Below are 72,089 nucleotides of genomic sequence, written 5' to 3' on the forward strand. Positions count from 1 at the left end.
TTCGTCGAAGAAGTGCTTACCAACCCCAAGGTGCAGAAACTCCTATACACCATACTAATGGCGACCAGGAAGCTCCTACACTACTTCACCGACCATGAAGTCATGGTCGTCACTTCATACCCACTCGGAGACATCATTCGCAACCGCGACACTGCAGGATGAATCTCCAAGTGGGCTCTTGAACTCCTGGGCCACAACATCAGATATACCCCTCGCACCGCTATTAAGTCTCAAGCTCTCGCGGATTATGTCGCCGAATGGACGGAGGTCTAGCTACCAATCCCAGACGTCACCCATGAATACTAGACAATGTACTTCGATAGGTCCATAATGGCGCCCAGCTCAGGAGCTGGAGTGGTTCTGATCTCCCCAAATGGGAGTAGTCTCCGTTACGCCATCCGCCTCCACTTCTCAGCTTCAAACAACACCGCGGAATATGAGGCCCTTATCAATGGACTCCGCATCACCATCGAGCTTGGCGCTACGTGACTCTACGTCCATGGCGACTCAGAACTAGTCGTTGATTAGGTCATGAAGGAGTCCTCCTGCAAAAGCCCCCTCATGATGGCATACTGCCAAGAGGTGCGCAAGCTCGAGGACAAATTCTAGAGGATTGAACTGCATCACATCCCTTGAAGGGACAACGATGCCGCTGATTTCCTCATAAAGCTGGCCGCCAGGCGAGATTCGTCCCCAAGTGGGGTCTTCATCAACGATATCCATGAGCCGTCCACTCGCATCTTGGAAGGTCTGACCTGGACGCACCCCGACGCCTAGCCGGTGCTTGGGGGCTCTGACCCCGATGCCTAACCAGCACCTAGGGGCTCCGATCCCAATACCTCTACGCCACCCGCGAGCATCACCGTATTGGCGCTCGGTCAAACCGATTGGCGAGTACCGCTACTCGCCTACATCCTCGAAGAGGTTCTCCCACCCTAAAGGACGGAGGCCCGATGAATCGCTCGACGCGCCAAGACCTTTGTCGCACTCGGTGACGAGCTCTACAAACAGAGCCCATCAGGGGTACTCATGAAGTGTATCCTCACTAGCCAATGGAGGGATGTCCTCCTCAAGGTTCGTGCTGGCATTTGTGGGCATCACGCGGCCCCAAGGTCGCTGGTCAAAAAAGCCTTCCGCCAAGGTTTTTACTGGCCCACCGCACTATGAGATGCAGAGGAAGTCGTTCGTAGGTGTGAGGGATGCTAGTTCTACGCCTGGCAAACCCATTTGCTGGCACAAGAGCTCCAAACCATCCCTATCACTTGGCCATTCATGGTCTGGGGCCTCGACATGGTAGGACCCCTCAAAAAGGCCCTGGGCGGTTTCACTCACCTACTCGTAGCGGTCAACAAATTCACCAAGTGGATAGAGGCCAAACCCATCACCAACATCCGGTTGGAGGAGGCAGTCAAATTCTTCCTTGACATCATCTACCAATTCAGTGTTCCCAACTGTATCATCACTGACCACGGGACCAACTTCACCGAAAAAAAGTTCCTAAATTTTAGCGACAGATACGGTATCAGGATCGACTGGGCCTCGGTCGGACATCCACGAACTAACGGTCAGGTCGAATGCGCCAATGGCATGGTCTTCCAAGGACGACTCAACAAATACGCCGGGCGATGGGTTGCGGAGGTCCCAGCGATCCTCTAGAGCCTAAGAACGACCCCAAACCGATCTATAGGATTCACACCCTTCTTCCTGGCCTACGGAGCCGAGGTAGTGTTGCCCTCCGACCTCGACCACGGTGCACCAAGAGTGAAGGCTTTTGACCACGACCGAGCCACGGAGGCCCAACAAGACGCAGTCGACCTACTCGAAGAGGCCCATGAAGCAACCGCCATCTGCTCCGCTCGCTACCAACAAACCCTCCGTAGGTACCACGAAAGGAAGATCAGAGGAAGGATTCTCAAAGTCGGTGACCTCATACTCCGGAGGACCCAATCAACGAAGGAAAAACACAAGCTCTCTCCACCATGGGAAGGACCCTATATGGTAACCGAAGTAGTCCGATCGGACACCTACCGACTGGAGGACAACAACGGCAACCTTCTAAACAACACTTGGAACATTGAACAGCTACGTCGTTTTCCCCTAGTAGTCTAAACCACTTTTTAGTTAGAACATGCTCCCATAAGAGCACCGCTGCCCGAAACACTTTCAGCCCGGGTCGCTCGGGGGCTCCATAGGGGTACAATATTAAAATATTATCTCTCTTTTTACTATCACACGATAAAGCAACTGTGTCCCCAAACAGAAACACATTCCATTTCCTGTGTTTACCTTATGTAACTCTGTTCTTACTCCCAACCCAACGCACCCCGCCTTTTTCTACGGTTACAAACAGCTGAGCCTCGCGGGCCACGCCCCGGGCTCACAAGGTTGCAGCCTACGGAACAAACGGGCAGGTACGAGAAAGAAAGGATAAAAAACAAAAGTTATGCTAAGATAAACATAGGGAACGAATATCATGGTTCTGTCACAAGGACAACACGGATGTGTTCATTAATACAAAAACTGTTCACACGAGGACTAACCCACGATTGACAAGCGTAGGTACTGGTCGAACATTTCCAACTGGAGCTCTTCGAACCCTGTCACTCCAGTCATACAGGCACCACCACACGAAATCTCCGCTGAGAGACCAACTGGCCCCCTAAGTCGATCGAATCACTCAGTATCCACACCTGAGATACAGGTAGGAAGCGAAGGGGCACCCCACGTGGGCCATGCTAACTCCGTCTTGAATGACGAGCACAGGTCCCGGTCGGATATTTCTGACTAAAGCTCTCCGAACCCTGTCTCTCAAGTCATCAAGGTGAGCATGTGTTCATTAATACAAAACTATTCACACAAGGGCTAACCCACAATTGACAAAGCGCAGGTACCAGTCGGACATTTTTTACTGGAGCTCTTCGAACCCCGTCACTCCAGTCGTCAAGGTAAAACACTATCAAAGCCCCTCTATTTCAATTTAAAATATTCATACATCCATACGCGCATTTCATACCATACACCTGCACCCCCCGAATAGTTAGGGCATGAACCACCTAGGGGCTCGGGAACTAAGCATCGCATATGCAGCGAAATGCATCAGAACGCTCCGTGTTGCGCCACAAAGCGGTGGCTTGCCTCATTCGATATGAGCAACCAAACAGAGCCAGGGGAGAAAATCGTAGATGAGCACCGTGCAGCCTTTGCCCGGTCTAGCAAACCAAGTCATCTCAACCTTCTTGTTCGACCCTGAACCTCTCGCCAAGCCCACAGAATCTCCATCGAGGGGAGGCCATTAGGCCACCCGGGTCGGTCTCCAGAACGACCTAGGCATCTGTCGGGCTGCAGGTAAAGGAGTAGTGGAATGCCACAAGAGGGCTATGCCGACCCCATCACAAACAACGGACCCAGATTCTGCTCGATCACACCCGTTAGCGAGCTGACTGAGCTAGTCTTTGAGCCCGAGCGATCGGAACAAGTGACGAAACTCAGCCCCTCCGGTTGTGAGGAACCAGATGGGGTAGCGCAAAACGACTCACACCAACCCCCGCGAAGGCCCGACAGGGCTCAGGGGCTCAAATGCCAAGGGACCGTGACTCTGAACTCGCGTCGACTGGATCGGCGACATCCGGCTACGGCTCTTGGGACTGCGACTCCTAAACTCGCATCGACGGGATAGGCGACATCCGGCTACGGCTCTTGGGGCCATGACTCCTAAACTCGCGTCGACGGGATCGACGACATCCGGCTACGGCTCCTGGGACCGCGACTCCTAAACTCACGTAACGGCTTCCTAAACTAACTAAACTAACTCTCTCGATCCACGGCGTGCACCGATGCCTGGATTCATTCGCAAACTCCACCTCACCTGATCCCGCGGCGCGCATCGACGCCAAAAGATCAGTGAGCTCTGACACAACCAAACCGAGCTATCTCCACCCATAGCGCGCACCGACGCCAGGGTCCGTTCATGACTCCGACTCACCCGATCCCACGGCACGCAACGACACCGTGGTTAAACAAAATTCTGTCTCAAACTAAAAAACATGCATACACACCTGCTGAGACAACACCCCCAGCTGGTTCGACCTGAACTGCCTGGGGCTCAGGGGCTACACCAGCGGGTGCGCTTGCGCGCACCCGCCGACAAAACAGAAAAAACATCCCCCGTTGACAAACTCAGAAGCACCCCCAGCCGGTTTGGCACGAACCGCCCGGGGGCTCGGGGGCTACACCCACGGGTGCGCTCATGCGCACCCGCCGGCAAGATAAAAATCCCCTAGACGATTCTGCATGAATCGCCTAGGGGCTCGGGGGCTCCTGTCGGGTTCATAAACCTAGGGTCCCTCGGGGACCGGCTTCCACACCAGGGCTCGCCCCAGGAAGACGGCCTTTTCTTCTTCTGGACCGACCCAAGAGTCTAAACTCAACAGACCGGAGCACTCGCTTTATGCCCTGGCCTCCTTCGGCCCATCTTTCCGACCAGAGCACTAGCTCAGGCTCAGGCCAACTCCAAACGGCCTCTCCGATCGGAGCGCTAGCGTCAGGCCCCGGCTGCCTTCGCACGGCCTCCACTCGGAAAGCCTGACCCGAGGACCGCCTTCGACTCCGACCCTGTGTCTCTGACCGGGGTCCATAAAGAACCCTGCCCATCACTACTCTCCGACTGGCGCGCCAGAACCGACTAGAGACCATCCGACCGGGGACGCCCGCTCAGAAAGAACCAAAAGGCGTACAAAGAAAAGCAAGACGGGGCTCACAAGTCAAACCATGGCAGCAGAGACCATACCCTATGGAGCAACACTTTACAACCACCCTACCACAAACAGTATTGTAGGCGCCGACATTTACCTCTACAGTATTGTAGGCACCGGTCAAAACACCCGTACGGTAAGACCCCCCATGTGCCTCTGGGCATCAACAGTATTGTGGGCGCCGGAATTCACCGTACCAGGTAAACGTGGTACAGCCATGCCTCCAGTCGACGAGACAGCATTTTTGCAGGTACCGATGTCCTCCAGTCTTAAAGAAAATAGCTCAACCTCCCACATGTACCTGATATTCTGCAGCGACATCAACAGTATTGCGGGCGCCCACCATTGTCCCATCCCCGTCGGCGTGGGCAACAAGGCTTAGAAACGTCCGTACTCTCTCTCCCTCTCATTTGTAAAGTCATCCCCTTCTTCTATAAAAGGGGATGTGCTCCCTCCAAGCACAGGCAGTTGACCCAAGTCGACCTCTTCAAGTTCAAGTTTAGGGTTGGACACTTCGTTCATAGCATAGCTCCTGTCGATCTCGGCCCTTCCGACCGGACCGACCGGACACCCCATCTCTCTCTCGTTTGTAACCCCACTACAGACTTCGAGCACCTGGGCTCGGGAATAAAGTCACCGACCGACCCACACTGGACGTAGGGCACGTTGCCTGAACCAGTATAAATTCCGTGTCATTGAGTGCTGGGCCACCTCCGATCACAACGTGCAGCAAAACTATAAATATTTACTAGCTGGTCACTTTCTGTAGCGACAAAACTATTCACGTCAAACACTAAATTCAAATTAAAGTTTCAACTAAATATATATTAAACACACGTAGAGGTGTGGTGCAAATAGAACAAGAATAAATAAGGATAGAAAAGTATATATATATATATATACAGAATAGTTGATAACTAAAGATATTACAACTAGACAAATACAAAAGCATCTACATGCATGTCACTACGCCAGTAACGATTTGTTGGGACGGTCCAAAATGGTTTGTAGGGGCAGTTTGGTTAGCCGTTCCTTTCGAACCGTTGCTACAAATGTCTGATTTATAGGAGCGGCTGGCGAACTGCCTCTGAAAATTAGATTTATAGGAGCAACTGATAACACCAGCAGCATCTACAAATAAATCTGTAGGGTGGCTTATTTAGGCATCATTTGTAGGGGCGGCTCTATAGAGCCGCCCCTAAAAAAAGAGCGTTTTTACGAATCCGTTTTTAGCAGTGTGTTAAAATATATGAACATATTAAGAAGAGCAACATCGTAACTTTTAATTAGCTGCGGGTCCTAACTTCATCCATGAATGCCTAAGATTTATCTTAACTTACTACCTCGACTAGGAGAAAATTTGAAAAACCCGCTATATATGCAACTTGGTTTTGAGATGCCACCTCATAATACATTGTTTTCTGCAAACACGCACCTCATTGTCAGACTTTGTTGAAAGAAGAGCACCCCACTATACATGAGTGTAGCCGTTTGTATCCATTTTTCACAACTTTTTGGAGCCATTACAAACCATACCAAATAAGTCCATTTTAAGCCTAGTGCGCGCATGGCTTATGCTTGTTCGCCGGGGTGGACCGAGGCCGAAGGTCTCTAGGGCCGGAGCCATAGTTGTGGTCTATTAACACTTACTATCCCTACCTAATATCGGGTCATAAATATTAGATCTAAAAACAAGATAACGAGAGCATGCATCTGTCGCCCCTTCTCGGCCGGCAATCACATCGTTCGACCATTAGCAGCCGGAAACATGGAACATGACAATGTTTCTTGTCCTGAAAACAATTACGTTCCCATAGTACAATTACATTATAAAGTATAGCTCCACGTTCCGGTTCCCGTATAGGAATATGGCTTCTAAGGCTTGACCTCTCTAAGTCCTGACCCCGACTCCCTGACTCAACGACTGCAGACTCTCGATTCCCCCCCCCCCACCCCACCCCACGAGCCACGGCCCACGTTGCCCTCTCCACAATGGACGCTGCCACTGGTCTTCCCGAGTCCACCACCACACGCCACCGATTCCACCTCCACGAGCCACCACCCCACGCCACCCTCCCCACGAAGGCCGTTGCCACCGGCCTTCCTGAGTGCGCCCACACGGCCACGCCGCTGCCATCGCGCCACACAATGCCCTCACCATGATAGTATGAGGAGGCCGTGGTGCTACTCCGATTTATGCGCCCCGCGTGCACATTGGACTCCGAGGAGGCCTACGCCGTCACGTGGCAGATCGAGGCGGTCAACCACCCAAACCTCGTATATCTTGAATTCTTTCTAAGGAGTGAAATTATCCGATATTCTAATCCATATCCGTCAAATTTTGCCAATTTCATATCTTGTCTTGTATCAAAATATAATTGGAGCAAATTATCCGTATATATATAGATATTAAAAGCTTTTCTCTATATCCTCGAAATTTGAGTTCGGTTCAGGTCGGAGAATTACCGGTGCTACTTTCACCCCCAGCATTAACTATATATATACAGTTGAATCTATTTTAATCATGCACTTTTTTTTTGACAACATAATCATGCACTTTGTAGTCGCTGGCTCGATGCTATGGAGTATTTGGCTGTTTACAACTGTCCCTAACTATAGATGCTATTCTCATTACATTTCACTGAACAAAATTATTACATACATTTCATGATGCATCAGTACACTCTGTTCCTAGTATTCCACACGAAAAAATCTCTCCATATATTACACATGAAGGTGAAGGATGAGATTCGCTACATCCCCTAGCTGGATCTGTCATTGATAATCATCAGTAGTCGTCGTAATCATCGTTGTTCCTGTTGAGAAACCGCCTGACAGCTCCGACGACGGCGCCCAGCACCAAGAAGAGGACGAGCGTGTCGAAGCCGCCGCCGACCCCGACGGCGACGCTCGGCCCGGGGGCGAAGAAGCTGAACGGCGACCACCCGTAGCCGTAGCCGCCCAACAACGGGCTCCCGTAGCCGTATCCGCCCAGAGGCGGCGCCACCGGCGGGTTGATGTAGATGTTCGTCCTGCGCATGCACCAGACAAGATAACATTTTTGCATCAGCAGACGCAGCATGCATAGATACATGTCACAGCTGATTTCAGTCGCCTGTCGTGCTACTCTAGATTCTTGCAAATGATTGAAAACAAACTGAACCATCAAGTTGCACAAGGACGATCAAAAGCTATCCAACTTCACAATAATTCAGTTTCAGACATTCAGAGCTCGTAATCGGTGGGAGGAAGACGTCATCTTGTCTGAGCTCTGAACTGAACACGGCTAGAAGTAGAACTGAACTTTGGCAAAACATCCATGAGCTCAGACAGATTAGATACAATGATTCAAATCACTCTAGAAGGCGCTAAAGATTACCTGGAGTTGTTTATCCGAGGGCCGGACGACCGTGGCGCGGACCGGAACGCCTGCCCGCCGACCCTGCCGCCGGACTTGGCCGCCATGGCGCCGTCGACGGGGCCTAGCGCCAGCACGCCGGCGGCCAGCGCGACCATCGCCAGCTTCCCGAGCTTGACCCCAAGGTCATTCCCTCCTGACGGTACCTTGTCCTTGTCATCGCCGGACGCCTTGCACGAGATCCTCGACGGCCTCCTCGCGTGCCTGGGCGGCGTCGCCGTGCACACCGGTCTGCTGCTGCCCGTGAGGAGAGGTGCCGGCACCAGAGCCATGGACGATGGATCGACGGTCTCTCGATTTTGTCAGCTCGCTCGCTTCTTCCTTGGTTGAATGCTAGCTTCTCTTCTCTCCTGAATCCTGATTGTCAAGTAGGAACTAGGAAGAGGAAGAGAAGAATAGGCGGTGGTGGTAGGAGAGGAAGGCTTATCTTGAGATGGCAAAGACGCCACTTGGCCGAATTGGAGTGGATGGTGAAATTAGAGCTTCTCGAGGGGGGAGAGATCTTTTGAGCGCTCCTTTGTTCTCTAGCCCAAGTTGCTCTGATGTCTGAACAAGGCTGCATGGCACGGCGCCATCCGGTACTTTTTTCTCCCGTTTTCCTTCCTTCACTTGAAATTTCCTTTGGGCTTGGGGCATGAAAACATATAATGGGGAGTTGTACTCAAATTGATGTTGTCATGTGTTTTTGCCCGGTCAGTGATTTTTCACACGCGTGAAGCATTATTACTTGTAGTAAAATTTATGAGAGATCCTTAAATTTGGCATGTTATTTTGGTCCTCTAACTCATAAAATATTATTTTGAAGTCTTTAAACTTGGCATCAGGTGTCATCCAATTTCCCAACTAATAAATTACCATTTTCATATCCTTAAACTTGTGTTTAGGTGGCATTCGAGCCCAAACAGGTCTTGAGCTATTCCTCTACTGATATGACAATGTGACTTGCTAACTTTGTATTGACATGGACCGACATGTGGGGCTCATATGTAAGGTCCACATCTCCTCTCCCCCACTCCATGCAAATGAGGGTCGGCTCTAGCTGTTGCTATTATTACAAGATGAGACAGGGGATAGGAGGACGAGGATAACCTGATGACATTGAAGAAGAAGAAAACGGTGCTCTCATAATCATGACTCCACCTCAATCTTCTTCTAGATCTTGATGATTTTTCCTTGAATGTTATGCTCTTCTTCTTTTCCTTCTCCTCTTGCTCATCACTCTCCTCTTGATCAAAGGTGTCATGAGTGATGATCTCTCCCAACACTTATGTCGGAGTGAAGTCCATTAGTCCCTCTCTCGATATCACGGTGACAATGATCTTAAACTTGGAGGGGAGGCACCGTAAGAACTTATGTGAGAAATCCTCATCATCTATACCTTGTGCCCATGTGCCCTCAACTCATTGGCTATGACATTAAGGCGGTGGAACATCTCTAGCACATTTTCACCTTCAAGCATCTTGAATTTGGCATGTTTGTCCTTAAAGAGGTACAACTTGGCATCCTTTATGGTGGAGGTACCCTCATATGCTTCCTCTAACCTCTTCCAAACCTTGTGCCATCTCCAAGTCTTTGATAGGCTTGAAGACCTTGGGATCAAGGATATATGCAATTGAGTGCTTGATCATTCAGTTAGAGCTTTTGTTCCTCACTTGGGGTTGGAGCCTTCAAGTCAAGCACTACAAAAGTTATCCTCAACAACTCCCCAAATCTTCCTCTCCATAGCCTTTAGATGTGCACATATCCTTCTCCCCAATACTCATAATTTGTGCCATCAAAGTGCGGGGGCTTGCCAACATTGTTGCTAGCCATAGTTTACTCCAAAGATTGTGAAATCTTGATTTAGTTGGAGGCTTGGCTTTGATATCACTTGTAAGGATCTATTGTGGCTAGAGGGGGTAAATAGCCTAATTAAAATTTCATGCAAAGGCACAACACTAGGCAAAATGGCGAGCAAGAAGATAGCCCTAATAAGCACTACATCCAACTTAAGATTTTGCAAGCCTAGGGTGAACAAGAGCTAGTCAACACAAGATTCAGCTTTTTTTAGCACCCGAGTCGGTTTCAGCTGGATCATACAACACAAGAAGGATTCATACGTAGAACACAAGACCATATAGACACAAAGTGTTCCTTCTATTCCTAGTAATGTAGATGGGCCGGTTTGGGCCAACCGCCAACCTTTACATTTTCTGTGAACACCTGGACCTTCACACTCTACTTGCAGCCACGCAGCCCACCACGCCCAGACCCTTCCTGGTCCAAAAGTAAAGTTTTCCAAACGGGCCTGGCCCATCAGGCCAGCACGGGCACGGTGCTGATTTGGCCCGGTCCGAAAACGGCCCGGGCCGGCCTCTCCCGTGCTCGTGCCAAGCACGGCACGGCCTCGTGCCCGTGCCTAGGCCGCTATGCTAGCCCGTTGGCACGGCACGGGCACGGCCCGCTCCAAAGGCCGGCATGGGGTCGGCACGGCTAAGAGCCGTTGGATGAAGCCCCCGGCGAGCGCTGGCCGTTGGATGAAGGGCTGCGGTGGGGCGCCTATATAAGCCAGGAGCCGCCCGGGGGAAGCTACTGTGCTCATTTCTTCCCCCTCCGCGCCGCGCGCACCTCGCTCTTCGGCTCTGCTCTCTCGTTCGAAACCCTAGCCGCTCACTCTCTTCTTTTCGCCGTCTGGTGGCTGGTGACAGCGGTGGTGGCTTGCATGGGCACACGGCACGGCCTTGTACACCCCTTCTCTTCTCTCTGACCGGCGATGTAGCTTAGTCGTTGAGATCTCCAACGAATCGTCTTCATCTCTCTCTCGTCGCGCTCGTCGCGCTCGTTGATCTCGCCGGACTCCGGCGTCATTAGGGCTCCGCTATGATGTGTTGAGGTACCAGGACGCCGGATCTGAGCGATGTCGTCGTCGCCGTTGCCTCTGGTGCTCCGTCAAGCGAGGTGAGTTAGATCTGTTTCTTGTTCTTCTTCTTCTTCATTTATGTAATGGTCTGTAATTTTAATTGGACTGTGGAGGCACTCACATGCATCAAGGACTGGGAAGCTGCTGAGTCAAGGCTACAACATATGGTGGAGGATAAGGAGCTCGAGGAGGCTTTTGAAAACCTTTATCTTGATTAGTCATTTATTTATGTAATGGTCTGTAATTTTAATTGGACTTGGATGCTTTGGATCTGTGGATTGGATGTAATGAACAATTGAATTACACTAAGGGGCTGGCTGCACTCTTTTTCCCTGTCCAGGGTTTCTCACAAGGGTGAGTTTTACCTGGACAGGTTTTTAATGAGGCAGCCATTGCACAGCCCTTCCTTTTGATATTTTGTTGCCTGGTGTTCTCTTCTTGATTTTGATTTCTTCATATTTGAGCTGTTCTCTATTTTCTGAAATTTTAATGTGGTTTTGTGGGTTAGTGCCAAGGCACGACACTAACACGCTGGACTGTCGTGCCCAGTGGCACGGCACGGCACGGTCTGGAGTGCTTAGTGCCGTGCCTGGGCCAGAGGCTGAGCACGGCGGCACTACACGGCACGGCACGGCAAGGCTACCGTGCCTGACCGTGCCGTGTCTGGCCGTGCCGTGCCCAGCCGCGCTCGTGCCGTGTAGTGCCCGTGCGGCCCGTTTGGAAGACACGCGGCCATCTGAACCTCCAGTCAATCAAGTCAACAACAACGCAACACACGTCCACGAGTGACGTTCAGAGAAGCAACACAAAACCGTCGCGCAACCACAAGCAGCAGGCGAACGAAGAACCCGTGGATCCAATTCCATCAGTTGGGGAACCTGCAGTCGCGGCGTATCTCGCCGTCGGCCGCCGTGCGGACCCCGACCCTGCCGAGCCTGGTCATTGCGGTGGCGAAGTCGCCGAAGAAGGCGCCCTGGTCCGCGGCGTAGCGCTCGACGGCGCCGCGGGACCTCGGGTCGGCGTACAGCACCTGGTCGGAGGCCAGGACTCCCATCCCGCCGCGCAGGTTCCGGTAGTACTCGTTGTCGAACTGCAGCGGCGTCGTGGCGTCCAGGAACGCGAACCCGGCCGGCCCTCCCGCCGGGCAGCGGCCCAGGAGATGCTGCGCGAGCGCCGGGTCCATGGCCGGGTCCGCGCCCACCCGGTACGCGAAGAAGCCGCACGACGCCACGCCGATCGTGTGACCCCCTGCTTGCAGAGTTGCAGTACGTAGTGCCACGCAAGAACGGCCGTTAGCGACGGGCATGACTGCACTGCAGGTGTTCGTTCGCAGGAGTAGGAGTAAACTAAACATGGAATGCATGCATGCTCTTGGCGTGTTCCACTAGCTAGCTGATGTAGCTGACACATTTATATATGCATGCACACGTGCGCGTGGATATGTACCTGAGAGCGCGATCATGTCGGTCTGGTTGAGGCCGAGGCTGGAGAAGAAGCCGTTGAGCTGGTCGAGGTCGAACGTGCCATGAGGAATCACGACGCTGCCACAAGTCGACACCCTGCCGTCGAACCTGCCCAGCTCCACCTTGTAGTCTGGCCCTCCGCTCTGCGGCGGCCGTACGTACGTGTTCACGCCGAGATCGACGAGACACAGTCCGATCAACTCGAGAACGAAAGCGATCGAGGAGCAGAGCAGAGCAGCATGCATGCTTCGTTGGTGTTCGCGTGCTTACCAGGAACACGGAGTCCCTGGCGGCAAGGGCCAGGATGTCGGCGCAGGACACCCTGTTCCGGCACTGCGGGTCGCTGTCCACCGCCGCCTTGGCGTTCATCACCGTGCTGAACCCCTCCAGCTTCATCGTCGTGCCATCGGGGCTCCGCCACTCGTCGTCGCCGGCAGCGTTGATCAGCATCACCGACGCGTCGCAGCCCTTAATTCACAGATCACAAGAGTGGCGGCATGGCATCAATCCTCTGATCGGCGTCAGTAATAATATAATCGCACTCGCACATACCCTGACGGCGCAGTCGTGGAAGAAGAGCCGGAGCGTGGCCGGCGCGGAGAGCGGAGAGAGCGCCACGGACTGCTCTACGGCGCCGCGGACAATGCTCTCGAGGTTCGGGCAGACGCCGGCGTAGTAGTCCGGCCTCAGCTGGGGCTGGGCCGCCGCCGCCGCCATCGGCGCGAGCGCGAGGAGGAAGACGGCGGCCAGGAACTGGAGGCGCCTCATGGTACTGCCGCTAGGCTCGCTCTTAAGGCTGCTGTTTGTTTACTAATCTCTCTTAAATTAGCTAATGCCGTTAAACTGCATGAGCTCGAGGTGGTTTGCAAGCGATGACAGCGTGGGTTTATATAGAAGACAAGAGGTGGCGTGTGGCATCCCCGCGCTATTACCCATTCACCTATTAATTAACCTCTTGTATAACAGGTGTACACTATTGGTCAATGTGAGACTGATGTTGATATCCATGGTTGATCACAGCTCATGACCTCGGTGTGAGACGATAAAACTGTGGGTTCTTGATTCTCTCCTCTATTATACTTGCGCATATTTGCTTAGTTTATTACATTCAAAAAGAGAAGCTGAGGCCTAACGACTTTGAAAGTCTGAATGTCCTTTCAGAGCAAAAAGAAGTGTCTGAAAGTCTGAATGTCCTTTCAGAGCAAAAAGAAGTGTCTGAATGTCTGATGATCTTCAATGTGATTCTTCCGAGTTTTGCAGTATGCAGGCAGCTCGAGGCAAGGACTATCAACTATGCTGCCAGATTTGTAAGTCAGAAGATGACTCGGTTCGTTTGCACCGATGGATTTCTCTGATCCATTTAAATTCTGCTATAATTTTCTGAAAACTTGAGAAGTTAGCAGTGTTATCCCACAGGATCATCGGCTCAGGTGAGTTGACCACTCACCAGTCTTGCTGAGCACCTGCCAGTGTTGCTGAGCACCCACTAGCTATGCCGACCACGAACAAACGTTGTCCGACCACACACTATGGCTAGGGGTTAAAGAAGAGGGAGAACAGAGCATACACACAGTACCAGTGTTGGTCGGAGCCCTGTATAGGAGATGGTAAATCTGAACTCTCTTTGTTGAGTTGCAGTGGCAAACTATATATACAACTCTATCTATCTAGTTCTAGTACAACTGCCCTGCTGCAACAGTGACTAAATAACACAACAGGACTGACTTCTACGCCTGTCCCTATATGTGGCTACAGTCCGGCAGGTGAGCCGTTCGACGCCTGCCTCTACAGCGGCTACAGTACCACAACAGGGAGCCTTTCCGGTGCTGTCTTCCCTTACTGTGTGTTCACACAAGGAAGCAGTGGATTATCTAACAGTTCTTCCTCTAATCCTACTGCTATCCCTTGTACCCCCTCCATGCCGATCATCTCCTTCAACTCTGTGAGTCGAAGACGTCCGAGCGGCTTGGTGAGGACGTCCGAGAGTTGCCGACCAGTTTCGACGAACTCGATGACGATCTGCCCTCCATCGACACAGTCCCTGAAGAAGTGAAACTTCGCGTCGATGTGTTTGCTTCGGTCGTGCAGAACCGGATTCTTCGCGAGGACGATGGCAGACTGGTTGTCCACCATCAATGCTAGTGGGTGAGCTTCCGCATAGGTCAGCTCGCCCTGCAGTCGGCGTAGCCATACAACTTGGCACGCCGCTATGGCCACCGCTACGTACTCTGCCTCGCACATAGACAACGCCACCATCTTCTGTTTCAGCAACAACCATGAAATTGGAGCCGACCCAGGAAGACGAGCACTCCAGAGGTGCTCCGCTGTCCGTCGATGTCCCCCGCCATGTCTGCATCGCTGAACACAGTGAGTTGCAGCATACTCCCACCGGTCTTGGGAAAAATGATCCCTCGATCCACCGTCCCCTTGACGTAGCGCAGTAGCCGCTTCACCGCAGCCCAGTGATCCTCTCTGGGATCTTCCATGAAGCGACTGACGTAGCCCACAGTGAACGTAATGTCCGGCCTCGTGTGGACTAGGTAGCGCAGGCCGTCGACGAAGCTTCGGTAGAGTGTTGCATCCACCTTCGTCGTGGTGCTAGCCTTCGTCAGCTTCAGTCGCTTCCTATCGGAGTCACGCATGGCTTGCACTCAGCCATGCCGCTCCGCTCCAACAGCTTCGAGGCATACGCGCTCTGACCGAGCGTGAGTTCTTCTTTCCCCTGTCTCACCTCGATGCCGAGGTAGTAAGAGAGTGCATCGAGATCGCTCATTCAAAAATGAGCCACCATCTCACGCTTGAAGCTGTTGATGTCCTCCATGCATGCGCTAGTGATGATCAAGTCGTCCACATACACGTCGACGATGAGCTCCTCCTTCCTCCATCACCGCGTGTAGAGTGCGTGCTCAGTTGCGCACTGCTGAAACCCAAGCTCGCCCAGCGTGGTGTCAAGCTTGGCGTTCCATGCTCGTGGGGCCTGCTGCAGCCCATAGAGCGCCTTGTGTAGTCGGAGCACCCTGTGCTCCTCTTCCTTGACGGCGAAACCTAGAGGTTGCCTGACGAAGACCGTCTCCACCAGCTCTCCGTTGAGGAAGGACAATTTAACGTCTAAGTGATGGACGCGTCAGTCCTTTGCTGTTGCTAAGGCTAGTAGCGGACAGACAGACTCTATGCGCGCTACTAGCGCAAAGACTTCCTCGAAGTCGATGCCCTCGCGCTGAACAAAGCCTCGGGCGACGAGGTGCGCCTTGTGCTTGATAATGGCGCCGAGCTCATCCTGCATGGCCTTGTACACCCACTTTAGGCTGATCAGACGACATCCTGGAGGTGGATCGATGAGCTGCCATGTCTCATTTTCCTCGATCACCTTCATCTCCTCCAGCATCGCCCATCGCCAGCTTCTGTCATGCTCAGCCAGCGCAAACATGGGTTGTTCCTCTGCGCTGACGAGCAGCAGCTCTTGATCATTGAGTAGCTGACCAGCTAGGCCTGAGGGCCTTGTGCCGCCGACGATGTCGTCCAGCCTGCGAAACCGCACCTTCTCACTTTCGTGGAAGGCATCCACGAACTCAGTGATGTCACTTAGAGGTAAGGCAAACTCGATCAGTGTTGATGGAGTTCTTTGTTCCTCCTAGGTGCTCAGCACCCTGGTTGTAGTGCTCAACACTACTTCTGGACAGCTCGTCAATACTACAGTGCTCGACACCACTGTAGGAGTACTCAGCCTTAGTCTAGGAGTGGTCGGCACCACTGTAAGACCTCTTGGATCCACTATAGGAGTGCTCGGCACCCATCCTAGAGTGGTTGCCACGACTGTAGAACCTCCCGGCACCACTCCTGGCGTGCTTGGCATCCCTCCAGGAGTGCTCGGCACACCTCTCGAAGTGCTCTGCACTGCCCCAGGAGTGCTTGGCTCTGCCGCTGGAGTGCTCAACACCCCTTCTGGAGTGCTCGACACCTGTTCCCCAGTGTCTCCACCAGCGTGGATGACCAAGTGCTCAATGACGAAGGTGCTGGTGAAGCTGCCAGCTTCCACCGTGCTTAGACTGGTCCAGTCCCAAGCCACCTTTTCATCAAACACAACGTCGCGCGAGACAAGTACCTTATTTCCGCGTGGGTCGTAGAGCCGGTATACCTTGGTACCCTCCGCGTAGCCTAGGAATACCATCGGTGTGCTCCTATCCTCCAGCTTGGTGAGGATCGGCTTTGTCTTCCTGATGTGGCCGATTCAGCCGAATGTTCGGAGGAAGGAAACACTCGGCTTGCGCCCATACTAAGCTTCGAATGGCATCTTGCCCATCAGGGCCTTGGTCGGAGAGCGGTTGAGGATGAACACCACTGTGGTCACCGCCTCACCTAAGAACCCTATCGGCTTGCCTTTGGCCTTCATCATGGATCAGGCCATGCCGACCACCGTCTGGTTCTGCCTCTCCGCCACGCCATTCTGTTGTGGCGAGTACGGCGCAATGTGGTGTCGCACCACACCTTGATCCGTATAGTACACAGCAAACTCCACCGAAGTGAATTCATCGCCACGATCAGTCCTCAGCACACAGAGCTTCTTGCCGCTCTCGGCCTCCACGCGCATCTTGAACTTCTTGATCGCCGCCACCGCTTCATCCTTGCTCGTCAGGAGTTGTAGCCACATGTAGCGATTGCAATCATCCATGAGCAGGAGGAAGTACCACCGACCACTGTTTGTAGTAGGCGTGATCGGCCTGCAGAGGTTGCCGTGGACGAGCTCGAGAGCATCCTTCACATGATTCTTGGCTGCCTTTAGGAATGATAGCCTCCTCTGTTTTCTGGCCAGGCAGCTGTCACACAACTCGCCTCCGTGCTCGATGTGAGGTAGCCCTCGGACCATCTTCTCCAGCCAAGTAAGCACACCATAGCTGAGATATCCGAACTAGGCATGCCATAGCCACGACTCCTCGGTGTGCCTTGCCGCCAGGCACACCGGTTGCTCTACCTTTAGGTCAAGCAGGTACAACTGGTTCAGGGACCTCTTCAACTTGGCGAGAAGTCGCTGCTCCTGGTCCCTGATCCTAAGGACTCTGTCCTTGATCAGTACCTCGCTACCACGCTCATCCAGCTGACCAATGCTGATGATGCTGGAACGCAGCTGCGGGATGTAATATACATCTGTTAGCACGTGGTGCACCTCGTTCTGGCACCTAAAGATTATGGTGCCATGCCCTTGGATAGCCACCCTTGAGCCATCACCAAACTTCACCGTACCGGTAATATCGTCGTCGAGCTTGGAGAAGGCTGCCTAGGATCCCATCATGTGGTTGCTGGCACCGGAGTCCAGATACCACCGTTGCTCCTGGTCGACGCGCACACGTCCGAGGTGGACTTGGGCGCGCAGTTCGTCGAGGTTGACAACCTTTAGGGCCTTCCCAGGTCCTTCCACCATCGTCACAACTTCCTCCAGCACCGTGCGAACAATGACCTCCTGTCGTGGTTGGACAGCCATAGTAGTGCCACTGCTGTCGCCCATCTCTGAACCGTTCGTCATCGCCAGCGGTTAGTCCGGTGATGATGCTTGTATGGCTCTAATACCACTTGTTATCCCACAGGATCACCGGTTCAGTTGAGTTGACCACTCACCAGTCTTGCTGAGCACCCGCTAGTGTTGTCAAGCACCCACTAGCTATGCCGACCACGAACAAGCGTTGTTCGACCACACACACTATGGCTAGAGGTTGAAGAAGAGAGAGAACAGAGCATACACACACAATACCAGCGTTGGTCGGAGCCCTATATAGGAGATGGCAAATCTAAACTCTCTTTGTTGAGTTGCAGTGGCAAACTATATATACAACTCTATCCATCTAGTCCTAGTACAGCTGTCCTGCTGCAACAGTGACTAGATAACACAACAGGACTGACTTCTATGTCTGTCCCTACATGTGGCTACAGTCCGGCAGGTTAGCCGTTCGGCGCCTGCCTCTACAACGGCTACAGTACCATAGCATGGAGCATTTTCGACGCCACCTTCTCTTGCTGTGTGTTCACACAAAGAAGCAGTAGATTATCTAACAAGCAGCATGATACTAGTAGTATTGAAGAGAACCGCAGGACCTCATAAAAAATCAGCTCTTCAAGTAGCCTCCATGAGTTGTTTAACATAACTGACACATATCATCATCACCAAGCATGTGCCAATGTGATGCCGAACAGGACATCAGACATGGTCAGCAACCAATCACCACCCAACACGTACAAGTTTTGCTGATGTCAACCCTGTCTAAAAAACGATTCTATTACGATTCATATAACCCTAACCCTCGTTGGTTTCAAGTACTTCCGCTGCCCTTTCCCCTCCCCGCCGCCGCCTATCTAGCCAGATTGTCTCCATAATCCTCATCTTCTCCGTCGTCGACCTTCGATCGATACCGACGACTCATCCTGAATTTTTCCCATCAATCAAATGACTTCTCTATGCCCACCAATACCTCCGCCACTTCCTCCAGCCGTCGGCGACGCCGTCGCAAATCTCTCCCACCCTAGATCCTTCTCAACAATGAAGGCTACATCAACAGCCGCCCCAACGCCACAACCGTCGTCGGCGAGGGGAGTGACTACCTGACGTTTGAAGCGTCCATCTGGCCGGCGCAGCCGCCGCTCCCCTCCAACCTCTTCGTGTATTGCCCCAGCTTGAAATTCCCCAGTCCCACCCTAATCCTCTCCGCATCCCAAGATCTACTGCTCTTCCGTGTCCCGGTCGCCGTCGGTCCTGCATCAAGCTCCGTCGCCTTCAACGACTACGACTACTTCGTCTGTCGGTCCAGTGGCATCACCAGGCCCCCGTCGCTCACGCTGATCCTAGATCCAAACCCCAACATCTTCCACGTTGCTCTCGGAGTCCTTCCCCGCGGCGGGGATCTGTACACCGTCGCGGCGCTGCACGCCAGGCCTCCCAGCAACGAGCAAGGTTTACAATTTCGACGAAATATCTCTGAAATTTCTGAAATATCGCCTTTTTCGCTGAGGCCCGAATTTTTTTTATATCGGTCAAAAATTTTCGGTTAAATTCATCTTCCGCTCTAAAATTACACCAAACAACACTAAAATGACCCTCAATATCCTCTAATTTTATCAAAAGCCATAAATTTATTCAAATTTATTTAATTTTCTCACTCACACATTTGATGGCGCTAGCATATGCAGCTCGCCCTCCATATCCTCACATATATTGTGTTATTTCGTCGATATTATATAAATTTGTGATGGATTAGACATTTTTTCTAGTGAAATGATACCAATTTTTTTAAAAAACAATTTGCCTTTACTTAAATTTAATCCGATATTTCTGAAAATTTCATATTTATTGTCGGGGACCAATTTTTTTTTGCACCGGGAAAAAAACCTTGGCAACGAGTATGAGCTCCATGGTTTTTACTCTGAGGCCGGGAGATGGACCTCCATGTAGGCCTGGGCATTCAGTTCTCGGTTCGGTTCCTCGATTTTTGAAGAAATTCGGTTCTTTGAAAATGAGAACCGATCGGTTCTAAAAAAATTCTCGGAACCGACCATTTTGGTTTTTTGTTATTTCGGCTCGGTTCCGGTTCTAACCGAACTAACCAAACTTTTTAGGAGAGGCTAAGACAATGATAAATATGTATGTTCTAAAATAAATTTATGCAACACTATATACATTTTAGATAATAATAATTCATAAGTGAACAATACCAATATAGTAACACAAATATGTAATAGTTTAAATATGAATTATTACACATAAACCAAACATAATCTTACAAAATGCAAGTAGTAAAGTATAATTGATATAATTCGGTTCTTTCGGTTAATTTGGTTAACCGAGAGTATGAACCGAATTTGTTTCGGTTATTTCAGTTTCTCAATATTAGAAACCGAGTAAGGAACCGAATTTTTCGGTTCCAATTCTTTCGGTTCGGTTTTTCGATTTTGGTTAATTTTGCCCAGGCTTACCTCCAACTCGGTGTGGCTGGACGCGCCAAAGAGGGCCTTCCCGGTGAGGATCCCCCGTTAACGCCCGGCTCTGATCCCCCTACCGTCTCACCACCACCATGATCACGCTTGGGGGTGAAGCTGGCACCATTGGTTGGGTCGATCTCTGGAGCGGCATCCTGCTCTACGACCTGCTTCATGATCAAGACAACAGTAGGCCCACGATCCGGCACATGCCGTGCCGCTGCCGATGCACGCTATCACCTGCAACCGTGGGGCGGGCGCCAAGCTAGGCTGCCCACGCGCTCACCGTGGCATCACTGTCGCCACCAACAAGAGAGGCAAGACCTTCCTCAAGTTCGCTGACCTGCAAACCATTGGCGTCCGTCTTCCTTACAATGACATCGAGACCCAGCTGCCTGCATTTGAAGTCGATGACTGGATCGTCACCACTTGGAGCAACATGGAGATGGCTGGCTTGTTCGAGGACTAGCATCAGGAATTCACAGTCCGTGGTTCCGAGATCAAGATCAGTGACGCCATGTGCAGAGCTGCTGAGCTCTGGATTGCTGCACCGTAAACCGACGCGGGATGATGGCGAGGAGCCTGCCACGGTAGAGCTCGCCTTGCAGAACCTCGCGGTGTCTGAGCCCACACCGAGCCAGAATGGTGATGAAGATGTCCTATACCTGATGGCAAGGACCATGCTCTTCCTCCCCAAGGCGTGGGCTCTCTCTATTGACATGAGGAACAACACACTGCTAGGTGTGGCTGAGTTTGGCACTGAAAGTGGACGGGATGTATGTGTCACCTATCGCCCTAGCATTATCTCCAAGTACATGAAGTCAGTGCCCGCTCCAGGTAATTGATATACTGTATCAGCTTGATTTTGTTGCTTCAATCACCCACTTCCAAGCATGCATATGTTATGTGAATGACGTCTGATTTCAGTTCGTATTGTTAAGAAACTGCTATTTCTATTTCATTACAGTTGTATTAGCTATATACACTCTGGTGTGTGTTAGATAATCTTTCTGCATCCCTTGTATGAATGCACAGCAGGTGAAGGTGGCGTTGAAAATGGCTCCCTACAGTTGTATTGTAGCATCTGCAGGGGCAGACGCCGAAGGGTTTACCTGCCGCACTGTAGCCACAGCAGGGACAGACGACAAAGTCAGTCCTTGTGGGGGTATTAACCCCTATACCCTTACAGGTAGGCTTGGGCCGGCCCGGACCAGAAGGTCTGGCCCACTAAAAGACGACGCGCGGCCCGGCCAATCTGTTCGGAGTCCCACGCAAGGAATCAAGACAGATTTGGAGATCAAGCAAGATCCTGGTCGGTTAAAATAAGAATCCTTATCTGGCCTCCTATGGCAATTGTAACTAGTTAGGATTAGTTTCCAGATGTGTAACCCTGCCCCTCGGACTATATAAGGCGGGCAGGGGACCTCTCTAAAAAATATCTCTCATTGACATACATCAATACAATCAAACGCAGGACGTAGGTATTACGCCTTCACGGTGGCCGAACCTAGATAAAACCTCGAGTCTGTCTTGCGTCACCATCTTGTTTGTAGCTTGCGCATCTGTCTGCCGACAATCTACTACCTTGGGCATACCCCTAGGTAGACTGCCGACCATATTTCGTCGACAGTGCCGCGCCAGGTAGGGGGTGTGCGTACTGCTCTCCAAGCAAACAAGATGGTCATCATCCCCGGCTCCATGGCTACGCCGAACGGCCTCGCGTTCACCATCAGCCAGATCACCTGGACCACCGGCTCCGATGACTTCATCATCATGACCACAGAGGAGGCGCGGATTCAGTCTGCGTCGACCACTGCTTCACCTGCATCGGCTACGGCTCCGACCACGGTGGATCTGGCTCCAGCCATGCCTGCATCATCTTCAGCCACGCCGACAACCCATCGTCCGCTTCCTCGCTACAAAGGGAGGCAGATCGACAACACCGACCTGCTCGACTCCATCGATCGGGTCGGCACCAAACTTGCCAAAACCCTAGCTCTAGTAAGTTCGATTCAAAGTCAATCTAATAAGCAGGTAAACACTACCCACAACAGATCTACCCGACCAGCTCGGGCCGGTCGTCCTGCACGACTCGGTACGGATCTCGTGGTCACATCTACACCTGAAGGGCGCTCCGTTTGTCACCGGCCAGCCTCCACGACGGGTCTCTGGCTCTCCGAGTACGAAGCCCCAATGAAGAACTACTAGGCCTAGCCCTACGGCCTGCGCAACTTCATCAACATGGTTTGGATTGAGGATTATCAGGAAGGATCCGCCCACACAGTTCAAGAGGGTGGCTCAAGCTCCTCGTCTAGCATCGCATCTAATGCCTCCGTCCACACCGAGCTCCAGCACCATGGTGATGAAGGCGTTGAGTACGATCTAGATATCCCAGACCACACCCCGGGGTTCCCACGATTCCCATCTTTCCCACCAAGGCGAGGAGACTTGATCAATGTTGTCAGTAATGACAAACCACCGGCTGTCGGCGAAACAGAACAAGAAAGGCTAGCACGCGAAGCACGCAATATTGACCGGTTCAATCGTCGACAAATCGAAGCCGAGGCAGAAGAGGAGGCCCGACGCATAAGGGTGAAGCCACGCGACCTTAACAATGCCTTTGACAGGGTGGGGGACATGCAGGTCTTCAGGACCCCAAGCGCCAACATAGCTGTTGCTATGGCAACAATGCAATGACTACCCAATACCCCAGAAACTCAGGCAGTTCGTGATGATATACAAGCTTACCTGACGGCTGCTATGGCCCAGACCACAGAGATTGTAAATCAAGCCCGGGCTCCATCCGTCTCAGTCGAATCAAGCCACAGCCGCTAGTACTCAAGTCGCTCACAACCATCCAACCAACATGGCTCGCGCAACAACGACCCATCAGACAACCATCAAGGCGGAAACGGTGGCCATGATAGTGGTCGGGACGACAACCGCTGTCGGGATGACAACCACCGCGACTACCAAGATGACAACTGCCGAGACAACTGTGATAATCGCCGTGATAACCACGGTCGCAGGGTTAATCAGGGTGGCAACCGGGATCGCCGTGATGGTAATAACGATCTCCACCATTACCTCGGAGAACGCGATCTTCGCGATCGCATTAACCAAAGAGCCAATGATCGTGCATCCCACAAAAGCTGTCGCCGTATGGAATATGATACTGCCCACAGCCCTCCGGGTTTGAAGCAGTTTACTCCGCACCTTCGCCAAGTCATATGGCCCAAGAACTTCAAGCTTGAAAAACTTTAGAAGTACGACGGCAAGGAGAACCCCGAATTATGGGTCATGCTCTACGAAACCACATGCAGATCAGCCATGGCTGACGAGCACGTCATGTCTAACTACTTCCCAGTCGCTGTCGGCCATGCAGGCCACCAATGGCTGGTCAGCTTACCGGTGAACTACTTCGATTCTTGGTAGGAGCTCAAGCAAGCATTCATCGACAACTTCATTGCTACTTGCGAGCAACCTGGCAACAAATATGATCTACGGCGGATTCGAGATCGCAAAGATGAGCCACTGCGTGAGTACGTCCGACGCTTTTCGGAGATGCGCATCAAGGTCCCGTCAATCTCCGACAATGAGGCAATTGAGGCTTTCATCACTGGTCTCCACTTCCACGATGCCCTACGGGACAAGCTCCTTCGCAAGAGACCTGAATCAGTCACAGCGCTCCTGGCCACTGCTAAGAAATATGTGGATGCCGACGATGCTAAAAAGATAATCATCGAAGAAGCAGCAAGGGTTCCACGCTCCGACCACCCCCACACCGCGACGACTACCACGGCAACCGTGGTCGGAACGACAATTTTGATCGCCGCAACCAGCGCAATGACCCCCGCGACCACCGTATGACAGCTGTACTAGGATTAGATGGATAGAGTTGTATAAATAGTTTGCCACTGCAACTCAGTAAAGAGAGACTTCAGATTTGCCATCTCCTATATAGGGCTCCGCCCAATGCTGGTGTCTCTAGCTGTGTGTGTATGCTCTGCTCTCCCTCTCTTCTTCTACCTCTAGCCATAGTGTGTGGTCGGACAACATCTGTCATGCTCGGCCATGGTCGGCAAGACTGGTGAGTGGTCGACTCACCTGAGCCGGTGATTCTATGGGCTAACAAGTGGTATTAGAGCCGTACAAACGTCGTCGCCGGACTAACCGCTGGCGATGACGCATGGTTCGGAGATGGGCGACAGCAGTGGCACTACTGGGCTGCCCAGCCACGATAGGAGGTCGTTGTTCGCATGGTGCAGGAGATCAGTGGCACCAGTTTGTTGACGCTGACTCGCACCAACTATGGAGAGTGGTTGGTGACCATGAAGGTCAAGCTCAGAGCCCGACGGCTCTGGAATGCTGTTGACAAGGGCACCGATAATGAGGAAGATGACATATCAGCGTTGGAGGATATCCTCGCTGTTGTACTGGTAGAGTACAGGGAGCCATTGGGGGCGAAGAGCTCTGCTAAGGAGGCATGGGAGGCTATTGCAGCGATGCGCGTCGGTTCCGACCGCACAAAGAAGGCGATGACCCAGCTTCTAAGCAGGAGTATGACAACCTCAAGTTCAAGGATGTTGAATTGGTGGAGGACTTCTCCCTCTGCCTATAAACGCTCATCAGCAAGCTGAAGAGCCATGGCATCACCATCAACAAAGAGGAGGTGGTCTCCAAGTACCTCCACTCCATGCCGGCAAAGTACATCCAGATTGCTCTCTCCATAGAGACGATGCTGGACTTGTCCACCCTCACCACTGAGGATGTGATAGGCCATCTGCGAGCGGTGGACGAGCGCCTAGAACAGGCGACATCAACAAATGACAGCGACAAACTGCTGTTGACAGAGGAGGAGTGACCTCCTCCAGCCACGATGGTGATGGCAAGCATCACGGTAAGGCTTCTTCAGAGAAGAAGAAGCAGGTCGACCCCAACGCCTACCAATGACCCCAACGCCTGCCGACGCTATGGGAAGACGGGCCATTGGGCACATGAGTGCCCAAATCACAAGCAGAAGAAGAAGGCTGAGGCTCATCTGGCGCAAGCTGATGATGATGATGAAGCCACTATCCTAATAGTGACGTTCTATGCACTACATGACATCGAGGCTGAGGAGAAGGGAGAGGTGACAATGGTGGAAGGACCTAGGAAGGCCCTGAAAGCTATCAACCTCGACAAACCGCACGCCCAAGTCCACCTTGGACGTGTGGGCGGTGAGCGGGAGCAACGGTGGTATCTAAACTCTAGTGCCAGCAACCACATGATGAGCTCTAAGGTAGCCTTCTCCAAGCTCGACGATAATGTTACCAGTACGGTGAAGTTTAGTGATGGCTCAAGGGTGGCTATCTAAGGGCACGACACCATCATCTTTAGGTGCCATAACGGGGAGCACCACGCGCTAACGGATGTATATTACATCCCACAGCTGCGTTCAAGCATCATCAACATTGCTCAGCTAGATGAGCACGGTAGCGAGGTACTGATCAAGGATGGAGTCCTCAGGATTAGGGACCTAGAGCAGCGACTTCTTGCTAAGGTGAAGAGGTCCCTAAACTAGTTGTACCTGCTCGACCTAAAGGTAGAGCAGTCGGTGTGCCTAGCGGCAAGGCACACCGAGGAACCATGGCTGTGGCATGCCCAGTTTGGACATCTTAGCTTTGATGCGCTTGGTCAGCTAGAGAAGATGGTCTGAGGACTAACCCACATCGAGCACGGTGGTGAGCTATGTGACAGCTGCCTAGCTAGGAAACAGAGGAGGCTGTTGTTCCCAAAGACGGCCAAGTATCACGCAGAGGACGCTCTTGAGCTTGTCCACGATGACCTCTGTGGACTGATCATGCCAGCCACAAATGGTGGTCTGCGGTACTTCCTCCTACTTGTGGATGATTACAGTCGCTACATGTGGCTGCAACTCCTGATGAGCATGGACGAAGCGGCGACGGTGATCAAGAAGTTCAAGATGCGTGCAGAGGCCGAGAGTGGCAAGAAGCTCCACATGCTGAGGACTGATCGTGGTGGTGAATTCACTTTGGTGGAGTTCGCTGTGTACTACGCGGATCAGGATGTGGTGTGCGCCACCACACCACGTCGTACTCGCCACAATAGAATGACGTGGTGGAGCGATGGAACCAGACGGTGGTCGGCATGGTTCAATCCATGATGAAGGCCAAAGGCATGCCGACAAGGTTCTGGGGTGAGGCGGTGACCACAGCTTTATTCATCCTCAACTGCACTCCCACCAAGGCCCTGAAGGGCAAGATGCCATTTGAGGCTTGGCATGGGCACAAGCCGAGCGTGTCCTTCCTCCGGACATTCGGCTGCATCGACCACATCATGAAGACGAAGCTGATCCTCACTAAGCTAAAGGATAGGAGCACACCGATGGTGTTCCTAGGCTACATGGAGGGTACCAAGGCGTACTGGCTCTATGACCCATGCGAAGACAAGGTACTTGTCTCACGTGACATCGTATTCGACAAGAAGGCGGCTTGGGACTAGAACAGTCTGAGCATGGGGGAAGCTAGCGGCTTCACCAGCACCTTCATCATCGAGCGCCTAATCATCCATGGTGCTAGAGACATTGGGGAAGAGGTGCGAAGCACTCTGAGAGGAGTGCCGAGCACTCTAGCAACAGAGCTGAGCACTCCTAGGGAGGTGCCGAGCACTCTAGCAATAGAGCCAAGCACTCCTAGGGAGGTGTCGAGCACTCCGAGAGAGGTGCCGAGCACTTCAGGAGTGGAGCCAAGAGGTCCTGCAGTGGTGTCGACCACTCTAGGACGGGTGCCGAGCACTCCCATAGTGGAGTCGAGCAGTCTTGCAGTGGTGTCGACCACTACAAGACTAGTGCCAAGCACTCCGATAGGGGTGCAGACCACTCCAGGAGTGGTGACAAGGTATCCAGGAGTAGTGCCGAGCACTGCAACTAGGGTGTCGAGCACTCTAGGTGCTGTGCCGAGAACTCCGACAGAACAGAGAACTCCATCGACGCCGATCGAGTTTGTCTCACCTCCAAGTGACATCACTGAGTTCATGGATGCCATCCATGAAGGTGAGGAGGTGCAGTTCCGTAGGCTAGATGACATCGTCGGTGGCATAGGGCCCTTAAGCCTGGCAGGTTGGCTGCTCAATGATCAAGAGCTGCTGCTCATCAATGTAGAGGAACACCCACGTTCGCGCTAGCCGAGCATGATGGAAACTAGCGACGAGCGATGCTGGAGGAGATGAAGGCGATCGAGGAAAACGAGACTTGGGAGCTCATCGATCCACCTCCAGGATGTCGTCCGATCGGCCTAAAGTGGGTGTACAAGGTCAAGCGAGATGAGCTTGGCACCATTGTCAAGCACAAGGCGCGCCTCATCGCCCGAGGCTTTGTTTAGCGCAAGGGCATCGACTTTGAGGAAGCCTTTGCGTCTGTAGCGCGCATGGAGTCTGTCCGTTTGCTACTAGCCATGGCAGTAGCAAAGGACTGGCGCATCCATCACCTGGACGTAAAATCGACCTTCCTCAACGATGAGCTAGCGAAGACGGTCTTCATCATGCAACCTTCGGGTTTCGCTGTCAAGGGAGCGGAGCATAGGGTGCTCCGACTGCACAAAGCACTCTACGGGCTGCGGTAGGCCCCATGAGCATAGAACACCAAGCTTGATGCCATGCTGGGCGAGCTTGGGTTCTAGCGGTGTGCAACCGATCATGCACTCTACACACAGTGATGGGGGAAGGAGGAGCTCGTCGTCGATGTGTATGTGGACGACTTGATCGTCACCGGTACACGTGCAGAGGACATCGACAGCTTCAAGTGCGAGATGACAACTCATTTTTGAATGAGCGATCTCAGGGCACTCTCCTACTACCTCGGCATCGAGGTGAGACAAGGGAAAGAGGAACTCACGCTCGGTTAGAGCGCATATGCCTCAAAGCTGTTGGAGCGGAGCGGCATGGCTGAGTGCAAGCCATGCGTGACTCCGATGGAGGAGCGGCTGAAGCTGACAAAGGCCAGCACCATGGCAAAGGTGGATGCAACACTATATAGGAGCATCATTGGCGGTCTGCACTACCTAGTCTACACTAGGCCAGACATTGCATTCGCTGTGGGTTACGTCAGTCATTTCATGGAGGATCCTCAAGAGGATCACTAGGCTATGGTGAAGCGACTGTTGCGCTATGTCAAGGGGATGATGGATCAAAGGATCGTCTTCCCCAAGATAGGTGAAAGCAGGCTACAGCTCACTGTATTCAGCGATGTAGACATGGCGGGGGACACTAACAGATGACGGAGCACCTCTGGCGTGCTCTTCTTTCTTGGGTTGCCTCCATTTTCATGGGTGTCACTGAAACAGAAGGTGGTGGCGCTGTCTATGTGTGAGGCAGAGTACGTAGCGGTGGTCATAGTGGTGTGCCAAGTTGTGTGGCTACGCCGGCTGCTGGGCGAGCTGACCGGTGTGGAAGCTCACCCATCAGCACTGATGGTGGACAACCAGCCCGCCATCGCCCTCGTGAAGAATTCGGTTCTCCATGACCGGAGTAAACACATCGACATGAAGTTCCACTTCCTCAGGGACTATGTCGACGGAGGGCAGATCATCATCGAGTTCGTCGAAAGTGGTCAGCAACTCACGGACATCCTCATCAAGCCGCTTGACCGTCTTCGACTCACAGAGCTAAAGAAGATGATCGGCATGGAGGGGGTTCAAGGGTAGCAGAAGGATTAGGGGAAGAATTATTAGATAATCTTCTGCATCCCTTGTGTGAATGCACAATAGGTGAAGGCGGCACCAAAAATGGCTCCCTATAGTTGCACTATAGCAGCTGCAGGGGCAGGCGCCGAATGACCCACCTGTCGCACTATAGCCACAGCAGGGGCAGGCACCAAAGCTAATCCTGCTGTCACATCTAGTCACTGTAGTAGCATGACAGCTATACTAGGACAATATGAATAGAGTTGTATAAATAGTTTGCCACTGTAACTCAGTAAAGAGAGAGTTCAGATTTGCTATCTCCTATACAGGGCTCCGACCAACGCTGGTGTCTCTGGCTATGTGTATGCTCTGTTCTCCCTCTCTTCTTCTACCTCTAGCCATAGTGTGTGGTCGGACAACATCTATCGTGCTCGGCCATGGTCGGCGAGACTGATGAGTGATTAATTTATCTGAGCCGGTGATCCTGTGGGCTAATAGTGCGGTCCTATTTTTCAAGAAATGAGATGATACTAAGCTTTGTTAGTGATCAAATCAAACACTTTGTTTTTTCTTGGTTAGTATAGCAATCTCATATTAGTTGGTTGTACAATTTGGATCAGGGGGTTCGTGCTTTATGTATCATGCAATTTGTTGTCTTTACAGTTCACCTGTTGTTTTGACATATGCGAAACCCCTCTTCCAATCCCCACGGTACCAGTGGCACATTTCTGTAGAGTTTTCCTAGGTATATCCCTACAATTACTCGGTAACTAATTCCATAGTTATAAAGGGAGAATCTAGCGCATGATGCTAAGGGCATTTGCTTATCTTCCCTGACTTATGTGACTCTTTGTATGTGACTTTTCACCCATATCCCGCTTGATTTTGCTATTATTGGCCCTCCAGCTTGATCTTCCATTGCTTCCCTGTTGATTTTGCTGTCTTCTGGTCACTTTTGCAACTCATCTGGTCAGTGCTCCAAGCATCGCATACAGACTGAAAGGGCTACCTTGTGTACCAATGACCCTTTCTTTCTTTTCTTTTCTTTTTGGGTGTGTGGGGGGTGGGGGCACTGGTAGAGAGACCGGCTCTACTCCCAGTTGGGAACCTCTTTTAATCCCGGTTTCCCAACCGGGAGTAAGAATCCAGGACTAAAGGGTGCTTCCCTTTAGTCCTGGGTCAATAACCGGGAGTAAAGCTCCCTCCTCAATACAAAAAATAAACAAATTTCTTGAGACCTCGCTTGTGCTGTGTGGGATTCAAACACAAGACCTCTCTCATCACGCATAGATTCCTTACCAACTCAACTGCACACCACATGTGACATAGTCCTCTACGCTCCTACTTTTAAATTGACCCATGAGGGACCTTTAGTCCCGGGTGGGAGACCTTTAGTCCTGGTTCGTAATACCAACCCGGATTAAAAGGTCACCCTTTAGTCCCGATTGGTGTTACCAACCGGGACTAAAGGTTGGAGGACTTTTAGTCCCGGTTGGTGGCTCCAACTGGGAGTAAAGGTCCACCTTTAGTCCCGGTTGGTGTCTCTAACCGGGACTAAAGGTCCCCTACCACTGTGCCGAGCGCAGTAGTCGTTGGGCAGGGACCTTTAGTTCCAGTTGGAGATACCAACCGGGACTAAAGGTCTCTCTAGTCCCGGGCACAAAAAATGCCGGGACTAAAGCCCATTTTGGTCTCGGATGAAAGGTCTGTTCTCTACTAGTGGGGGGGGGGCGGTATTGGGTTGAGATGGTTGATTAAGCTAATGAAAGACTTGGTCTTTCTATGATTAATTCCGTACTTAATAGAGCCAGATATCTCTCTTTTATTTACGGTGTCCTTATACAGTTGTAACACTTGGATATGTTAATTAATCATACATAGGACTCGTTTGCATGTAGGGTTGACAATGAAATCGTAGTGCATTGACAAATGTGATTAGTCCAACCTCTTATTCATGAGACTTGGCGGAACCTATAGATATGTTAGTGCCTTCTTGTATATTTTGTTAACAGGCAATTATGCTATCTCTCATTCGATGCAGTGACAAAGGAAACTCGAAGGTTGCTGGTGATTTGCTGCATCAACATGGTGAAATAAGAGGCATGAAGATTAAGCTTAATGATGTTTACAGTCTTGCAATATGAACACCTCCTCTACCGATGGTTATTAGCTCAAACTTGTAACTTGTATGGTAACATATTTTATATTGGCTTGTATTATGGTACTTATTTTATTAGAGCGAGATGGTTTAAACCTGCTCCCTCCGTTCAAAAAAGAAGAAGCCATTAGGAATTTTAGGATTAGGATAGATTAATAAAAAGATAAAATGATCATGCTTGCCTTTGTTTTATTAGCCAAAATTAGTGTTGATTGACTGTTGCATGTCTTCATGCACACATGCACATACCAAACGGGGTAAAATGACTTGTTTTCTGGGACAAATTTTGAATACTAAAAAGACTTTTTTTTTTGAAACGGAGGGAGTATCAATCTGTCGTTGCCTGTGCAATTGTAGATTAGAAATGTGTAGAATTTCCTCCCCTGATGGAGTTGTATTTGTTTGGTAGTCTCGATTCCGTCGTGCAGAGGATGGACATTGCTTGTATTTGTTTGATAGTCTCGTGCGAAGTACATTGCCTACAGTGACATACTAATTTCTGAACCATTTCATGTTAGAACTTGTCTATGAATATGATCATGCATCTTTTGCAGTTTTCTGATTTCTGAGCATTCTACTTTACTACATGTAAATTGATAATTCTATAGTATAGCAATTATGTGATGGATAAATTTGTTGTGAAACAAAGTGCCTCTTTGAATAGACACCTCTTCAAGCTGCCTCTCTAAATAGACACCTGTTCATGTGTGATCTCATCAAGACTAGAGTAGGCATGTCCTTTAGCATAGCCACCAAAGGGGCATGTCCTTTAGCATAGAGAGTGTGAATGGTTGCCTTATCCTTTGGGACAAGACACCCTTTCGCCACATCACTTCACCATGTATATATTTTCATGATAAGATCAATGCAAGATATAAGTTCTTCCATTTCTATTATTCCATTTACATTTCATACTTTATCACGTTATCAGCACTGCATCGCTCTATCTACACTCACTTGAAAGGGAGAGGTAGAGGCCATTCCATAGAAGAAGATAAAGTCCGTAAGACAATGGAAGGATTATTATTTGAGTACCGATAGGGAGTATGATAGTAGCACGACCAAAGTCAACTATCATGACATCGCATTCAACGATTATCAAAATATTTGTGTGTCTCTATGTAAGAGTTTAGGAATATTTTGTTTCCCTAAGGACCACATCATTGCCAGTTTGTGGCTTGCACAGGCAATGAGTTGGCGGCCACTTATCACTGCCGGTTCTAACTAAGAGCTGACAATGATTTGGTGTTATCACTGTCGGTTCGAGCCAAGAACCGACGGAGATAAAATAGCAGTACAAAAAGCTGGCACCATCCTCTTCTTTCTCCTCTCTTCCATCCCGAGCATAGAGGTGCGCATTTGGGCCGCTCCCTCCATTGTTGTGGTTGCTCTTCACCGTGAAGCTATGTAACAACACAGGTTTCCAATAACCCAAAAATCTGAACTTAAATTTTTTTCTAACAAAACCCATGCATGGTGAGTGTGCATACTAGAAAACCACCCATGTAGTTGCACAAGTAGAACCCAAACTAGCATGGTTGAGCATTTTGCATTTAATTCAACTTGTGAGTTGCTTCTTCATGATTTTATGTGATGTAATAAAATCAAATCAACCTTTAGAAATAACTTGTTGTGTGAGTTGCCAACCCTTGGCTTGGACTCTAGGACCCTAGATGACCCCACTAGGATGTATATATGCTAGCAACACATGTATACATGCATAGGAGCCCTAGGTGTAGTATGGAAATAGAAATAGAAATAGAAAATGAATTGGAAAAGGGAGGGAAATAGAAATTGCAAAGCAACCCAGCTGCAGCAGGCATCCCACGTCGCCCTCACGGCCCAGCACCCACGCCCGCTCCCACATGCTTGCCGCCAGCCGGCCTAGCCAGCGCCGTAGCCTAGCTCCGCCTGTGCCCGCGCTTGTGCTCACGCCGCCGAGCCGGCCCAGCAATGGCCCACGTCCACTCCCACCCACGTCGTGACATGCCCCATAGTCGCCCTCTCTCTACCATTGACCGATGGACCCTGCCTATCATCCCCTTCCTCCCCTACCTTCTCTGCTTTTCGCCGCACTCAAAACCGGCGTGAAGCCAAGAACATCAAAGGCCATCACGGCCGTTCCCATCCATTACCGCCTCGCGCATGCCCTAGATGGCCGCCACATCGACGATCCATGCCACCACCTGCCCTTGCTGGCGCCCGCCTGCTTGCTGATGCGGTCGCCATGGCCCATGCCCTGCCGCGCCCCTCTACCACCACCGTACCCGCCTTGACCGGCGCCAATAAAAAACAAGAGCGCCAAGGAAGCCGCGCTCACCCTCGCTCCCTAAAATACTAAGCCAGAGCCCTTGATCGCCCAACATGTACCCCCTTCCCTTCCATCCACTGTCCACCAGTCGCCATGGCCGCGAGCTCCCTATAAAAGGGCACACCCGGTGCCCTAGCGCTTTCACTTCACCCCGCCACCACTCTATGGCCTTGCCCGTTCCATACTAGGCCAAGGAGGAGAAGGGAGAAGGAAGGAGAAGGAGGAAGGAGGAGCCCCGATGCAACCCATAGCTGCTAGAGCAGAAGACAACGTGGCTCGTCTTTGTTGCCGTCATGGTTCTACCGGCAATGCTTCACCTTGTCACGGCCTCAACTCGACCCTGCACCACTAGCCTACCACCCCAAGCCCCACGGTGAGCCGCTGCTTCCTCTGCTCGCCGTATACCTCACCACCATGGACACACCATGCCGCGCCATCATGTTCTCCCCATTGGGAGGACCAAAGGCTGACATTTTTTGCCATTGGGATGATCTGCACACACACACACACATGCACACGAGCCAAGGCCTAGCCTTGCTGAGCCACTAGCGCTTGGAAACACCGGCGCCAACGCAATGCACCCACCGCAGTTGCCATGGCTGGCATCCGCCGCACCACCACCCCGTTCCAGCCACCTTGCGCCGGTAGAGTCAAGAAAGGTGCCTCGGTAAGCTTCGCCTCATCGAGGGCCACTAGTCATGTCTTCCTTGCTAGACCACCACACGCCCATGCCGCCGCCACGCCGGAGACGTTTCGGCCATGCTAGGCTAGTAGCGGTTCCCGAACCAGCGTGGGTGGATTCGCCTTGACATGTAGCTACTAAAGCGCCCACCTTTTGGTCGTAGAGGGCCTAGATGCCATAGCCCATGACTGCCTCACCCGCACGGCTACAAATCGGAGCATCACCGTCTTAAGGACGTTCTCGACGATCCTGGCTACCTCGCATCATGAGGATGGGCCGTTGATGTTCGTCATGACCATGTGCACCTCACCGCCTAGCTAGATGAATGGAAAGCCCCCGCCCTTCCTTATTTCACCATAGCTACAAGCTCGCTGGAGCTCCTCCACGCACTTCACCATGGTGCGGACTCCGTCGCTCCTCTAGGTCATCACCGGTGAGTCGTCTAGCCTCCTGTTTCCCCAATTGAAGGAAAAGAGCCACTTTTGGCTCCGATCGTGGCCGAAGCTACCTCGCCGTAGCTCGCCATCACCACCGCCAAGTCACTGTCACCACGGCCAACCTCATCGGAGCCCTTAGAGCTTCGCCTAGCCCCTTAGCTACGTCCGTCAGAGCATCGAGAAGCCGTGGGAGCCCTTTTGGGGCTATGCCAATGTCCCAAGTACCCTCGTTGTTGACCTACGCCTCCTACGCCTATCGCCTGGATCTCTAAGCCATCGTTTTTAGCCCACCGGTGAACTCCCCGTGGCCCTGCGGTGCCATAGAGCCCCCTAGCAGCCTCGCCAAGCCACCACGGCATGAGAACATGCGAGCTCACCATTGGGTGAGGTGCACCACCATGAGACAGGGGAAGGAGGGAGCCACCATGCCTAAGGTGCTCGGTGCACCTAGCGCACCGTGAGCTAGAGAGAGGAGAGGGAGAAGTGGACATGGTCCACCATGAACCATGCCTACAGTCCATAGACCCGCACGACGCTGTCCACCATGGACCATGTAGGGGACCGTGACGCCTAAGAGGGGGGTGAATTAGTCAACTTAAAATTCTAACTCTAAACTATGGCCCTTTTTCTAACCTTAGCAAAACCTATGCAAAAGATAAACTATCTAAATGTGCAACTATGGTTTTGCTAGTGTGTTGCTATCTCTACCGCAAAAGGACTAATTCAATCAATGTAAATGCGGAAGTTAAAGAGCAAGGTAGAGATATGCAAACACCCATCGATGACTCTGGTATTTTTACCAAGGTATCGAGAAGCACGCAAGCTTCCCCCTAGTCCTCATTGGAGCCCCTCGCAAGGAATCCCTCGCAAGGGACAAGCTCCCGGTCGGGTAACTCTATGGATAGCCTTGGGCCTTCCCTACGTGCGAGTGGGTCTCCGATGTGCCTTCTAGCAAGCCTCTCCCGGATGCTCCCCGCCGTCTTCACTATTAAGCTTCCGGCCGAAACACCGCGGGCCTTGTTCCCTCTGGTACACGGTGGCGGCCACACTACAATCGTGGTTGGTGTGATCTCGCAAGACTACAAGCCCCTTCGATGTACAACAATGGTGTGCACAAGCACCGAGTGGTAAGAGGTATGCAAACCTCACTAAACACTAGGCCTAAACCTAGAGCAAGCACATAAGAGGTGGTCTAATCAACCTAAGCACTTCGCAAAGCACCTACGCTAATCACCTAATGAATCACTAAGCACTATGCAAGTGGAGATCGCTAAAATGGTGTATCAACACCCTTGATATGTTTCCTTAGCTCCACACACTTCAAATGGCTGGTTGGGGGGTCTATTTATAAGCCCCACTGAGAAAGTAGCCATTGGGGATGAAATCCTGCTTTTCTGCTACTGATCGGACGCTGATCACATCCTGACCAGACGCGTCCAGTCATCCCGACCGTTAGAGCCGTGATCAACTGATCGGACGCTGCCAGCGTCCGGTCACATGCCACCGGACGCGTCCGATCGTAATTTCGCCGCTCTAGAACCTTTGTATACTTGATCGGGCGCTGTAGTCCTACGTTCAGTCGATTTGTCACCAGCGTCTGATCGTGCCTGCTATTGCCGAGCCTCATGATCGGAGTGTCCGGTCGCTTTCTGCCAGCGTCTGGTCTAGCATCCGGTCACCTCTGTGAGCTCGTATCTTTGCGATCTTGCATCCGGCTTGATTCCTATCCTCATGCTTGGACTTTGCTTGATATCTTGGGTCTTGCTTATGGTGTTGATCATCGGATCATCACGTCACCTTCGTCCAAGTCACGTCTTGCACCCTATTGAACTACAAAACAATTACTTGCAAATTCATTAGTCCAACTTGGTTGTGTTGGTCATCAAACCCCAAAATCCAAAGTAAATAGGCCTAGGGTCTATTTTCCTTACAATCTCCTCCTTTTTGGTGATTGATGACAACACGACCAAAGCAAGCAAATAATAGAATTTTAAAATTTGAAGACTACCTACTTGCTAGGATGCAATGCAAGGGGTAAGGTTATATGATACTAAAAGATACTACTTGTAAGACTAAAAGATACTACATAAAAACTTATCTTGCCCTTGCAAATGTCCCCACGTGGCATTATGGATTTAAGCCTTGCTTCCTACAAATTCTCCCCATTACATAGACTAATCCATAATCCACTATCCTCCCTTTCTCGGACCATTACCACTTGTAGACCATTACCACTTGTAAATTATTATGATCAAGCTTTTGGTCCTATAAATTAATGCTTGCTTTTGGTCCTCTAAATTCTCCCCCTTTGGAATCAAACACTGAAAAGGAAGATATTAGTAGCACAAGGGATAGTCAAACTTTGTGATCCTTTGTATGTAGAGTGGAATAGGTCACAAAATTTGACTCTCATATTATATAGACTAAGCTCCCCCTAAATATATGCATACATATGGTAGAAGACAAAGCTAATGCATCATTGACAATTTTTTGCACAAGGGAATTTAATCTATATAATGCATGGAGAAAGCATATAAATATCAAAAAGAAATCAACATGATGATATCGGTTTAGAAATACCACATGTGGAAATCAATTTGATTTCTACCACTTGCAATAGGTGGTGGATATTTGAAGTATGATGCTTAACTCTGGGGACTCCATTTTCCTTGCACTAAGACTACTGCACACATGATAAGCTTGAAAAGATGTTAGTCTCAAAGCATCCAACTTGTAGAGTAACCTCCCCCTAAATTTATGCACACAAGTATGGAATACTTGTAGGAAACATGCACATTGATTTTAGAATAAAAAATACCACTTGAAGGATGACATCACATGAATGTGAGTCATTTTCGAAGGCGATATTCGGGAGAAATTATCTACAATTTGAACTTTTGCACATATTAGATGAACAATCGAAAGACAAGCTATGTGTCGTGCTTCTAAACAATTTTAAACCATGTAGGTTTGCTCCAAGGGTTAAGAATGAAACCGAGCAAGCCTACCATAAGATATACCTAGTGTATGCATGACAAAAGATATAAGCATGCAAATACAAACATAGGCATGAAAAGTAACTAGATGCTTAAAGATACCAATTTGTAAGAAATACCACTTGTAGGAAATGTAAATTGATACTACTTGAAGGAAATTGAATCTAGTTACCTAACATGGGAAGGGGAATTTGGGTCCATAGTACTCACTAACCCACTTGGCAATGATCTTGTCCAACATGATGTACCCATACTTTGCCAAGTCTCCAAATTCTCCGAAGTCCATTGGACTTCTCACTTCCCTTTTGGAATCCAAACCTTCTTGGTGCTCTTCATGTTGGAAATGATTTCCTTTAGCACCCAAAAGCATTTGACCCCATTGATGGCTTGCTTGTTCACCTGGATGGCCACCACCTTGTCATTTTTCTTCTTCTTCAAGAGATAAGGTGTGGAGGCCTTTTTGTCCACCTTGTTGGTGTAGGTGTTGGAGAGCTTGCTTGTTTGCTTCTTCTCTTTCTTCTTTGCTCCTCCCCCATTCTTCACCTTGCACTCATAGGACTTGTGACCTTCCTTGTGGCATATATAGCAAACCACGGTTTGTCCTTCATCAAGCTTCTTCACTCCCTTGATGGTGTTATCTTGATGAAGTTGGGCTTGCTTCGCCTTGCCTTTCACTTGAGTCAAGTCCTTGGTGAGGCGAACTACTTCTTGCTTGAGTTGCCCAGTCTCCTTTGCAACCTCTTGTGTGCATGTATCTACAACAACTTTCTCAACACAAACTTGGTTGCACAAAGATGAGTCTAAACATAAATCATTACAAGAAGTAGAGACATCCTTTTTAGACATGTTAAAGATATAGCTTTTCTTTTTAGATGCCTTGGTGGGGGTTGTACTAACGGCTTCAAGATTAGCAACTTTATTAGTTAGCTCATCACAATGTTTACACATGGTTTCCATTTTAGCAGGCAAACTTTTATAAGCATCTTGTGAGCTAGCTAACTTTTCTTTTAATTTTTTTATTTTTCTTTACAAGTTGCTCATCATTGATTGTGCATGCATTTGTTGTTGCACTAGCCTCAAGTTGCTCAATTTTAGTAGATAGTTCAACATTGAGATTAGCAAAGTTCTTATTTTGTTCAAGTAAAGTTTTGTATGCTTCTTGTGAACTATCTAGGTTTTTTTAATTTTTCGAGCTTCTTTTGTTGACTAGTGCAAACTTTAGTATAATTAAGATTTTGTTGCACAATTTCATCATAAGAAGGCATTTCATCATCACTATCACTCTCACTAGAGGATGAACTTTCGTTACCTCGTGCCATAAGGCACATACGAGAAGAGCTTGATGATGAGTGCTTGTGCCCTCGCCTCTTGTGATGGTGTTTTTCTTCACTTGAAGAATCATCCCATGAACTTATTGATGTGAGGGCTTGGTTCTTGCATGCCTTCTTCTTTGTCTTAGGTGTGGGCTTGTTTGGACAAACTTCCACAAAGTGTCCCAACTTGCTGCATCCATAGCATCCTCTCTTTCTTTGCTCATTTCTTTGATTGGTGAAAATGAGATCTTGGATTTGGATGGGCACACCCTTGACATTTAGCCTTTGGATCATCTTCTCTACCTTGTTGATTAGTTTGATTGATTCTTCATCAAGGCCAGAGGTGGAGGAGGAAGATTGATCATCTTCACTTGAATCTTCATCATTGTCCTCATCTTCTTCTTCATCTTCACTTAGGAGCTTGAGATTGAGCTTGTCTCAACTTGCTTGCCCTTCATCTTCTTTTTCTCATGACATGCGAGAGCTTTGCCTTTGCTCGATGAAGAGGCTTCATCTTGACCCATCTTACGTGACATTTCAAATGCCACTATCTTGCCAATGACTATGCCTAGGGTCATGGTGCTCAAGTTCTCCATGTTGTGAAGGATGGTGATGATGCTTGCATATTTCTTTTGTGGTAGCACAGAGATGATCTTCCCCATGATGTTCGCATCATCTAGCTTTGTTAATCCTATTGAATGGAGCTCATTGATAATTAGATTCAAATGAGAATACATATCACGAACAAGCTCATCATCATTCATTGTAAAGGAATCATAATTTTGTTTAGCTAGACAATGTTTTTGCTCACAAACTTTAGATGTGCCGTCATGGAGCTCTTGAAGTTTTAACTAAATTTCATGTGTCATATTTAAAGTGAACATTTGGTTAAACACATCCATACTAAATGATTCAAACAAGCAATTTTTAGCTCTAGCATTGAAATGAATTTCCTTTTCTTTACTCTTCGTGGGTTTTTCGGGATTCTTAATGGGTTTCATCCCGTCACGAGTGACTCTCCAAACACCTAAATCAACCGCTTCAAGGTAGCAAGCTATTCTAGCTTTATAATAGGGGAAGCTAGTGCCATCAAAGTGTGGAGGCCTAGAGGTATCCATCCCAACCACTCTAAATAGCGTCGGCTCAACGGCGGTTAATCCAAAGGTCCAAATTGAGCCATCCGGCTCTAATACCACTTGTAGGGGACCGTGACGCCTAAGGGGGGGTGAATTAGGCAACTTAAAATTCTAACTCTAAACTATGGCCCTTTTGTAACCTTAGCAAAACCTATGCAAAAGATAAACTATCTAAATATGCAACTATGGTTTTGCTAGTGTGTTGCTATCTCTACCAGAAAAGGAGTAATTCAATCAATGTAAATGCGGAAGCTAAAGAGCAAGGTAGAGATATGCAAACTCCCATCGATGACTCTGGTATTTTTACCGAGGTATCGAGAAGCGCATAAGCTTCCCCCTAGTTCTCGTTGGAGCCCCTCGCAAGGAATCCCTTGCAAGGGCCAAGCTCCTACTTGGGTAACTCTGTGGATAGCCTCAGGCCTTCCCCACATGCAAGTGGGTCTCCGACGTGCCTTTCGACAAGCCTCTCCTAGATGCTCCCCGCTGTCTTCACTATCAAGCTTTCAGTCGAAACACCACGGGCCTTGTTCCCTCTGGTACACGGTGGTGGCCACACCACAACCGCGGTTGGTGTGATCTCGCAAGACTATAAGCCCCTTCGATATACAACAATGGTGTGCACAAGCACCGAGTGGTAAGAGGTATGCAAACCTCACTAAACACTAGGCCTAAACCTAGAGCAAGCACATAAGCGGTGGTCTAATCAACCTAAGCACTTCACAAAGCACCTACGTTAATCACCTAATGAATCACTAAGCACTATGCAAGTGGAGATCACTAAAATGGTGTATCAACACCCTTGATATGTTTTCTTAGTTCCACACACTTCAAATGGCCAGTTGGGGGTCTATTGTGCCACATGGACCTAAGCCCAGTAGCGGCCCGATTGTGCCACATGGCTGCCTGCCATCGCGACATGTGTCTGGGCCCTACATGGCCTAGACCATCCCAATATCCGGCCCACCAAGCCAAACCTGAGCTCGGTCAACGTTGACCATGAACCCGGTCAAACTTGTCAGCGACTGGCACCGCCTCACCCAATCACATGCTACCACATTCAAGCCCTGGAATTTTCCTTTTCTTTTTCAAAAAATGATTTAAACTTAGAAAATTCATATGACCTTTGAAAAATATGAAACCAGTGCCCAAAATTTTCTAAAAATGAGCTCTACGTCATAGGCTTGTGTTTGAGTGCATTTGGATCTTTTGAATTTCTATCGCTTCTTTGTGATCATCTATAGGAGTCGCTTATCGGGGCTATATGTCTCGTTTGATAGACCCAGAGGAGCCACAGACTGAGGAGCATGACCCCGACTACACTGAGGAGCTTGGAGATGACCTGCCATGTGCCACGTCCCATCCAACCTCGTAGAATGCAATTAGACATGGTACAATGTAGATGCTAGTGCTTTACTTTTATACAAATGATCTATGATAGGTTGCTTGGTAGAATTGCTTGTGAGCCATTACCTTGTCTCAACCTATACCCCTACACACCTGCTGTTAGGTTATACGCTTGATTACTTACTTACTACTGCTTCTACTACGCATTATATCTGTGTTGTGATGCTTGGTGGAGGATTGTATGTGAGTGGTTATGGCACTGGGTACTGGTAATGTGGTAACAACTAGGGAGATCTTGGCATGCATTTTAGGTGTGTGGTGAGGGCTGAGTTGATCGGGCAGGATCTTACGATGAGTCATTGGACGAGTCTTACCGGGGGGTGCGACATGGGCATCCCCTATGAGAGGTACCTGTGGCGGGTGCATGTGAGACGAGGAGATCCCGGGGTGGAGTGTCTTTGTGGGATGAAGCCCTAGGATGGAGGTGCCATCGAGGCATAGGGTGTTGGTTATCCCCTTTGAGAAGGTATCCTATCCGGTCCCCCTAAGGACTGGTATGTTGAGAGAATCAGATCATAGGACCCTATGTACATACCACTCGCTCCTGAATGGGCATGGGACGGTTACCCGACCAACTAGGACGGTGCCATTACTACTAGGTTGGAAGTGGATAGTGTAGGGAGGTACGAGCATATGACCCACACCCTCCTAAGACAGCGTAGTGACCTTTGGGGGCCTAGTACTACGTCTCACAGTCTTAACGTGCCGGTGGACTCTAGGGTGGCCTAGGGCTAAGTGGTAGGATGGCACCATACCGATTGGGAGGCAGTCGGTATCAGCCTAGGGGGGGCACCATCGATGATGACGATCTTGTGGTTCTAGGTGTACACGCTCTATAGACTTGATCAATCTATATGTATAGCCGTGTCCTTGGATATGGACATTCCCATGACCTACGCTTCCCTTAATTAGTGAGTGGAGTCCTTTCTTCTCTCCTCCTGGGTTCTTATGTTGGTTTTTGACTTTGGCTGATGAGGCAAGGTATGAGCTGGAAGTCATCCTTGTTGCCTAGAGAGTGTGAGAGTGGTGAGATATGTGTGATGGGATGGGAGAACGTATTGATGAGATGGGTTAAAATTTGATGAATTATTATTAAAACTTGACATACTCGCATAGGAAACTACAACCATAAATAGGTCTTTTGCTCTACCCTTACATTCCACCACCACAAAGCAAACACAAAGCATAGGGTGGGAGCCAGTGGCTAGTACAAATCATACTGATAATTGTTGATAGGTTCTGAGCTTGAGTATCACTACTAGGGAGACAGTTAGGAGGATTAGAGGTCTTGTTCCTGTGCTCAATTTTGGTTGAGAAGATGGAGTCGACGTCTGCTGCCTTTCTACTTAATGTTGTTCTAGATGTTGTATGGTTTGAGTGATTTCGCCAAGTGGTGATGTAATAATGAGTAAACCATGTTATTTGTACTCTCTTTAAGACATGAATTTGATGTATGACTGTGATATCGACTGTCATTTGATAATCTGATGGGATGATCACCTGGGACAATCACGTTATACTTTGAATCTATGGATTTCCCTTTGAGGAAATCGGGATCGTTTTAGTTGGTATCAGATCCATACTTGACCCTAAGACAAGACCCTTAGGATTGGACAGTAGAAATAGGAGTGGAACTTATCTTTTTTGGTTATATGTACCGACCTTGCATCTCTTTATGCATGGCTTATCTTTTTCTAGTCTGTTGATTCCCTTTTTATGGACCAATTTATAGATGGCACCAGTAGTTGAGCTTCCCGTTGATGGTCTTAGCTATCAGTGTTTTGCTTAGATGCTCTATGACATCCTTGAGGAGCTTGGTGTCCCTACCGAGCAAGTCGAGTACATCTATCGTGGCGAGGCAGGACCCAACGGATTGCAGGGCCACATTGTCATCCACTTTAGGGTTCCTACGAGTGAGACCCTGCTAAAGCTGCACACCTTCTAGGAGCTATAGGTGGAGACCTCCATCGCAGCATGTGTCTAGTTTGTTTCACGTTCGGCCCTTCGCCACGTGATGCATGACACCCATGAACACCTCAGGAGGGGACCATACTGCTTGCTTCCCTAAGCCCTAGACCTTACCCAGAGTACTAGGAGGTAGGTCTTGGCCACTGAGTAGACTGTCTATGCCAAGGAGGGCCCTTTCCTTTAGGTGTCCGGATAGTACATCCTCTACCAAGATAGGTACATCATGGAGGTCGAGTCGTAGAACCATCGGTACCGGGACATGTTGTTCTAGGTTGACGAGGCCTTCCTGGAGGAAGAGAAGAAGGAAGTACTCAAGGAGACCATCCGTGTGGAGCATGAGGGCTACGACTGCATGGAGTCCTACTACAAGGCATGTGAGAGCAAGTTGAATGAGGAGATTGTAGATATGAGAGACAAGGCTAGAGACTTTGGGCTCCATAATGACTACTTAGACTACAAGGTGCTTGAGCTTGAGGATGCCCTCGAGTGCAAGAAGAGGTGCCTGAGGGATCACATTGAGATGAAGAAGAACTATAGTTTTAGGAAGATGACATTGGAGAGCCATTACAACATGTTGGAGAGGGAGGTGGTTCAGTTGAGCATTAACACTGCTCACAACCAGTGCCACCTTATTGAGTACATGAAGTACACGGAGTTCTAGAAGGATAGGGCAGATAGGATAAGCCAGGCATGGGTTGACACTGACATCAGGCGAGTCGAGGAGTTTAAGGAGATGTAGAAGTTCCTACCCCTAGGTTGCATAGGATGCCATGCAAGGAGTCCTTCTGGGTTAAGCCCACTAAGCTCAATCTAAAGGCGTGCCCTTCTGAGGACTACCCCAAGGCCTCAAAGACCGAGTAGTTGGAGGAGGCCCTAGAGTACATCTCGAGGATGCAACACACCGATGCAGAGCTTTAGGAAATGGATGCTAGCACTTCACCACCACCTAGTTAGAGTTAGCTTCCTAGTGATGCTCTAATAATGTAGTAGTCATAGTGTTGATGATGAGCCCTACGTGGCTATGAGACATGACTTACTTTTAGGAGTAGAGTAGAATGTCCCTCTTTTTGAGCCTACCTGCGTGTAGTGCAATTCCCCGCAAGTTTCTAGTGTAGCTGCTAGGGACATCACCATGTAATAAACTCATGTAATAAATGTTTGGAACTTAATGCTTCTTATGGTTGTTGCTGCTTCTTTATTTGAGTGTATGGCTAGAATTAAATCATTAATTGAATTGCTAATAAATCATCTAACCACTTGATAATAACTTGTAACCTAACGTTTGCAGCAAAGATGTCGTGTCATTGCTCAGAACATCTGAACTATCACTCTCCATCCCCTATGCTCACTGGCCATGGTCATGGTCATGGTTGTGGCCATGGGCATGGAGGAGGACGCGCTGCTGCCCACACTGCCATCAACCTCGAGGAGGAGGCACCACCTGCTAGAGAGTAGCACGTGGAGGAGCTAGGCCCAGCCTAGCCTAAGGGTGAGGACACTCTACCTGGGGGTGATGATGCTCCACCACCACCACCACTTTTGTCTGAGGTGATGGACCATCAGACACGTCTCATGGAGACACTGGTTGAGGGGCTATTACGCCGCAATGGGGGACTGCCCAATGACTTCCAATGGAAGTTGGAGGGTTTCCTCATGCTAAGGCCCCCTACCTTCGACAGCTCTAACGATGACCCCATCGCCATTGAGGATTGGCTGCATGAGATGGAGAAGAAGCTGGACCTAACCACTTGCTCCGATGAGGAGTGTGTTGGAGTTGCAGCCCACTAGCTCACTAGCACCGCACGTGCTTGGTGGGACAGCTACTATGACACCCACACTGACCCCACGCACATCTCATGTGAGGAGTTCACTGAAGCCTTCCATGAGCACCACGTGCCTGAGGGCATGATGGATGCCAAAGTGGAATAGTTTCGCAACACTTCATAGGGATCCTAGAAGATCTAGGAGTATGCCAACCGCTTCACTCACATGATAAGGTATGCTCCCAGTGAGATAGACTCTGAGAAGAAGATGTACTTCTTCAAGAAGGGTCTGAACACACACCTCATGGCGGTCCTCTTAGGTCATACCTGCTACACCCTCTGGGAGATGATTAACAAGGTCCTGGTGATGGAGAGGGATCATCTAGAGGCTAACGCTGTCTACAAGGAGAAGAAGCACCGGTTTGAGAGCACCTCTTGCGCTCGGCATCTCAGAGGCTATGTGCTCACGCACCCTCACAACCTCACCCTCGTGCCATCTAGGGAACTGCACTTGCTTCGAGCCATGGAGGTGGTACCCACACCGCCAACTACCACCGCCCTGCTTAGAGCCACCCTGCTCAGAGCCCTAGCATGTGGAAGACCGCTACACCCACCGCCATAGGCAGTGTGCCCTTCACTTGCTTTGGCTGTGATTAGCCGAGCCACAAGGTCGCTAACTGCCCCATGAAGAATGCCGCACCACCTACTTTGACCCCAGTGAGATAGGCTTTGGTTTAGGGTACGCGTGCACAAGAATGTTGCTAGAATTGCCTGTGGTTGCCTCACCCATCGGACCACGGAGGACGCCTAGAACGCCCCCAACGTGGTGTATGGTATGTTCATTGTGCATGGAGCTACAACTTCAGTATTGTTTGATTCTGGTGCTACCTATTCTTACATATCTGCCAAGTTTGCATGAGGGCATAGCATACTAGTAACTCCACGCAAGGAGCCTATAGACACTAGTTCACCCTTGGGTCGCATTATATGCATGAAGAGATGTTAGGGAGTGAGCATCATCATTGAAGGTCACCCTTTTCTAGCCGATCTTACCTTGCTTCCCTCTAATGGACTGGTTGTCATACTAGGGATGGATTGGCTGACTCAACACAAGGAAGTAATATCTTGCTCGCCATGGTATGTGGAGATAACATACCCGAGTGGTCACATAATCCGATGTGTGCCCAACATTGATAGGATAGTTTCCATGTTGTGTGCCTTGGAATCAAAGTCAGTTGAGGAAGTGCTCATAGTATGTGAGTACCTTGATGTGTTCCATGAAGAGCTGCCCGGTATGCCACCTGATCAGGATGTGGAGTTTGTGATAGACCTTCTGCCTGATATGAGACCTATTGCTAAGAGGCCCTACCGCATGTCAGTTGATGAGCTAGAGGAACTCAAGAAATAGCTTAGGGAGTTGTCTGACAAGGGGTACATTAGGCTCAGTGCTTGACCCTAGGGTTACCCTATCTTGTTTGTGAAGAAGAAGGATGGTTCCATGAGAATCTACATTGACTATCGGAACTTGAATGTCATGACTGTTAAGAACAAGTACCCACTACGAGGATAGATGATCTGCTAGACCAGCTAAGGAATACAAAGTTCTTTTCTAAGATTGATCTCCGATCTGGGTACCAACAGATGAAGTTAGGACTGAGGACATTCCCAAGATAGCCTTTGTCACTAGGTATGGGTAGTATGAGTTCACCGTTGTGTCCTTTGGACTCACCAATGCCCCCGCCTACTTCATGAATATGATGAACATGATGTTCATGGAGGAGCTGGATAAGTTCATGGTGGTATTCATTAATGACATTCTTGTCTATTCAGCCTCTGTAGAAGAACATGAGCAACATCTTAGGGTAGTGCTGGAGAAGCTGAGACAGAATCAGTTGTACGCCAAGTTCAGTAAGTGCGAATTTATGCTTGAAAAAGTCACCTTCTTAGGTCACATTCTCACTACTAAGGGAGTAGCTATTGATCTCACCAAGATTGAAGCTATAAAAGAATGGGAACAACCCCGCAATGTGACTGATATCCAGAGTTTCCTTGGGTTGGCAGGATATTACCACCGCTTCATTAAGAACTTTTCCAAGATAGCTAAGCCGATGACCAACCTTCTAAAGAAGACTAATAAGTTTGAGTGGACGCCCAAGTGTGAGCAAAGCTTCTAGAGGTTGGTAGGATATTACTGCTGCTTCATTGAGAACTTTTCCAAGATAGCTAAGCCAATGACCAACCTTCTGAAGAAGACTAATGAGTTTGAGTGGACGCCCAAGTGCAAGCAAAGCTTCTAGACCTTGAAACAGAAGCTTACCACCACTCATGTGTTAGCATTGCCTAACATTCAGCAAGACTTTGTGGTTTATTATGATGCGTCTAGACAGGGACTCGGCTATGTTCTGATGCAAAATGGGAGAGATATAGCTTATGCTTGCTGCTAGCTGAAGGACCACGAGCAATGGTACCCTACCCATGATCTTGAGCTTGCAGCTATTGTGCACGCCCTAAAGATCTAGAGACACTATCTGATCAGGAATAAATGTGACATCTACACCGATCACAAGAGCCTGAAGTACTTTTTCACTCAAGAGGATCTAAATATGAGACAACGTTGATGACTAGAGCTAATTAAGGACTACAACCTAGAGATACACTATCACCTAGGCAAAGCTAATGTAGTCATAGATGCCCTAAGCCATATGAGCTATTACCACAGTCTGATGGTAGAAGCCATACCATCGGAGCTAAGTCAAGAGATGGAGGACCTTCGACTCAAAATCCTACCAAAGGGAATGCTAAATGAGCTTCGATTGTAGTACAATCTTGAAGATCGAATCCGCAAAGCCCAGCAAGAATGCCCCAAAATATGGGAAATCTAAGAGCTCATGGAGCTAGGCAAGTGTCCTAAGTTCAGAGAAGATGAACAAGGAGTGTACTGGTACAAGGATAGAATCTGTGTACCCTCTGATGCAGCCTTGTGAGAGGAGATCCTAGCCAAGGGTCATCACTCTAAGTATTGTATCCACTCAGGGAGTACCAAGATGTATGTCAACTTGAAAAAGCTTTTCTGGTGGAAGAATATGAAAGCTGATATTGCAGGGCATGTCACACGTTGTGACATCTACAATAGGATCAAGGCTAAACACCAAAGACTGGCAAGACTGTTGAAGCCCTTAGATGTTCCGATGTGGAAGTGGGAAAGCATATCCATGGACTTTATAGTGGGTTTACCTCAAACCTCGAAAGGCCATGACTCGATCTAGGTAATTGTTGATAGATTGATCAAGGTAGCTCACTTCATAGCTATGAGGAATGACTACAGAACTAAGAAGCTCACAGATCTCTATGTGGATAACATTCTTAGGCTTCATGGAGCCCATATGAGCATAGTGTCTGATCGAGGGACGCAATATGTGTCCAAGTTCTAGAAGAGTCTCCATAAGGGAATCAGGACTCGACTAGATTATAGCACCGCTGACCACCCTCAGATGGATGGCTAGATAGAGAGAGTGAACCAGATCTTGGAGGATATGCTCTGAGCTTGTGTCCTAAAATATGGGTCTAATTGGGAGAAGAGTTTGCCACACACAAAGTTTTCTTACAACAACAGCTACCAGGTTAGTCTCAAGATGTCACCATTTGAGGCCTTGTATGGGAGGAAGTGTAGGACCCCTCTGATGTGGTTAGAAGTTGGGGAGAGATTGTTCTTTGGCCCCACAAAGATCAAGGATGCCTAGGAAGGAGTCACCCAAGTGCGAGAGAATCTGAGAATTGGTCAAAGCCGACAGAAGAGTTACATAGATAAAAGGTGAAGAGACCTTGAGTTTGAAGTTGGGGACTATGTTTATCACAAAGTATCCCCACTACGAGGCACCATCAGGTTCCATGTGAAAGGGAAGTTGGCACCAAGGTATGTAGGACCTTACCGGATTTGTCAGAGAGTTGGCAAACTAGCCTATGAGTTGGAACTGCTTGAGGAATTGACCGGAGTGCACCCAGTGTTCCATGTATCTCAACTATGCAAGTGATTGAAGCTACCAGATGAGCAAGTACCTATAGAGGCACTTGATATACAGGACACTCTAGAGTACAAGGAGCACCCGATACAAATACTTGACAGAGCCAAGAAGGAAACTAGAAGCATGATCATACCTATGTGCAAGGTTCAGTGGAGCAACCACACTGAGAAGCCACTTGGGAGAAAGAGTCAGAACTTTGGATGCTTTACCCCTACCTCTTTGAAAGGTACATCTCACCTTAAATCTCGGGACAAGATTCCTGTGAGGGGGGAGGACTGTAACAACCTAGGTTTTCCAATAACCAAAAATCTAGACTTAATTTTTTTTCTAACAAAACCCATGCATGGTGAGTGTGCATACTAGGAAACCACCCATGTAGTTGCACAAGTAGAACCCAAGTTAGCATGGTTGAACATTCTGTATTTAATTCAACTTGTGACTTGCTTCTTTACGATTTTATGTGATGTAATAAAATCAAATCAACCTTTATAAATAACTTGTTGTGTGAGTTGCCAACCCTTGGCTTAGACCCTAGGACCCTAGATGACCCCTAGAGGACCCCACTAGGATGTATATATGCTAGCAACACATGTATACATGCATAGGAGCCCTAGGTGTAGAGTGGAAATAGAAAGACCAAAGCAGGCCAGCCATAGCTGATAGCCCACGTCGCCCTCATGGACCAGCAACCACGCCTGCTCCTGCTCCCATACGCGTGACACTAGCCAACCTAGCTAGCATCGTGGCCCAGCTCCGCCCGTGCCCATGCTCGCACTCGTGCGGTCGAGCTGGCCTAGCAACAACCTGCATCCATGCCCGCCTGCATCACGATGCGCCTCGCCATCGCCTTTTCTCTACCAATAACCAATGGACCCCACCTATCATCCTCTTACTCTCATCACTTCTTTGCTTTCCACAGCGCTCAAAATTGGTGTGAAGCCAAGAACATAAAAGGCCATCACAGCCGTTCCTATTCAATACTGCCTCGTGCACGCCCTAGATGGCCGCCATGTTGGTGATCTACACCACCACATGCCCTAGCTAGTGCATGCCTACCCACTTACATGGTCGCCATGGCCCATGCCCTACCATGCCCCTCTACCACCACCATACCTGCCTTGACTAGCGTCGATCGAAAACGGTAGCGCCAAGGCAGCCGCGCTCACCCCCGCTCCATAAAACCCTAAGCTAGAGCCTTTGATCGCCCTCCATGTACCCCTTTCCCCTCCATCTGCCATCCACCGGTCGCCATGGCCACAAACTCCCTATAAAAGGGCACACCCGGTGCCCTAGCGCCTTCCCTTCAACCCGCTGCCACTCCTGTGGCCTTGCCCGTTCCATACTAGGCCAAGGAGGAGAAGGGAGAAGGAAGTAGAAGGAAGGAGAAGGAGGAAGGACGAGCCCTAGGGCGACCCATAGCCGCCGGAGCCAAAGACAACACCACTTGTCTTCATCGCCATCGCGGTTCTATCGACACTGCTTGACCTTGTCATGGCCTCAACTCACCCCTACACCGCTAGCCTACCACCCCAAGCCCCATGGTGAGTTGCTGCTTCCTCTGCTCATTGTAAACCTCACCACCATGGACATGCCATGCCACGCCGCCATGTTCTCCCCTTTGGGAGGGCCAAAGGCCTGCATTTTTTGTTGTTGGGATGATCTGCACACACGCACACGAGCCAAGGCCCAGGCTTGCCAAGCCACTGGCGCTCAGAAATGCTGGCACCAATGTAGCGCACCCGCCGCAATCACCATGGCCATGATCTGCCGCGTCGCCACCCTGTTCTGGCCACCTCGCGTCGGTACAGTCAAGAAAGGTGCCTCAGCAAGCTTTGCCTCACCAAGGGACACATCATGCGCTAGATGGGAGGAGAAAAGGAGCACTAAGGGCCGCTGGTCGTGTCTACCTCACCAGACCACCGCACGCCCATGCCGCCGCCACGCTGGAGAAGTTCCGGCCACACCAGGTTGGTAGCGGTTCCCGAACCACCATAGGTGGATTTGCCTTGATGTGTAGCTACTAAAGCACCCACCTTTTGGCCATAGAGGACCTAGATGCCGTAGCCCATGACTGCCTCACCGACGTAGTCGCAAGTCAGAGCGCCACCATCTAAAGGATGCTCTCGATGATCCTAGCTACCTCACGTCGTGAGGAGGGGCCATTGATGTGTGTTGTGACCTCGCGCACCTCGCCACATAGCTGGATGAATGGAAAGCCCCCACCCTTCCTTGTTTCACTGTAGCCGCAAGCTCACCAGAGCTCCTCTGCGCACTTCACCGTGGTGCGCACTCCGCCGCGCCTCTAGGTCACCGCCGGTGAGTGGTCTAGCCTCCCGTGGCCCCAATTGAAGGAAAAGAGCCACTTTTGGCTCTGATCGTGGCCAAAGCCACCTCGCCATAGCCTGCTGCCACCGCCGTCGAGCCACTATCGCTATGGCCAACCTCTCTGGAGCCCTTAGAGCTTCGCCTAGCCCCTTAGTTGTGTTTGCCGGAGCACCGAGAAGCCGTGGGAGCCCCATTGGGGCTGTGCCAATGTCCCAAGTACCCTTGTCATTGACTTGCGCTGCCTATGCTGGCCGCTTGGATCTCTAAGCCATTTTTAGCCCACCGGTGAACTCCCCATGGCCCCACGATGTCGTAGAGCCCCCTACCAGCCTTGCTGAGCCATGAGAGCTAGAGAGAGGAGAGGGAGAAGTGGACGTCGGGCAAGGAGCGCTGCTATGAGACAGGGGAAGGAGGGAGCCACCACGCCTAAGCCGCTCGGTGCACCCAGCGCACCGTGAGCCAAAGAGAGGAGAGGGAGAAGTGGACGTGGTCCACTGTGGACCATGCCTATGGTCCATAGACCTGCATGACATTGTCCACCATGGACTTGCCCCGTGGACCCGAGCCTAGTAGCAGCCCACTTGTGCCATGTGTCCGACTGCCTGTGTGACACATGTCCGGGCCTGGCCCAGCCCAGACCAGCCCAACCCAGCCCAATATCTGGCCCGTCGAGCCTAGCCCGAGACCATTGACCATTGACCATGGACCTAGTCCCACTTGTTAGCGACTGGAACCGCCTCGCCCAATCACGTGCTATCACGTGTCAAGCCCTATAATTTTCCTTTACTTTTTTAGAAAATGATTTAAACTTAGGAAATTCATATGACCTCTGAAAAATATGAAACCAGTGCCCAATTTTTTCTAAAAATGAGCTCTACGTCATATGAGTGCATTTGGATCTTTTGAATTTTTGTCGCTTCTTTGTTACCATCTATAGGAGTTGCTTATCATGCTAGGTCTCGTTTGACAGACCCGGAGGAGCCACATACTGAGGAGCACGACCCCGACTACATTGAGGAGCTTAGAGATGACCTACCAGGTGCCACGTCTCATCCAACCTTATAGAATCCTATTAGACATGCTACAATGTAGATGCTAGTGCTTTACTTTTATGCAAATGATTTGTGATAGGTTGCATGGTAGAATTGCTTGTGAGCCATTACCTTATCGCAACCTATACCCCTGCACACCCATTGTTAGGTTAGACGCTCACTTACTTACTTGCTACTGCTTCTACTACGCATTATATCTATGATATGATGCTTGGTGGAGGATTGCATGTGAGTGGTTAAGGGACTGGGTGCCGGTAATGTGGTAACAACTAGGGAGATCTTGGTGTGTGTTTTGGGTGTGTGGTGAGGGTTGAGTCAATCGGGCAGGATCTTACGATGAGTCATTCGACGAGTCTTGCCAGTGGCGATGCGACATGGGCATCCCCTATGAGAGGTACCTGTGGCCAGTGCATGTGAGACGAGGAGATCCCAGGGTGGAGTGTCTTTATGGGATGAAGCCCTAGGATGGAGGTGCAGAAGATATCATGTCCGGTCCCCCTAAGGACTGGTATGTCAAGAGAACCGGATCATAGGACCCTATGTACACACCACTCACTCCTGAATGGGTGGGGGACGGTTACCCGACCAACTAGGACGGTGCCATTACTACTAGGTTGGAAGTGGATAGTGTAGGGAGGTACGGGCATATGGCCCACACCCTCCTAAGACATTGTAGTGACCTCTTGGGGCCCGGTACTATATCTCACAGTCTCAGTGTGCCAGTGGACTCTAGGGTGGCTTAGGGCTGAGTGGTAGGATGGCACCATACCGGTTGGGAGGCAGTCGGTATCAGCCTAGGTGGGGCATCATCGATGATGGTGATCTTGTGGTTCTAGGTGTACACACTCTACAAAGCTGATCGATCTATACGTATAGCCGTGTCCTCGGATATGGACATTCCTATGACCTACGCTTCCCTTGATTAGTGAGTGGAGTCCTTTCTTCTCTCCCCCTAGGTTCTTGTGTTGGTTTCCTGCTTTGGCCAATGAGACAAGGTACGAGCAGGAGTTGTCCTTGTCACCTAGAGAGTGTGAGAGTGGTGAGATGTGTGTGATGGGATGGGAGAACGTATGGATGAGATGGGTTAACACTTGATGAATTATTATTAAAACTTGACATACTCGCATAGGAAACTACAACCACAAATAGGTCTTTTGCTCTACCCTTGCATTCCACCACCACAAAGCAAACACAAAGCATTGGGTGGGAGCTAGTGGCCAGTACAAATTGTACTGATAATTGTTTGACAGGTTCTAAGCCTTAGTACAACTACCAGGAAGACAGTTGGGAGGATTAGAGGTCTTGTTCCTACGCTCAAGTTTGGTTGAGAAGATGGAGTCAACATCCGCTGCCTTTCTACTTAATGATGTTCTGGATGTTGTATGCTCTGAGTGATTCTACCAAGTGGCGATGTAATAATGAGTAAACCTTGTTATTTGTACTCTCTTTAAGAAAGGAATTCGATGCATGACTATGATATCGACTGTCATTTGATAATGTGATGGGATGATCACCTAGGACTATCATGTTATACTTCGAATCTGTGGATTTCCCTTCGAGGAAATCAGGATCATTTCAAGCTAGCTCTTGGATTTGGACAAATGGCTTGATCTTTTTTGCTTTAAGGTTAGTAACAAGCATCCACTCCTTTGATTTTGTTGCTTAATTAGCACTATTTTGATGGCTACATTGCTTGATTCTCATTTTAGTTCTTTCTCCATTCTAGAGAGCACTTTTCCAATTGGACGTTGTGCAAGGCTTCCAAGCAAATTATGGTGAATCCATCATCTAAAAGGTTAGTGTCTTTGAACACATTTAAAATCCTAGCTAATTACATGGTGGTTAAGATCATTGTTAGTATGTGATGCTATAATTAGTTCTTAATAAGAGTAGAGTAGATTCTTTTACAATTTTGGTGAGCAAATTAATCCATGTGTCACCTACCAACACATTGTTTGGAGCTATATTGTTGATCATGGTCATGTCTCTAATTTTAGTCTTTTTAAAAAAATTAGTGTCTCCTTTTTTATGTGGCATCAAGTAGAATAATTGTTCTTCCTTATTGTGCAATAATTGTTTTTAAAAATTAGTGTCTCCATTTTTATGTGACAAATTCGAAAAATGGATTGATGAGAGGGTTTAAGAAAAAGTCAATGTACTTATGGTGTCCATCGAATCAGGAATAGTATCACAAGAACCTGTTCTGACTAGCTTTAGCCCATAGTTCAGGGGTCACGGCAGCTGTGGATCGACCCCACTCGATGATGAAGAAGCAAATGCGTCTCATCCAATAGACATCATCACCGAACCTATCAATGTCAGGCTGTACATCCGTCAACAATGGACAACTAACAAGGTGGCGGTCGGCCTGGCCTGGCCTATGGGAGACAGGGCCATTAATGGCCGCCCAATTCCAACGGGATATGCCCACGCCAGCATTGATACTATACTTGATAAGAAGTGTAACAAGATGCACATTGATTACCCTGCATAGGAAGACATGCAACGTCTTGTTCAGAACAAGGGCGCTCATGTGGCCTTGGCGCAAGCGCTTCATTAAGCTTGATCACTAGTTGTCTTCGGATGATGATGAGGACGACGGTGAATCTTTGCCGCCCAGAGATGATCACTCACCATCTCCCAACAGAGGAGATCACACTACCTTCCCTGGTTCCTTGCCATCGCCCCGAGAAGACAGAAGTCTCCTTCTCTTCCTCCTCGTCCTCCATCTTCATCAGCCTAGACAAAAGAGAAGACAACTCCTCCTCCTCCCTCTTCATCACCCCCGAGAAAACATAATTCTCATCCTCCTCCTCCACAACAGCCCAAAACAAGATCTAAGGCATCCTCGCAGTCACAGAAAAGGTCTTCGGATTCAATCGCTAATGCTCCCAAAGTGGACCAACAAAAAAAGAAAAGGACGATGAGTGGCAGCGTTACAAACTTGATGAACCAACAAAAGCCTGAAGTAGCCTCCAAGAAAGACAAAGTTAGGTTCTAGAATCTATTTGCCTCACTGCCTAAGTGGAGGGTGCAGTCCGAATTCAATAGGCAAACGGAGAGTAAGCACAATCAATTAAGAGTCGAAGAAATACACCATGAAGATCAAAGGAAGATAAACAAGATTGTCAAAAACAACCGCAGATTAACTAGGGATGATGCTGCGAACATCTATTATGATTCACTATATGAGACGGCAAGACCGGCAATACAGTTTCAAAGAGGCATTTTCTTGGTGGACGAGGAGTATAAAAATTTGACAACATGTATGCGTGACTTGCATGATTATTACATGGCCCAAGCACTTGAGACAAGGCAGGCGGGTTTCCAATATATTATCCACCCGCCGCATGTTTTCCATTATCCTAATGAAGAGAAGCACTTTATCGGCTGGGATCACTTGTTTCAACTATTCCTAGAGACGCGATCTCGATACACAAATGTTGACACTGTGGACTCGCACGATATTATAATTAACTACTCTCTTGATACACAAATAGTTAATGACTGCACATTCTCCATGAATTATAAAGGTGTGTAGAAAAACATTGCTTCAAAACAAAGTACGCTCATATGTCTTTCCTGGACCCCGAGCTAGTCAATGAGAGAACATACGGAGGCATGCATGGAAATAAAGTGGAAGATCTAACGGAGACACTGACTGCCATTTTCGAAAATTTCAAGATGAGTAATAAAACCGAAATACTTCTAGCCTACAACTGCAAGTATGTGTTCTCTGCTCTTATTTTTATGCTTGTTTTTTGTAGTTATGATTATTCGTTAACTAGGGTTTTGATTGCAGCTACCATTTCATCTTCATTGTTGTCGATATTAAAAAAATTGTATCAAGGTGTGGGACTCGAAGAAAAAACCACTTTTTTTGCTCGATCCCCTAGTCGAAGTGCTTAATGCGTAAACGAACCTAATAACATATTATTTTCTAATCGCACATAGCATATTCTAATGTTGCTCCTTTTTCACACTTTATAATGTGGCACAGTGTCCAGGCAAGAATGGTCGGTGGGACGAAGGTCCCATTCCAGGTTGCACTAATGCAATTGAAGACCTTAGAATGGTCGGTGGGACGAAGGTCCCATTCTAGGTGGCACAGTGTCCAGGCAAAAATGGTCGGCGAGAAACAATGAATGCGGGTTCTACATAATGTGGGCAATGCTTCGCTACCTCGGCAGTAAAATCAGAGACGACATATCATTTGGTGTGTATAATCTTCATTTCATTTATATCCGTTAATTCAATAAAACGATCTACTTATTTCTCTAACATTTCTGCCTTCCGAAACCAGTTTTTTTGAATGACAACGTAAGAAATTTAAACACAATAGGCTGTTAGAAATAGAGGTCATAGCACTGTCATTGAATCTAGCAGCCTTCATCGTATCAGAGTGCTTGAAAAAAAGGAACATTCTCCATTGCACAGTCTGTGAAGTACAAGACGCAGTACGAGCCAGAGCGGCTCGCTAGACTATTGTAATTTTTTTTTATTTCAAGGGATCGATAGCTTCATAAGTACATTTGAACTATAACTGTAACATTTGAACTATAACCGTAACATTTGTAGTGTTTAATGTTGATGTACATGTCGTCTACGTAACGAATATAAAGCGAAACCCGATTCCATAAAAAATAAAAAATGAAATATATAAAACAATAAAATGTGAAAAAGATATCACTGCCGGTTTGCATGTCAAGCCGGCAGTGATGTCTTGAACAACACTGTCGGTTCAAAGCTCAAGCCGGTAGTGTTGGCTTGAGCATCACTGTCGGCTTGAGCCACAAGCCGGTAGTGTTGGCTTGAGCATCACTGTCAGCTCGAGCCACAAGCCGACAGTGTTGGCTTGAGCATCACTGTCGGTTCGTGCCATAAGCCGACAGTGTTGGCTGAACTGACACTGTCGGGTGGTGCCAGGAACCGACAGTCTTGCCTGCACATCACTGGCGGTTTTGTGTACCGGCAGTGATGTGAACCGGCAGTGAAGAAGGATTTTGAACCGACAGTGATGTCATGATCTGGGGTAGTGATTATTGTGATATTCAATTGAAATTGGTGACAATGTATTATATTACAACACTACAATAGGACCTAGATACTAGGTATCTTTATAAATAGAAGATAAATTCTGGTCTCCGAAATGATCAAGCAAAGTAAATTCGATGATTGTCTTATCTATGCTCATACGACCCACTTATTAATTAAGTGTTTGGTTGCTACTTTGTTCCTCCGTGAAACTTGTGAACAACTTGTCTTCCTAGTGGTTTATTATTACATTCTCTGTAAGTCTGAAGAGTGTCCTTTCAGAGCAAAAAGAAGTGTCTGAATGTATGATGATCTTCAATTTGATTCATCAGAGTTATGCAGTATGAAGGCACATCGAGACAAGAACTATCAACTATGTTGCCAGATTTGTAAATCAGAAGATGAATCGGTTCGTTTGCACTGATGGATTATATTTCTCCGATCCGTTTAAATTCTGATAGAATTTTCTGTAGACATGAGAAGTTAGCAGCATGATTGAGGAGAACTGCAGGACCTCATCATAAATCAGTGATTCAGTTCTTCAAGTAGCCTCCATGATTTGTTTCGTAACAAGAAATCCTTAATTGCTTACTATGGGCAGACATGACCTGGTACATTGTATGACACACGTCTAACACATATCATCATTACCATGCATGTGCCAACGTGATGCCCAAGTACGGCACATAATTCCCGGAGTACTAGTTTTCCTGCAGGATATCAGACATGGTCAGCAACCAAGCACCCTACACGTACAAGTTTTGCTGATGGTCAACCCTGTCCAAACGAATAGAACATATCCTGACCTTGCCTGTTATAGCCGAACAGCCGATCAGCACCGTAGTATCAACACACCATAGTGACAGTAAGGGTTCTGAGTACCCACATACGTCTCCGTATATAGAGAGCCAGCTAATAGGCTACTACGTCCATTCCAAATTATAAGATATTTTGACTTTTATTAAATATATTAATTTTACTATATATCTAGACATAGTATATATTTAAGTATATAGTAAAAATTATATATCTATAAAAATTCAAAATATCTTAAAATTTAGAATGGAGGGAGTACTACATTGCAGGCCTTTTGGTACTATGATCTCTTGCATATTATTATTTGCAAAGTCTAGGCCCACGTACGATTTAAGTATTAAAAGTCCATGGACAGATTTGGGCCATACAATAACTAACTAAAATTGCTTGTGATTGTGTTATATTTATTTTTCATACAGGTACTTTGTAATCGATCTCTTAGAATGGTGATACATTTCGGTTAATAATCGATCATAGATCAGTTGGTTAGGGTTTTTGTGGTGGAACCTGCCTATCTGAGTTTAAGTCCTCGAGTTGGCACGGGTGCTCGTATTTTTTTGTATTTATTTATTTTAGGATTTAATGGTGCTATGCTTTCAGTGGTAGGTGACGTCTCCGTCGACAGCGAGGCGCCAGTGGTGACTTCATAAATCTCGAAATCTGCCGGCTCAGTCCTTCGGAGGTGCTCATAGGGATAGGGTTTATGTACGTGTGTTTATAGGGGATAAGTGTGCGTGCGTGTTGTGGGCGTATATGTTGTACTATGTAATTCTAAAAAAAATTACTCAATATATGCATTTTCACCCCCACCCCAATTAGTAATTGTCATCCATATCTATCCTACATGTGTTTAGTTGAAAACATTGCTTGAGTTATGTTAGCTTTTGTTGCAACTTAGTTCATATTTTGGCTTTCCAATAATTCGAACCGGATGCAATTTGTAAGAAAAGTTTTCCCTTCAAATGTAAGGTTAACCATACTGATTGTTATACCTCTTATTCTAGGCCCTCCCTATGGATCTTATAAAGAAGAATCAAGATTCTTCGGTCGGACTACATTGCATTCTTTGTTGGTAGGTAGCAACAAAAAGATATTACAACCTAGGCTCCAGCCCCGCTTGCTTGCTGTGACGTTCACCTCTCTGCCAGAACGCCAGATCACCGCAGATCCATCCATGAATGGCTGCTCGTTTGGATCAGCGTGGTCTGGAACCTTGCAGCAGGCTAGCTGATAGAAACATCGTGTGGCAACATGGCAGTGCACCAGCGCATGCAAAACATCAAGGCGCGCTATGGAGTGCACCAGATGAGTGCTCAGCTAGATCAAAGCAGCAAGCAAATAAAGAAGCCAGGCAGATGCGAACAGGAGACGAAGTGGGACGGGAGGGGAAGCTATCCATTCATTTTTTTAATCAAAAGCACTCATTACTGTAGAAATAGTGTAACTATTATTTGGGATTAGGCAAATTAGCCGCCTCTATGTTTTAGTTCACCCTCCGTCACTGACATCGGTTGATTGTTTTCTGCTTATATTGTTCTCTCGTTGACACCGCTCTTACTCCCTCGCCCACCTCTTCGCCGCCCTCTCTGACTCTGACACGCGACACCTCACATCCCTGCCAATCCCGAGCTAGACGCCGCCACCCCACTGGACTGAATTTATATTGCAGTGCACTAAACTCTGAAGACTACAACTGGACTGGATTACTGCAACTGAAGTATGGAGGACTGGAGTCTGGACTTTGGACTCTGGACAGTGACTTGCTCTTATGTCAGTTGGGTGATGTGTTATGTTTGAACTTCTGTTCTTGTGTGATGTGTTGGCAGCAAGCAGGTTTCAAGCCTCGAAGTGTTGAATTTGTGCTGTTGTCGAGTACATCTTTGTGACTGTGCCATGGTTTGCACTTGCATGCATGTGTAGAAGACTACTAAGTATCATGACACGTCAGTCGTCAGCTCTCAGATGTGAGATTATGCGACTATGCCTTTGTCTTTGTGTTTCACTTGAACTTATCAATAATTATTAGTTCACTTATTCTGTCCTGTTCAAATTCTATGCAAATTCTTTTGCTGTGATTCTATAATTTCGGGTATATTGGGTATACCCAAACCTGAACCTAAATTTGCTGGTACTGTTTTTAGCTGATATCGGGTAACACTTTTCATTAGCCTAATTTAATAAAACCTGAACTACGTGACCCGAACGCCCAGGGATGGCCATGGAGCTCGTGGCAAAGCACGCTCGTATGGAGACACCATTGCCATAGTCGACGCTTGCCACCGACCTTTTACGCACAATTTTTCACTCTCCCTACTCGTACATGACCACATACATGCGTCCGCCGAGTGCCACAAGTGGTACATCGCAGCTTCAGCAACCTGCGCCTTACCCCTATGCTGAGACCCCATTCCCTCTCAACAGTGGCTAGTACTAGAGGGTTTTATCTACATGCTGTCTCGGGTGCCCTACTGCTTCTCAGCAACTATCTAAGGACCTGGATTAAATTGAAATAATAACTCTAAATGAATCGCAAAAAAGATATACTTGGGCAGATAAACAATTAAAATATTATAAACATGAGTCTAATTTACATTTGAACTCCATTATAATCATGAGTCTAATTTAAATTTGAATTGAATTACATTTGTTCAGATTGTTAATTGAATTATTTAACTGAAATTCATAAGGAATTGACATATTTATGTAAATTGTTTATTTGGTAATCTCTTAGGTATTGTTGGTGTTAGGCAGCAAACATGGGAGAGCGGGAGTGGATAGTGAGGGAGTGAGCAACTAACTCCTCTACCTTGCCCCTCACCCCTTTTTATAGGGGAGGTGAGAGGTGGAGCTTCTCATTCCTTCCCCCAGGGCATTTTCACTACCGGTAGATTATTAGTCGGTGGGAGGTGGAGTTTCTCATTCCTCCTCATGTAACACCCTAAAATATCAATTTCTGCAAATAGCTTATTTTTTATTTTATTATGTTTTTTTGTGTGCATTGAAACATAGGGAGATTAAAAATTTTGATGAATTTATAAAATAAATCATAAGGCTACGAACATGTTGATGCAAACATGCTAGTGCATGATTATTTCAGTGCTGAGTGGTTTTGATTCAAAGGCTCTAACTGATTTGAAGACCTCTTTGAAAATGGATTTGAAAATTTCAGTTTGCAGAAAAGAAAAGGGAAAAGGAATCCTATCTCTCCCTCCCTCTCTGTTTCTTTTCGACCTGCTGGCCTGCCTTCTCACTCAGGCCAGCCCAACGTGCCCCCCTCTCTCTTCCCCTTCGAAGCCGCAGGCCCAGTCCGCACCAACACGGCCCTAAGCTCCCTTTCTCCCTTTGTGCAGCTAATCGCTAGGTCTCTGCTCCCTATCTCAATGATGCACCGGGCTCGCTTGCTAGGGCCAGTTTAGCATAAGAGTCCCCCGGTTTTCTCATAATTGTGCTAGCCATCCCTGGCTCAGTTTTAAAATCGGATTTTACTTATTTATTTCAAAAATTTGTTCGTAGTAATTACAGTTTTGCCATCCAGAGCTTATATTCATCGTATCTTCACCATATTAGCTCTGATTTCAGTTATTCTCGTGTCTGTGTGTTCGTAGTAATGCGTAGATTAGTTTTATAAACTTTTCAACATCTTTTTCCACTGTTGGTGTACTTTATTAATTTATTGCTCTTGTTTGCTTGCATACTTGCTCGTGGATGCTTGTATGTTGTTGTACGATCGATCGAGTACAGACAGTGATGCAGTACGCCGGTGGTCAGGAGCAGTATTTTGACGACCACGACCGGCAGGAGTGTTTTGAGCAAGGCAAGTATAGCATGGGATCATCCTTATTATCCTATTCACCTTAATATATGCATGTGTCTACCTTGATACCCGTAGGGAATTATCCTAGTTATTTGATACCCTGATTCCTTGATTCCTTTTCACCATGGGAATTATTTGCATACGGGTAGCTGATACTAGTGCTCAATTAAAGACCATGATCTTGTAACTTGACTAATGGTATATGCAATAAACAATAAAAGGTGCTTTTTAGCTACAAGAATAAGGGGGCTAAAGCACAGTTTTTGTGTTGCTCTAGATTCCTCTCCTTAAGGACTTATTTGTAAGTGATCATCTAGGACTTACAGTACAACCATGAGTGCTATATGTCTCTGACTTTAGTTCAGTAGAAGGACATTTTCTAGCTTGTTAGTGGCTTACCGAAAGGGACAAAAGGGGTTTGCCACCATTGGGTATAGTGCAGCCTCTTTTAACTTGTGTACTTCTGTGTGAGTGTGCCACTTTAAAGGGGAGCTCTATATCTGCCTGCCATTGGAACCAAGTGGCCACTAACTTGTTAGACAAACCTCTGTGTCGGGTTCATAAACCCAGGGTCCCTGATGGGCCTGCTTCCTAGCAAAAACTTGGCCCAGATACCTAACAACAGGCCAGAAGAGCGATCCAGTCTCCGACCGGAAGGCCTGGCCAAGGAGGGGACGACGCTTGCTTCCAACTCCGACCCACTTTTCTGACCGGAAGGCCTAACCAAGGAGGGGATGACGCTCGTTTCTGACTCCAACCCACTTTTCCGACCGGGAATACATCGAACCTCTGCTTACAGCTCTTCTCTGATCAACGCGGTCGGAGCCGACTGGGAACAACCAACCAGGGACACCCGCTCGGTAAAGACCCAAGAATCAGGCGGAGCAGATAAGGCAAGGCGCTCAAGTCAACCACAATACCGAGGACCATACCCTGCACACTGCTGGACAGTACTGACAGGCCATGCCAGAAGGGTGCTTTGCAACCTTTCAGACATGTTAGAACACAAACAGTGTTGTGGGCACCGACATTTGTCCTACAGTATGGTAGGCGTCGACATTTGCCATACCAGAAGAACACGTTGAGCCTACCACATGCATCTGGGCGTCAACAATATTGTGGGCACCGACAAATTGCCATGTACCTGATGGCGTGGGCAACAAGACTAGGAAACACACACACTCTCTTTCTCTCTCCTAACTTGTAAGGCCATCCCCTTCACCTATAAAAGGGGATGCGCTCTCTCCTAAAAGGATGGTTGATTCTGACTCTCTCTGCTAGCTTTAGACATTCTCAGCACTCAAACAGCTCTATAGTTCTAGAACTCTAAAGCTACATAGAGCATACGTTCCAATACTTAGCGCACGTTGGAGCTCCCGTCACTCTTGGTCCTTCGCTTCAGAGTCCGACCAGACCTTTGACACCCCTACTTATTCCTATTCGTTTGTAAACCCATAGCAAACTTTGAGCACCTAGGCTCAGGAATAAAGTCTCCGACTGACTAGAACTGGACATAGGGCATGTTGCCTGAACCAGTATAAACCCAATGTCATTGAGTGTTAGGCCACATCTGATCACAACGTATGGCAAAACTACAAATATTTACATGTTGGTCACTTTTTGCACCGATAGTTGGCGCTGTCCATGGGGAGGACGTCGTACGTTCACGCTTTTGGTCATCGGATGGCCCACCTTTCTGCCATCTTTGTCATGATGAGCTCAAGCGATACGATTCGCTTTGGCTCGCTAGAGTTTCCCACGCTCCCACCTGTTGGGATGTGGTTTCCTCCTGTCTTCAAGCTATCCTAGACCTTCCTCTTTGGAAGCCTGGACTTCATCGCCGACCAGCTCGGCATACTTTGCCTTTGTGAGGAGGCACTTGTCTTGGCGTCCGTCGGAGGAGGAGCGCCCTCCGCCGAATCTGGGCCACTCGGTGACCTCAACGATGAGACACCTGCACTCCGCTCTGAGCCCATGTAGGGCTCAAACCCCACTGTGAGTAACGTACATATTGTTCTTTACTCTATATTTAATATCTTCCGTCGACTCTCCGGAGGGACCCCATTGTCCTCACCACAACCGCTATGCAACCTATTCCCCAACGACCCCGCGCCCCCTACGGACGCGTACACGCGGGGGCTCCAAAAGATGCTGACGCAGCCCCCTCTCACATCCAAAATCATGGGGATGGTGGGTTACACTCCTGCCTCTTTCCACGACCTCGTGGATGATGAGGTTGAAAGCGATGGCTCCAGCATCAGCGATGTTGTGGCACCTAGACACCCTCTATCCTAGGAGTGGACTATGGCAGACGCTTTGGGATAGCCGCTGGTGATAGCAAAGTCTATACAGACTCACACCCCTCTGGACCCTTGTGTGGAGGCCCATGCTCATGCCCAGGAGCACTGCGAAGAGTTATGACAAAGGCAGCATAGCCAGCCACCACCTGCATCAGTGCTCTCGGCGTAGCACGCTGCGCCACGCACGCGTAAACCAGCGAGCGTCACCCAGGGTCACGCCCGTTAGGTCCAGCGCAACATCATGGATGGAGGAAATGATCCCCCATAGTTCGCTCGGGCTGGCCAGAACATCACCGCTACGGTGATACTTCTGCGTGGCCTTCCTGAGCCTAACGACCCCTAGGAGCAAGCGATCCACCAGAACCTCTGAGCGCTGGTGGAAACCGCCACCGTCCAACAAGCGGAGAGCTCCGCATCATGACACTAACTCGCCACCTCTCTCCCCACTGAGGAAATGGGGGCGCACCAGTCAAACTGCTCCATCCGCTCACCGCTATAGTCGCTGGGCGTGGAATAGGAGGCCGCAACCGCACCATGGCCTGACCCGGTGCCTGCTCCACACCGACCACCTGCGCGCGAATGGCTTGGGCCAAACCAAGACGCTCGTAGCGTCTTCAACAATTGGCATCAAGCCTGGCGTGATGATGACGTCTATCAAGGGGTAGTGAGAGCAGGTGGCACAGGCCTCGACTAGACCATCGAGGGGAGTGGGGAAACACACCCTAGGCATGGTCGCTAACTAGACGACCGGAGTCCTAGCTTGGATGGCCCGGGACCATGGGCCTTTGGCCGTCGCATCTAGAAAGTGTCGTTCCCACAGCGCTTTCAACCACCTACCAACATTGCCAAATACATCGGGGAACGAATCCCGTTGTATGGCTCAAAGACTTCTGGCTCGCCTACCAAGCTAGAGGGGTGGATGATGACCACTTCATCATTTAATACCTCCCCATCTGCGTGGGGGAGCATGTTCGAGCATGGCTTGAATTCCTCCCGCCTAACAGCATCTGCGACTAGGAGGATCTCAAGAGGATCTTCATAGGGAATTTCCAGGGGATGTATGTCCATCCTAGGAATTTTTGGGACCTCAAGAGCTTCTAGCAGGAGCCCAATGAGTCCCTACGGGATTACATCCATAGGTTCTCAAAACGATGCTACTCCCTTCCTGATGTCGTTGACGTGGACGTCATCAGCGTGTTCCTCTCTGGGACAACCTATGAGTCCTTGATCCACAAGCTCGGTTGTCTGAAGACCCATACCACCTGTGACCTGCTTGACGTCACCATGAACCACGCCTCCGGTGAGGAGGCAGTCGGAGCGGTCTTTAGTGGAGGCCGAGACAAGGGCAAGGCCAAGCACGAGGACCAAGATGAGGGACCCTCCATGCAAAGGGGCAAAAAGAACAAGAAGGATCGGTGTCGGCCGGCCAACTCTGCTTTGGTTGCTACGGCCGTTCGTGTGGGCAAGCAACCACAGCAGGGCTAGCCCAACCACTTCAACAAGCTCATGGAGAGCCCATGCACCAACCACACCTTCCCCATCAAGCACCTCTACAAGGACTACGAATACCTCAAGCGCTTTCTGCGATAAGCCAGCGGACCAAAAGAAGGAAAGGGCAAGGAGGCAGCAACCAAGAAAAGAGGCATGGCAGGCAAGGATGGGGACGACTTTTCCAATCCTAAGGAATGCCTTATAATCTTTGGAGGATCCAATGCCATCTACTCTGAGCGCCAGCACAAAGTGCGCTATAGAGAGGCATGCATCATAGAAACGGCCGTCCCCTCTTTCCTTAGCTAGTCAAAATCTCCGATCACTTTTGATCAGAGGGACCATCCTTCCCACGTCGCTAGACCGGGTCATTACCCGCTCATCATCGACCCCATTGTCCGCAAGAAGTGCCTCACCAAGGTGCTGATGGATGGAGGCAGCAGCCTCAACATTCTCTATGTCGACGCCATGCGCATCCCCTAGTCGAAGCTCTGCCCAGTGATCTCTCCCTTCCATGGCGTGATCCTACGGATGCAGGCATACCCACTTGGGTAGATCGACTTGCCCATCACGTTTGGTGACCAAGCCAACTTCTGCTTGGAGGTCCTCACCTTCGAGGTGGTGGACTTCCTAGGGTCCTACCACGCCATCTTGGGGCGGCCATGCTACGCCAAGTTCATGGCGATCCCCAACTACACCTACCTCAAGTTGAAGATGTCGGGACCGAATGGCATCATCACTGTGGGTAGCACCTTTTCGCATGCCTGCACGTTCAACCGCGAGCATTATGAGCTCGCCACTGTCGTCATCAACTCTAAGGTGATCGAGGTGATCCGATCGGGCACCTATAGACTGAAGGACAACAATGGCAACGTTCTCACCAACACATGGAACATCGAATAGTTACGTCATTTCTTCCCCTAATGCTTGGTTTTGCCATTTTTTCATTCAAACGTTTGCTCCTACAAGCACCCTAGCCCAAGCACTCTTGGCCTGGGTCGCTCGGGGGCTAAACGAGGGTGCGATACCACCTCTTTTTTTTTACTTGTCACCCAAACGAAAGGGTAGTCCATTCCTTTAATTACCCTATGTAACTTATGCTTTAAACTCCCGACCGATCACACCCCGCCGCGACCTATGGTTATGAGCAGCTGAGCCTCGCGGGCCATGCCTGAATTCTTAAGGTTGCAGCCTACGGATCAAATGGGCAGGTGTGAAAAACAAAAGGATAAAAAATAAAGCTATGCTAGGGTAAAAACAAGGAATGGATGGGACAAGCTTCCCCTTACGAAGTAATTCCATCACAAAACAAAATTAAAGTATTCATGAATACAAAAAACTGTTCACACGAGGGCTCCCCCATGAACTTATCTATTACATATATTGACTGCTTCTACTCTAAATTCTATTGTGGTCGCCCAGCGACATCGGCTGACAGCACGGTCGACGAGGATAAGGGCTGCTCGCTTTCCGACAGGATGACACTCGGCTCGGTCGGAGGCGGGACAATGCTCGTTTCTAACCTGGTCTCCACTCTGTCCATAGGTAGGATGACGTCTTCTTGCCACATGCCTTCAGCCATGCACAAACGGCGAGCCTCCATCACCCACTACATGGAGACTTGCTCGGCAACCATATGTGCATATGGCACCAAGCTCTCCACAAGCGCATGGATTGCATTCATGCTCCAACCATCGGTGTACCCTCTACAGATGGTGGCGAAGTCTAGGTCTAGGTGGTGTGTTGCCACTGAGGTTAGCACCCCTAACACCCCATGGAACATCCCATCGGAGATGAGCGCCCGAACTTCATTTGAGACCACCACGAGCTAGACAGCGGGCGTACTGGTGCTTGGCGCTGACCCAAACACCTTAGAAACGACCACTTGGGCGACGTTGTGAATCTAGTCTAGCTCCCCTTGAGAGCACATTGCTCTTCAAGGGACCAGGCTAGAGCCTTCGCGCTCCGACCGTTCACCATCTTGGTTATCTCCAGCTCTCGCTCCAAGAACCAATTTTTCCACCCAGTTCTGGAAAAAGGACAACAAGTTCAGAAGCAAAGGAAAGAAAAAACCAAGGCATCAACCAAAGGCAAAATAGATACATACCAAGGCGGGTGCTTTCAAGGATGGAGAGTCCTTCCTCTTGCTGGGTCACCTTCTCGAGCAGTCGAGCGTTTGGCTCCTTCGCCCCAAGCACCTGTCCCCAGAGCGTGAGCACTTCTTGACCAGCCTCCGACCGAGCCCTCTGCTCTATCTCCAGAGCCTCCAAGGACTTCTGTAGCACCGCCTTGGTCTCCACCAAGTGGACCTTCACTATGTTGAGTCCCCACTCGGTAGCAGTTGCCCGTTCCGCCGTGAGCAGTTCCGCCGCCCATGCTCCCATCGCCTTGGTCGCCTAGTCTTGAGACTCACGATGGGTGGATTCTAGCTGGTGCTCATGCTTGTTGACCAACCATGACATCATGGCTACCTGCTCCATCTGACCATGTTCCTCCTAGAGGAAACGGGACTTGTGGATCGATGTCGCCTCTAAATCCTATAAAGTGAGAAACAAGCATGCTGAAACAACCAGTGGAAGACCAAGGAGTCAAGGACAAACGCTAAAAAAGTAGAAAGCTTACCTCTATGACACATGGCAGGTCAACTAAGACCACTTGATGGATGAGCTCAACCCGCTCTAAGGCCTCCTTGAGCCTCGCCTTGGTTTGGGCGAGATCGGACTCCATCGATAGACCTCTCTCCTCGAGCAAGTGCTAGAGCCCCACCTCCTCCTCATCACGAAGGATGAATCGAGCCATCCTTAGGTCACTGGGATAGGGCAAACACCAGCTCATGGGTTGCCCCCAGCCCACTGGAAGATCCAGCCATCACAATATCATGCGACGATCGGACCATCGCCAACTCCTACGACGGCGGGATGGCTGGTGGCTCCACCCTAGTACCTGCCTCGCTGGAGTAGGAGATCTCCACTATATCAACTCTATGGCCCATTGGTGGATGTTCTGCCTCTAGCCTAGCCACGTCTCCTCCTGACCCCTCTAGCTCTGACTAGGAGGGCGAGCCATGTGTTCCACCGTCGGGCGAGGCAGGGAGCTCGGTTTACCTCCTCTCTTCCACCGTGGCTGTTGGGGGAGGGATCGCAAGGGTCACCTCTAACCCAACCTCTGCCATCACCATGGGGATCACTGCCATCACTACCACTGCCGCCGCTGTACTCATGACTGGCCGGGAGTGTGCAACCCGTAGAAGGGAAGGTCGCACTACCACCAGTCTGCTTTCCCCGCTGCTCATCATGACTCGCTATAGGCTAGGTCTCCACTTCTCCCACATGGAAGGTGGGGTGATGCCTAGTCCTGTCAGTCCCTAGCATTGTTAAATAAGTACAGGTCAGTCACGCTCAAAGAATTCAACTGTGAGATAAAAAAGGAACAAAGATGCATACCTAGACAAAAGTGGTAGGGCCCTAAAGCCCCAACCCACTGGCGATGAGCCCATTGGATGAGGACCGCTCATAGGTCACGACCCATGCCCCCTCGTATCGACTGAGGGAGGAGTCAACCCGGCCAGTTCCTGATTAGCCTACGAATGGCCATGACTGCCGGCTCATGGCACACCCACCAGAGCAACTAATGGGGCATCTCCCCGTTGTGGGTCATGCGCATGCACCGACTCTGAAGATGCCGAGGTATGAGCATGCTCCTCCGAATGGCTGGCATGCCACGCCATGTTCAGAGCAGGGGGGTGCGAAGCTAATGATGCCTCCTCCGACCAGCCGATATGCCCTGCCATGCTCGGAGCAGGGGGGTACGGAGCAAACGATGCCTCCGAAGGGCATGGCGATTGCGCCCGCTTCGCCTCTCGCTCGAAGGTGGTGTCCGAGCTCATGGCATGCTTCCTTAACATGGGAACATCGCTGCGCCTCTCTGTATCCTGCCCACCACCGATGGACACGGCCGTAGGCTCACGACGCTCCACTGAGGTCACGACGATGCCCCTGTCTCCTTCATCCTCGGAGGTACTCGCTGTCGACGCAAAAAAAATGTTGACACATAGCAAGCCGGAAAGGATCTGCTTGAGGGAGCAAGGCTGGAGATCCGCTTGGCTTCAACGCAGGACTAGTCGACCCTATGAATTCCTCCTAAGGCGTGCCAGTCAATTTGTCCTGCAATTGACAAGGAGAGAAAGTTTATCATTAATTTAAGATGGAACATGCCGGTCATTGCCCAGATAGTTCCAAGTGTGCCACTTCGGGAGCAGCTGGTGTTAGCCCACTAGATCACGGAGATATCTGACCACTCACTAGTGTTGCCGAGTATGCGCTGGTGATGCCGACCATGAACCATCGTTATTTTACCTCTAGTCATAGTGTGTGGTCGGACAACATTAGTAGTGATCGACAACGCTGATGAGTGCTGGTGATCCGATGGGCTAACAGCCAAACAGGAAAATCGATCAAATATACCAATACGAGAAGAAAATCGACTGTTAAGAACTGTAACGCTCGCGGGTTGTCACTGATTTTATAATGACGATTGCGATGTACCCAATTTTATTGATTCTTTCCCTTGAGCTATTAACATGCATGTGTCAGAGATACATCACTAGATAAATTATATTCGACCAATACGTAATGTAGAGCCAATAAATTTAATAAGAAAAAAGGATATGCCATGCACACAATCGACTATTTGATATAGACAGACCCACAAACCATCTAGACCTAATCCATTTCCATCAACAGTGAGGTTCAACTAGATCGATGTAGCTATGATGATAACAACAAACTAAATCCAAAGAATTCATGGAATCGACCACACTTCAACAGGTTCATGAGAGCGTGTCATATCTGTGAAAGCGCAGATGAATCAGCTAAAAGAGCCGATTCGAGTAGAAAAATGATCATAGCACGTAAACAATAGACTATTCAACATGAGCAAACCTATCAACTCCGCAAATCTAACCTATCATCTTTAACAGTGGGGTTCGACCGGATTGATGCAGTCATAATAAAGATAATAGATTCTATCCTTAAAGAAAATGAATCTACTCATATTTAATAGGATCATGAAAACACACTATGAACGTTGAAATATGGGCGATCGGCTATTCAGCCGATGCAGGCATAGCAAATAGCCAGGGTCATGCCTGGTCGAAAGCAAACCTACAAGCTAACAATCTCCGATCTAGAGTACTAACAGTGGGGGTTGACCGGATCAATGCAACCGTGATAGTGGGCTATAGACCAGATTCAACTAGCTAGTAAACCTTTTCAAGATCAGACATGCCTTGACCGCGTACTATGCATGATCAAGATCGAAGTAGAACAACCAGTAAAACATAACCCATCGCTTAAAATAAGGATCATTGCAATGTAACAAGACAAACGAGGGGTTAAAAGGATGTTAGGTTGATCTAGATCGATCTCGATCAGGCAGGTTGATGTTGCTGAAAAACTAATAACAATAAGAACATCAGCAAGATCGGTAACTTAATGAATCTACCCAAAGGACGCCACCCTTAGGTAGAGCCGATAACTTCACCTTAATCTAATTCGAGCAGTGGAGGTCGATCAGATCGACGTAGCCGTACTTGAACTAGATAAGAGTCGATAACTTGCTTATAATAGAGATCGCAGTGGAGGTCGACTGGATCAATGCAGCCGTACAAACCAAAGTATAAGCCATAACGGTACTTATAGACAAGCCGAAGGTCGGCCAGACTGATGCAGCCCTGCTTGTTGAAGAACTCACCGGATTCTACTCAACTCCTATTCCTAAGGGTTGGCATGGAGCCAAAAAAGAAAGTAACTTGTATTGGTTGATTGGATGTCCTTTACAATAGCCGGGGTCCAATATTTATACCCGGAACCTAAGCATGAATCCTACTTAAGTATGACTC

The 72,089-nt window shown here is 49.1% G+C and overlaps 3 protein-coding genes and 1 pseudogene across 3 annotated transcripts; 1 reads left to right on the forward strand and 3 right to left on the reverse strand.

The window, feature by feature from the left end:
- Positions 1-7,265: 7,265 nt before the first annotated feature.
- Positions 7,266-8,572, reverse strand: LOC136527934 (FLUCTUATING-LIGHT-ACCLIMATION protein 1, chloroplastic-like). The gene is made up of 2 exons (XM_066520798.1): positions 8,131-8,572; positions 7,266-7,783 (listed from the first exon to the last, which is right to left on the reverse strand). Exons 1-2 carry the CDS (start codon positions 8,439-8,441, stop codon positions 7,540-7,542), a joined length of 555 nt encoding a protein of 184 aa, XP_066376895.1. The 5' UTR covers positions 8,442-8,572; the 3' UTR covers positions 7,266-7,539.
- A 3,361-nt stretch (positions 8,573-11,933) lies between these two features.
- On the reverse strand, positions 11,934-13,299 carry LOC136529704 (peroxidase 45-like). Its single transcript, XM_066522775.1, has 4 exons — positions 13,084-13,299; positions 12,802-12,999; positions 12,515-12,674; positions 11,934-12,316 (listed from the first exon to the last, which is right to left on the reverse strand). Exons 1-4 carry the CDS (start codon positions 13,297-13,299, stop codon positions 11,934-11,936), a joined length of 957 nt encoding a protein of 318 aa, XP_066378872.1.
- A 1,496-nt stretch (positions 13,300-14,795) lies between these two features.
- Positions 14,796-15,173, reverse strand: LOC136526472 (secreted RxLR effector protein 161-like). The gene has a single exon (XM_066519132.1). The coding sequence runs from the start codon at positions 15,171-15,173 to the stop codon at positions 14,796-14,798; it is 378 nt and encodes a 125-aa protein (XP_066375229.1).
- A 3,268-nt stretch (positions 15,174-18,441) lies between these two features.
- Positions 18,442-31,298, forward strand: LOC136526473 (uncharacterized; annotated as a pseudogene).
- The last annotated feature ends 40,791 nt before the right edge of the window (positions 31,299-72,089 follow it).

This window comes from Miscanthus floridulus, chromosome 19, assembly GCF_019320115.1.
Source record: "Miscanthus floridulus cultivar M001 chromosome 19, ASM1932011v1, whole genome shotgun sequence".
Taxonomy (NCBI): domain Eukaryota; kingdom Viridiplantae; phylum Streptophyta; class Magnoliopsida; order Poales; family Poaceae; genus Miscanthus; species Miscanthus floridulus.

Excerpts from the sequence above, each read along its gene's own strand:
- LOC136527934 (XM_066520798.1), bottom strand. The coding sequence starts at position 8,441 with ATGGCTCTGGTGCCGGCACCTCTCCTCACGGGCAGCAGCAGACCGGTG. Across the intron at positions 7,784-8,130 it reads CCTCGGATAAACAACTCCAG|GACGAACATCTACATCAACC; the intron begins GTAATCTTTAGC and ends GTGCATGCGCAG.
- LOC136529704 (XM_066522775.1), bottom strand. The coding sequence starts at position 13,299 with ATGAGGCGCCTCCAGTTCCTGGCCGCCGTCTTCCTCCTCGCGCTCGCG. Across the intron at positions 13,000-13,083 it reads TCCACGACTGCGCCGTCAGG|GGCTGCGACGCGTCGGTGAT; the intron begins GTATGTGCGAGT and ends CTGTGAATTAAG. Across the intron at positions 12,317-12,514 it reads CGACATGATCGCGCTCTCAG|GGGGTCACACGATCGGCGTG; the intron begins GTACATATCCAC and ends CTCTGCAAGCAG.
- LOC136526472 (XM_066519132.1), bottom strand. The coding sequence starts at position 15,173 with ATGCGTGACTCCGATAGGAAGCGACTGAAGCTGACGAAGGCTAGCACC.